Below are 69,608 nucleotides of genomic sequence, written 5' to 3'. Positions count from 1 at the left end.
GGGCTGTGATGTTTCATCAGGGAGGGCATTCCACAACACTGGCACCAAAACCTGCCTCTGTGTTACCACAAGGTAATAACCATCAGGCCATGGCAAACCTAATCAGGGATAAACTCATTCCAATTTGTCTTTACATTCAGGATCCGGTTTCGAAGCTGTAAATCATTTTTTCCTTTCATTTTGTGTTGCTCTTCCTCTAGAAGATGACACTCTGCTGAATAAAATGTTCTTTCTCTTGTGTTGTGTTTCCCCCCCCCCCCAGCTGATCATTGGTAACTTTGGCCTGAGCTACGAGCAGTCGAAAGTGCAGGTGGCCCTGTGGGCAATGCTGGCGGCCCCTTTCTTCATGTCCTGTAACTTACGGACGATCTCGACCGAGGCCAAGAACATCTTGCAGAACCCACTGCTCATCTACATCAACCAAGACAATCTGGGGATTCAAGGGAAGCGTATTGCAAAGGTACGGTTACTGAGTGACCTGAGCAATAACTCTCTTTATCCTCTGGGTGGTTGCAAGAGCCTGAAAACATGTCATCCATGGAATGGGTTGTCCATGCAGCTAAGCTGCATATGGACGTACAAGGCCACCTTGTGCCAGTGCCAGATTTAGTCCATCTACCTCAGCATCCCCTATTCTGATTGGCAGCAGCTCTCCAAGGTCTTAAGTCCCCCTGTTCATAAATTCCCTCTCCCCCAAGATCCTTCAACTCAGGTCCAGGGAATAATAATAATAATAATAATAATAATAATAATAATAATAAATTTTATTTATACCCCACCCTCCCCAGCCGAAGCTGGGCTCAGGGCGGCTAACAACAATCAAAATAATCCAACATTCTAAAAACCTTTCATTATAAAAATTAATTAAAATCAAATTAATGGCAACCATTAAGCAAAATTCTGTGCAGGGAAGCTCTTTGCAGTCTGGAAGCTGTGTGCCTGTGGTGGGTGGGGCCAAAGGCAAAATGGGTGTGGCCAATGGGACAGTGGGTGGAGCCAGGGGGAAGTGAGTGAAGCAAGTTATTTGACAAAAGTCAGCTGTGTAGGAGTCCGAGGTTACTGTACACACACCTCTCCAGCCAGGCAAGCATGAGGCGTTCTCCTAGTTCTGAAAGGCATTCCAACTAGGCAGAATCACTTGAGGGGAGATGGAAGGGAGTATTATTATTCTTCTCATCATTTAATTAAAATTGTATACCTGGCTTCTTCTTCCCATGCACCCCAGGGCTGCAAAAAGATATACAATTAAAAATCAAAGCAAAAGCATTCCAAAACAGATTAAAACATTCTAAACGCCAACCACAATAAAAAAACATACCGTATTGGCCTGAATATAAGTCTCACTTCCTCCCCCCCAAATTCCAACCGTGACAAGTTAAAGTGCGGCTTATATTCTCAACCTCACAGTAGGCAACCAGGAAAGTGGCAAAGCAGTGCCCACCCTGTGCGTGGTCCCCCATCCTCTCCCCCAAGGCCAGGAAGGGGGAGAGGGTGAGGAAGGGGAAAGGCCAACAGCAACGCAGCGCAGCTCCCCCCCCCATATCCAATATGCAGGCAGGAGTAGCGAAGAATGGAGTGGCTTATATTCAGGTATTTTTTCTTTTTTTCTTTCCCCCCTCCAATTTCAAATGTGCGGCTTATATTCGGACCAATACGGTACTTTCATCCACTGATCTCAGGGTTGCCAGGAACAGTATTCTTCAGCCAGCAAAAGCAGGAATGTTTTCCATTCCCTTCTGAAAGTTAGCAATCATGTAGCGAGGCAGCCTCACTAGGGAGGGCATTCCACAACTGGGGAACTGCCACTGAAAAGGCTGTGTCACGGGTCAGCGCCAACCAGGCAGCCCTCCCGGGTGTGTCCTGGGGAGAGACTTGAGCACCAGCTAGAGTGGCCTGGAGGGACTCATTTGGTCCTGGGCTTTAGGTCCCCCACCCTTGCTTTAACTGGAGGTGGCAGGGATAAAACCTGGGGCCGGCCTGCAAAGCAAGTGCTTTGGCGCTAAGATAGGGTTGCAGCAGGATTCCTAGAGTCCCAGGAATATTTTTTTCTGTTTTATGTGTAAGTGGCCCTGAGACAGAGGTTTAGAAGGTGATTAATATAATAATACAATGAAACCTTTGTTGATGTTTCTTTGCTTGCCTACACAGATCACTTCTTAGCCTTCTCTCTCATGTCGAACACTGTACTTCACCGCTGCGGAGTACCGTATTTTTTGCTCTATATGACTCACTTTTTCCCTCCTAAAAAGTAAGGGGAAATGTTTGTGCGTCTCATGGAGCGAATGCAGGCTGCGCAGCTATCCCAGAAGCCAGAACAGCAAGAGGGATTGCTGTTTCCGCTGCACAGCGATCCCTCTTGCTGTTCTGGCTTCTGAGATTCAGAATATTTTTTTTCTTGTTTTCCTCCTCCAAAAACTAGGTGCGTCTTGTGTTCTGGTGCATCTTATAGAGCGAAAAATACAGTAATCCATAGAAAGCAGCTTTGTGCCAATGTGCGTCTAAGTCAGTATTGTCTGCCCTGACTGGCAGCTCAAGACTGGTAGGTGTTTCAGGCAGGGGTTGTTCCTCAAACCTTAGGCCTTCTCTTGGCAAAGCAAATGTTCTACCGCTGAGGCACAGCTCTTGCCTGAACGCTGGACATCGCCATAAACAGCTGAGGGACATGGGAGGGGCTGGAGAGGTTCAGCAATGCCAGTTTGTAAGAAAAACAACATGTGGCATTTTCCAAGTTGGGCAGAAGCTCAGAAACCAGGAAACCAGAAACGGGATGTCCTGCGTAACCATTTTTCTATTCAAGGTAAACAGAGGGGAAGAAAGAACCACAAATGAGCAGGAGCAGTTAGGAGCAGTTCCTACATGGCCACTGAAGCACTGGATGACACAGCAGCAGCTGGCTTTGTGGCAGGATCCAGCTTGGGCTTTTGAGTCTCCTGGGGCCACCTTGGCCAGCATCAGGCTCCCGGCTCCTTCTTTCCGTAATTGTCCTCGCACGCACTCATCCCTTGTGGCATGTGAACTCGATCAGCATCGGGACTTAGCGCTTTGCCATCCCGCTCCTTCCTGCAACCAGCAGGCGATTTGTTTTCTTACCTTCTTGGTCATTAATATTACTCCGGCGACACCCTCCTCCCCCGGATATCTGTCCCTCCCACACACGGGCCTTCCACCTGATCCCAAATCAATGGGAGCCACACCTCATTTCGTAATGAGGCTCCAGCTGTGAGTGTGATACCTGCTGATAGTTGCGGCCTGCAGGTTTCCCCCACACACATCACCAATTCCTAGGATTGATAGGCACAGCAGGGTAATAATTAAGCAGAGTATCGAACCTAATAATAGCTCTGTGCGCTCTCTTTGCCACACCCCGGATTAGGTTGTGCCAATACTGGGAATTTGGTGGCCATAGCCAGAACTCTGCCAGCCACCTTGAGCAGGTTTGGGTTGCCTGCGGGCCTCCAGATGTTGTCAGACTCCCAGCACCCATCAGCCCCAGCCAGCGGGAGCAGTGTTCAGGGATGATGGGAGTTGTAGTCCAGCAGCTTCTGGAGAGCTACAGGTTTCCTGTCCCCAACTTGAAAGAAGCCCATGTTGTAACCATTCACTGCAGTCCTGTGCTGACAAGCATTGGCTGGGTGCAGAGGAATGGTTGGAGGAACCAGCTGGGAAGAAGACACAGAGCCTGGACAGTGGTGGTGGGATGTTGATGAGGGGTCAGAGGGAGAAGACTGGGAAGAGGAGGTGTCAGAAGCTGAAGGGATAACAGGGCTTAGTGAGCGGGGAGAGTCTGTAGCAGAGAGCAGTCCAGAATCAGTGGCAGAAGCTGAAGCAGGAGAGGAGGGAGGACAAGAAGCAGAGATGAAGAGTCATGAGTGTCTTCCCCGCCTGCTGTGACGAGCACCACTCCCCGCTTGTCCCCCAGAAGCAGGAGAGGCATAAAAGACAGGCCTGCAGGCACAGTTGCTTAGGGGGAAATCCCTGGAGAGGAGGGGGACTTAGATGGCTATGGGGAGGCAGGGATCTTTAGTCTGTGCAACTGCTTCATGGCGGCAAGACCTGAGTTGCTCATTAGGCCTGATACTCCTGTGCAGATGCTGTTTTGCTAATAAAGAGTTTAGTGTCGCTTCCTATGCTACAGCGCTGGCCACAGTCATTTTCCTATCGGAGGCAAGTCAGCAAATGCTGACCATCAGGAGTAACACCATCACTGCCTCCCCCAAACTCCTCTACTTCTGTACATGTCCCATCCCTGCAGAGTTGCATGGACAGTGACCTCAAGAAGGAGCGGAAGTCTGCATAGCTCTGCCTCGCATGCAAATAGTCTCAGGTTCCATTCCCGCCATCTCCAGGTAGTCTTCTTGCCTGAAACCCTGAAGAGCCTTTGCCAGTCAGTGAGTCTGACCCAGTATAAGGCAACTATGAATTTTGTTCGTAGGCGCAGCGCAGAGATTGTGTGCATTGTAGGTCACCAGACCCTTTGAGAAAGCAGTCCGGTGCCAGATGGCTTGGGCGGAATCGCTGCCATTTCCTGTACACCGTGTCAAGGCAGCAGCTTACGAATTAATGGTAATTGTGGCGATGGCAATGCCCAGTGATAAATATTTATCCAATGTCCAAATGACTGGGCGCTGTACAAAAGTCAATTGTAATGCAGATTGTGAGCTGCAACCATAAAAAAGAAAAGCGTAAACATGTCCAAAACCAGTTACATAAACAAACACAATTCAAACATTTAAAAACAATTCCTTGTTCAAAAATAGCTTAGATGCTGAGTGGCAGAAAGATCTCCACTTGAAAGGTTTGTTGAAAGAGAAAAGTATTCAGCAGGTGCCAAAAAGATGACAAAGATGGCGCCTGACTAGTATGCAACGAAGTGGGGAACCTTTGGCCCGCCAGATGTGCCGAACATCAACTCCCATCAGCCCCAACAAACATAGTCAGTGACCAGGGACGGTAGGAGTTGTTGTTCATCAACACCTGGAGGGCCAAAGCTCCCTCACATCTGATGTAAAGGGAGGGAATTCAAAAGAGTAGGCTGGATTCCTATATCATACGTCTCAGGACCCGTAGTCGAGCGTAGGTCAACAAAAAATTACACTGTCAGCGCAGTTAGCTCTTTATTCAAAGAAACCAAAACAGTGCAGGCCTAGTGATCACAGCAACTCTTCCCAGTAGGGCGTGCCCTCAATGAGGCAGTTGTGAGGACTGAAGGTCCCCGCCTTGCCACCACTCTCTAAGGCTTCTCCTCTTCAGGGGTCTTTCCAAAGCAGTTGCAACTGTGTCTATGCACAACCCATCTCTGCTCTTTTCCTTTCTCTGCGTGTTCTAGGAGACCAGGAGGGAGGGGAGCTGGTGGCAGCAGGAGGGGGAGACTCCCTGGCTTCTTCAGCAGCCTGTCTCAACTCTGCCTCTTCACACACATACACACACACTTCTGCTTTTGCCTCTGGACTGCTCTCTGGCACAGACTCTCCCTTCTCACTAAACCCTGTTGCCTCTTCTGCTTCCGACACCTGCTTCTCCCAGTCTGCTCTCTTTTCTCTCTCTGACCGCTCATCGTCATCCCACCACCAATCCCCGGACTCTGAGCCTTCTTCCCCTGGGGGTTCCCCAGCCTATGTCTCCCACCATTCCTCTGTATCCAGTCGGCCAGTCCAGGACAGACACATTTGACCTTCTGATAAGGTGGTGCCTGCAGGAGGTCTTTGATTGCGTTTGTAACGGGTGAGGCGTTCTTTTAGATCTTTAAGTGAGTTACCCAGTAGTTTCCCAGCATTAAGCTAAACGTCAGTAACCAAGCCTCTCCCCATCTCTGCCTGACAGAGCCAACACTTGGAAGTATGGAAGAGGCCCCTCGTCAATGGCCAGTTCGCGGTAGCAGTGATGAACAACGGCACTGATGGGGCACCAAAGCCAATTGTGACGACTCTGGGACTTCTGGGCATCTTGGACTGCAAGGCAGGCTACAAGGTCTATGAAGTGCTGGAAAAGTTGTTCATGGGGACCTTCAAGCTCAACGATCCCATTCGCACCAAGGTCCCTCCGACCGGCGTGGTCCTGTTCTTCCTCAGGCCTTTGTGCTGATCTTCCCTTTCAGCAAGGACTCAGCGTGCTTCAGATGTCACAAGGGAAGCCGGCAGCTAAAGAAATCAGCAGCCAAGGCACGAAAGCTTCTTCTTCCTCCTTGTGAAGGGCTTTGGCAACAAGCACAGGGGATAAACAGAACCATGGAAAAAGCTAGACCCTCCGCCCAATTTCTCTGGGTGTTTTGGGGATATTTAGAAAACTCTCCTGAGAAGTATGTACCTCCCTGTGTGGAAGAGAGTTGCAGGACCCCAAAGGAGCTGCCTCCACGGAAACTACCTTTTCTGGATTAACCTCACAAAACTGCACAAGAGGGGGGGTGCAGTTCCCACTGCTGCGCAGAGGATTTCCACCAAAGCTTATGCGCATGGCGCAGAATGGCCCATGTCCGTCCATTGGCACCTTCAGCCATGCAGGAAAACAACTGCTGCAAAAGTGTTGTGTGTGGCGCAGCCCTTGAATGTAGCAGGAACCGGGGCAGTTTGGAAGCTAAGCGCATATCCTTCCCTCCATCCTCATTAGTATTACCTGGGAAATCATGAAAGTGCCCTGTCCTTTGTAGCTCAGATCTCCAGTCCCTCTCCCAAATCAATGAAGTCGTACTGGTTTTAATGGTATGGTTGTGTCCTCTGATGGTCTGGCTCTCTTTCCATTTCTTTCCGTTCAGAGAGAAGGGGTTCCCCCGTCTCCTGGGCCACAGGAGCACAGCTTCTCTTTCTTACAAACCCTCTTTGTCTCCCTTACTGCAAGACAGCCCAAACCCACACTATACTGTGCATGGAATTCTGCAGCTAAACATGTCTGCTCTTCTCTGTGCAGGGGAAAAGGGGTTTCTTAACTACATCTTGACACTTGAAAGTAGCTTTCCTAGGTAAGTAAATGAATGCTTTCTGGTATCTGCTGGTTTGATATGGTCTGCATATGCACCATATATTTAAAACATATTCCCCTCCCCCTCCACAAACAGAATCCTGGGAACTGTAGTTTATCCCCTACAGAGCTGCAGTTCCCAGTACCCTTAACAAATGACAGTTCCCTCAGGATTCTTTGGGGAAAGCTGTATGCTTTAAATGTATTGTGCATTTGCAGCCTTAATCTGGAAGAAGAGCCTCTTTCACAGCAACGTCCCATCACCGAAAAGCCCCTTCAGTCAGTTTTAACTATCTTTCCACCTAACTTCAGGCAGTCGGTAGTAGAGGAATTAATTTATGCAATCCATAGAACCGAAAAAAGAGAGTGTTCTTCAGTGACAGAGGTTTGTGCCTTTATAATTTCAGAAGCAAACAGTTGCCCGTTTAAGAACTGCAACCAACATAGCATTTTATTTTATTTAAGCAGAGCATGTTATTCTGCATTGAAATGTATGGAGCGGGTGAAAACCTAAGAGTCTGGGAGCTGGATCTGCAATGCAGTCTTCTCCTTCATGAGTCCCAGAGGAAGTAGCAGGAGTTGTGCAGAATGCAGGTTCACATCTAAACAAATGTGGCCACAGGGCTGCGTGTGATCATCAGACACAGCCCAGATTTTGGGTGCCCTGAAGGGCTTGAGACAGACAGACCTGACCTCTCTGGGGGCACACTCCCAGTTCTTTCATTGGGGCTTGTGGAGGAGAACTTCACAGGGAGCTGTGACCCTGTGTTGAGGCAGCTGGAAAGAGGCAGCTGATTCGGCTGCTGTGGATATAACAGATAATGAACCCCTAGGGTCCAGTTCAAGTGAGGCAGACTCGCCTGTCCGTTGCATTCCTTCCTGTATGCTTTATGGCTGTCCCTAAAGCCGCAGCAATTAACCTGCAGTAAAACATAGGTTTATAATAGTTGCACAGGAGCAATTAACATTGCCAGGAAGTACCGCTGCTTCTTCACAGAGTGCTTGACTTCAACATACCGTACTCCCTGAAACTTAAGCAGGACTACACAGATAATATGCCACTTTTTTATAGTTGTTGATATCAATTCTAACCTCTATGGGCCACCTTCTCCCAGGTGTGACCTGTTGTACGCACCAGTGTCTGAGGCTCTACTCTGGGTTTCCCAACCCACTGAGGTTTGACTAGATGGAGCAGGGACTTTTTGGTTGCGGTATCAACTGGAATTTGCACTGTTTGGAGCTCTGTATGCCTTCTGGCTCCTGGTGGAAGACTTTGCTCTTTAAGTGTCCTTTGGGGGAAGCTGAAGAAAGACTTCTTTTTTTTTTTTTTTTTGCCTTTTTTGTTCCAACTGCTGATTGCCTTATTTCAGTGTTGCATTTTGATATTCTTTTGATAGTTTTGTATTTCAGTGGTATTTGCTGCTTTTGGTTCCCTAGTGAGAGAAACGACAGCATAGACATTTAAAAACCCCCCACAAATAAACTTGTAAGATCTCCCAGTCCCAAGTTTCACATGTGCTGCCATTTTACCGGATAAGTGTCTACTTCATGGTGTAAATGTGTCACCTGATAGTGGTTAAGTGTTGGAGAGAGATGTTTGGAAGAGAGATTTCTTACTCTCTCATAGCAGAGTTAGCACAGTGGTGATGGCTCCAAGCACATCAAAACTCGGTTCGATTTACACCTGCCCTCATCCACCTTTAAACAAATGTTCCCATGAAAATATTTAGGCTAGAATAAATCATAGGTGAATATTTTACTCACAGTGTCTCCATCTGCTGACAGTAAAGCAAAGATGAAAAGGGTTCCAAGCAACTTTTAAAAAAGAAAAAATTGGTTTCCTTACAAGGCTATCATGCAATCTTTGGGTTAGCAAAGATGTAGGCTTCAGAATCTCCATTTTGGAGAGATTCAAATCGCTTGGCTTTTCTTGAAGTTGGGAGCCATAGTTGCATGGCTCCTTCCTTGCTTGCTGCAAGAAGCACAAATAAAGGAAAGAGACTGAGAAGCTTATCAAGGGCTTATCAGTGTGAAGACCAGTAGTGGCAGACCAGCTTCTCTGAAAGTGTCCTGTGGGTGCCCTTAGCAAAACAGTGCATCTTAGCAAAACAGTGACAAACAAGGGCAAGGTTGCAGGTGCAACTCAGTCCAAACAAAGCCAAGTTCAAGTTATGCAAGATAAAACACAGAAAGGAGGAGAGGGAGGTGAAAATCAGGAAAGAGATAATAATAATAATAATAATAATAATAATAATAATAATAATAATAATTTATACCCCGCCCATCTGGCTGAGTTTCCCCAGCCACTCTGGGCGGCTCCCAATCGAGACTTAAAAACAATACAGCATTAAATATTAAAAACTTGCCTAAACATCTTGTTTTGTTTCTGGCAAGCGGAAGGCTGAGGAGAGAGATCCTATATCCTCTGGCCGCCTAAGCCACACCCCAGCTCCTGGGACCTCAGGGATTGCATAATATGTTTTCATTTTACAGTCCAGACCTTTTAGCATAAATATTTGGGGGGGCTGACTCCCACTCCTCTGACATTGCCCATCATTTTTCAGCAGGTGTGTCACACGCAACAGATTGTGTGTCTGGTTCATTCTCTCTGTACAGTATCTGCTACCAGGTCAGGGCTAGGAAGTGGGGGGTGGCAGTGGCGGTTAAAGTACAGACCCCAGGATTCTGTTTCTGGCAGGTGGGGAGTGCTTTAAATGTATGGAGCAGCCTATTGATTATGTTGACTGGAGCTGATGAGAGTCAAATAATTCACCAAGGCAAAGGTTGGCTGCAGTTTTCAACATTGTGGAGGAGCACTGAGTGTGTTCCAGGGCAAACGGTCACATGATGCAAAGCAGGTCTGACCAGTGCTACGTTCAGACCGAGCATGTCCCAGAATCCTTTGCAGCACACAAGGATTCCATGGGAGATGCCCAGAGGATTCTGCAGCCGGTGAACGGTGTCAGTGTGGAAAACCCTGCTTCAAAGAGAATCTCCTGCATGTCAGAAAGCTTGCAGTGAAGTAGGAATGGTCGAATTCAGCAACGAGGCTGTCTTCCTTATTGAGATCTCCTGGTTAATTGTGAAAGGCTTAAGACTATGCCAAATTATAGGTTTGTCCCCACTCAGCCAATCCAGACAGATATTCATTCAGTAATTATGCTCAGAGCGAGAAGTTACGTATAGTCAGAAATGATGACACATATCTTTGATAATATCCAGATAGATGGAATTGCAAAAACACCAAGGGGAATACCTTAGCGGCTCGGAGTGCATTATTAACCAAGGACAGGTATGTGGCTATGATAATGAAATTAGCTATATTTTGAAATGAGAGAATTGCAAGAAGTAGCAAGTCTCCTGAACTTATACATGCGACATGGACCCCTGACCATTAGGTCCAGTCATGGCCAACTCTGTGGTTGCGGCGCTCATCTCGCTTTATTGGCCAAGGGAGCCAGCGTACAGTTTCCGGGTCATGTGGCCAGCAGGACTAAGCTGCTTCTGGTGAACCAGAGCAGCACACATAAATGCCGTTTAGCTTCCTGCCGGAGCGGTACCTATTTATCTACTTGCACTTTGACGTGCTTTCGAACTGCTAGGTTGGCAGGAGCTGGGACCGAGCAACGGGAGCTCACCCCATTGTGGGGATTCGAACCGCCAACCTTCTGATTGGCAAGTCCTAGGCTCTGTGGTTTAACCCACAGCGCCACCCATGTCCCTCATACATGCGACATACATGAATGTAAATATAAACAAAAGGCCATCTAGAGCACAGGCGGGGGGGGGGGCGAGAAACACACCTGTCGTCTTCCTCCTGATTTTGCAAAACCACAAAGCTCATCAGCCTTGACTGTGGCTCTGCACACATCATACATTTAAAGCATTTGAACCCCTCCTGCCCCCCAAAAGAATCCTGGGAACTGTAGTTTGTTTAGGGTACCTTAAGGAGCCTCTGATCCCTTATGCTTCACCTTGATCCTTGAGATCCTCTGATGGGCAAATGTTTTAAAAAAGGGAAACATTAACAGCTATGATGATGGGGCACTTCTGGTGGTTCTCCACAACCCCAAGGTCTGGTCAGCCTTTATTGGAGAAGGAGCTTGTGGTTCGGTAGGCCCTGCCCTGTGGAACTCCCTGCCAGTTGAGGTTCAGCAGGAATCATCCTTGCCTTCTTTTAGACGCCTCCTAAAAACAATCCTATTCTGACAGGCTTTGGTGATGTGGTTTTGTTTGTTTTTAACCAACTAGTATTTACCGATGTTCTTCTTCCTCTTAACTATAATTTTGTATGACGTACAATGCCTCGCTGTGTGGTTATGCAAGTGCCTAAATAAGGAAGGGTGCTGGGAGTTGTAGCTCTGTGGTGGGTGAGCTACAGTTCCCAGAATTCTTTGTATGTGTGGCAGGGGGTGATTTAAATGTATGGTGTGTACAAAGCCTATTGACCGTGCTGGCTGGGACTGGTGAGAGTCAAGAGTCTCACATCTGGAACGTTACAGATGAGATAAAGGTAAAGCGACCCCTGACCGTTAAGGCCAGTCATGGACGACTCTGGGGTTGCGGCACTCATCTCACTTTACTGGCCGAGGGAGCCGGCGTTTGTCCGCATACAGCTTCTGGGTCATGTGGCCAGATTAGATACTCCTGAACTAAAACCTTTTAAGGCTGCGGTCCAAGGCACACTTTAGCTGGGAGTTACCAGTACTTCTCCATTGACTTGCACAGGGTTTCACTGTAGAATCATAGACTTGGAAGGTACCCTGAATATCATCTAGGCCAAACCCCTGCAATATGCAATATGCAGCTGCCCCTTATGGGGATCAAACCTGCAACCTTGGTGTTATTAGCACCACACTTCAACCAACTGAGCTATGACTCACTTCTCCTATTGCTTGTAATGTTCTGAAGTGAAAGGTGTAAGGCTGCAACCCTTCAATTGATTAAATCATTTAGGTTAATTGATTAAAAGCCTTTCCAATCAAGTGAAGAGGCATCACCAGTTTCCTGGGTAATCAATTTTTTTATGTAACCAAGAGGGGGCTTGCCCTCTGCAGGTTTTTTTTAAAGTACTTATAATTACAAACAAAAAAACCCCTAAGAGGCATTGTAGCATATGGTTGAGAAGTATATGAATCCACAATGATGCTGAAGCTAAGCAGGTCTGTGTTTGGTCAGTGCCTGGATAGCTGACCATCAGGGAATGGCATATGTGCTTCCTTGGGTTCCACGATGGAAGAAAGACTGTCTCTCAGCATAAGTAAATCAATAAGCCTCCATTTTATTACACTTAGGAAGGGAACACTGCTTCTAAGACAGTGCCTGCTGTGATGTTTACATGCCCTATTTAAACCAGGGAAAGCTGGATGTTCCATTTTCAAAACACTAGTTCTAGCCATATGAACATTTATGTACGTATCCACAAGTTTGTGTCTGTTCATAAAACTCCTGTGGTTTGGCTAAGAAGAATAGCATGACAGCTCAGAAATGGTGCGCTAGATCTTTTGACCGCCCTGTCTTTCTACTCGAAATTAATTCAAATGAGTTTCAGCCCCCATTAACACCTTCTTACAGATTTTCAAGATAAAGTTTTAATGACGCAGATTCCTCACTGTGTTTACTCTCCATTGTGTCCCACTGATTTCAGTAGTGCCCGCTGTCTGTTTAGGGAGTGCAGGATTGCAGCATCAAACTAGGGAATTGTGTCAGCAGAAGGGAGGGTTAGATCAGAGATAGGGAATCGCAATTCCAGGGCTCAAACCCAAGCCTTAAATGTGGCTATGCTTCCTCTAGGCCCCACCACTGCTTCTGGGGCTGCTTCTTCAGCAGCCTCCCTCTACACTCCTCTTGGGTGCTTTGGGATGTGTCCTCCCTCGAAATGGGACCATGACTCTTGCTAGCCTTGGTGAAGAATTGAGAGATCTTTATGTGTACCAGAGGTGAGCCTGCAGTAAATCACACTGCGCAAGTTGAAGTTGCCTCTTTATTAACAAAAACACGGAGTGTCAGGCCTAATGAGCACAGCAACTCATCCCTGTTCAGTCTTGCCCCATTCAGTCTTGAAGCACTTGCAGAGAGAGAAGGTCCCTGCCTCCCCACAGATGCCTAAGTCCCCATCTTTCCAGGGTTTCCCCCAAACAATCGGAAGCCGCGCCTGCGCATCGCAACTCAGGGTTCCTCCCACATCAGCTTTGGCAGCATTCCGGTGCAAGGTGCATTTCTACGCTGGCACTTGCATGACCTCTCCACATTGCGTTTATGCCCCAGATTTTGGCAACCAGGCACCACATTCCTAACCAGGACACCCGAGCAAGAAAGAAGCGTTAGCAAAACAACCTCAGGTTCCAGCTGACGATTGCTCTGGCCGGCAGCCAAGTCCCTCGGGGCCTCTGCCTAAACGCACACAGAGGCACTTGCATCATGCTGTGTCCCTACAGGAAGGAGAGAGGGCAGCACCCAGCGCACGGCGGCCGTGGCTGATGCTTTCGTGTGACGTCTCAACCACAGCTGTCAGAATGTGCTCAATGCAAGATTGAGAATGTGGCAGGTCTTGTGTGAGTGGCTGGTCTCCCCTGTCCTGGAGATTTGCCACAGTGCCCATGATCCCTTAGGGTAAGGTTACCAGATTTTTTTCAATGAATCCGGGAACGCTTTTCAACTTCAATGGATTTTGTATGGGGACTGATTTTTAAATCCGGGGAAACGGAGACACCTGGTAACCTTACCTTAGGACATTGCCTATTTTAGGGGTGGGATTCAGGCACGTGTATCATCAAATTCTGCTTGCACAATTAACGTGAATGTAGCCATCTTGTGCAAAAGCCGCTCCCAGAACAAAACGTACTGAAAAGTGTGGAATAGTCCTGGGTGCGACTTTGCATAACCTCCCCGCAAACAAGGCAGAATGAATGCTCAGTTGTATCACCTTCCTCGAAACTTTGTGCAGAACAGATTTGGAGGCGCTGTAGCTCAGGAGCAAAGCACCTGCTTTGCACACAGAATGTCCCAGGTTTGACCCCTGCTGTTTCCGGATGGGGCTGGAAGATACACTTGTCAGAAACGCTGGAGATGGGCTGGCAGTCACTAGTGGCTATCTTGAGTTAGGGGTGGCGGGTGGCACTGCTTTGCGGTTGTTCCAGTCGTACTTGGATGGACATTTCCAGAGGGTGATGCTTGGGGTGTCCTATTCAGCCCTGTGGAGCCTTCAGTGTAGGGTTCCTCAGGCCTTTGGCCAATAACATCTTATACAGTGGTACCTCTGGTTACATACGCTTCAGGTTACAGACTCCGCTAACCCAGAAATAGTACCTTGGGTTAAGAACTTTGCTTCAGGAGGAGAACAGAAATCATGCTGCGGCAGCAGCAGGAGGCCCCATTAGCTAAAGTGATGCTTCAGGTTAAGAACAGTTTCAGGTTAAGAACGGACCTCTGGAACTAATTAAGTTCTTAACCCGAGGTACCACTGTACCTCTTTTAACAGTGATTGTGGGAGGAGGGAGGTGTTTGTTGGTTGGTTGTTCTTGTTTTATCATGTATGTTGTGGTTTTATATTGTATTTTTATGTTGTGAACTGCCCTGAGATCTGTGGATGAAGGGTGGTATGATGACAACAACAACAACAACACTGAGCTGGATGCACAGTGGCCTAAAGTACGGCAACTTCCTGTGTTCCTGTGAATGCTCGACAAATAGGTCACCTGGAAATGAAAATAATCAAGCTACTCTACTCTTGATCTGAATAAATATTAATAAATGTTAAGGGTGGGGAGGAAATAGCAGCAGTGGGACCCGGGAATGAGGATACAGGTATAAATGCTTTGAAGCAGCTGATGGCCAAAACTCTCTTTACGTATACATTAGAGTGCCCATTAGCATCCCTCTTATGCAAGGGATGCAGAGTCCGGTATCTTTACAAAGCAAGGTACAAGTCCTGTTTGCCCAAAGCTGTAATTATGTGGCTGCTTAGGCTGCCGCCTGTGGAAACTCTGGATAAATACCTACGTGGTGAAAACCTGGAGAAAGTTTCGGTGTCTTTGCTGCTGCTCATATAGCCCAGTGGGCGGAGCACTGGGCCTGGGTTCAAATCCCCCGCTCATCCACGGGTTTTCCGCTCTTTTTGGTGCTCCATTTCCTCATCTGTGAAATGGGAGTGTCAATAGACTCTCACAGGTGTTTTGGCAATGCTGTGCAGTGAAGCGGGGTAAGGTGGAGGATCTGCAACTCTCCAAAAGTTGCCAGACTCCAGTTCCCATCAGCTCCAGCCACAGTCAAGGATGATGGGATTTGTAGTCCAGCAACATCCAGAAGACCAGCAGTTTGCTACCCCTGTTGCACAGGAGGGGGATCAAGACTCCAAACTTATCCCCTCTGCCCCTTGATGGGAGTATTAGGCACACACCCTGTCTCTACGACTGCGGGTTGTTGAGTGAAGGACACTGGCCTTAACTGGAAATAAATCCTTCAGGCTGCTATTGCTGTATGCTTTATAGGATTAGAAACTCCCCGCCCTGTCCCTGCCTTTACAACCTTGGAAGGCAAACTTGATGTCAGGGCTGGTTCAGCTACAGGTCAGCACGGAGACTCAGAAACGAGCAGTAAAGTTGATTCTTTATTCACGGAAACAGAATACAAACAAAGCAAGACTGGACCCGGTAAAGCAGCTGTCAGAACTGACGATCTGGGCCTCCCACTTCCCCCCAAGTCTCCTCCCTGTCCGGCTGTTTTCTCAGCATTCTTAAACTTGGTTGGGAAGGGGTCCCCTGTGCCCTCTGCGCTCTTTGCTCTGCTTCATGCAAAGCCCTGCAAAGCCCTCCATGCCCTTGGAGACAAGGGAGGACTGGAAGGCTCCTGTGAATCTGCTACAGCCTCAGCCCCCACCTCCTCCTCAGCTGCCTGTCTTACGTCTGTAGTGCTTTCTGCCTGTTCTTCCTCTCTCTCACTCAAGCCTGTTGCTTGTTTAGCATCCAACCAATCTGATCTGTCTTCTGTGTCCCACCACTGCTCCCCTGGCTCGGAGCCTCCATCTTCTGAGACTTCTCTAGGGCGTTCTCCTGGTGAGTCTGTGAGGGGAAATAAACATTTTTAAAGAGAACAGCCTTCCAAGTCTGGTTTACGTCCTGAGAGGCGCTCCTCTCGTTATCCTTCAAAAATATGATACATAGATAGCTTTCCCTGATTCAGGGTTCTCATAAAGAAGCTGCACATTTTTCTATCGGTATCAAGATTTTCAGGCATCCTCCCATTTATCAAACAGCATCACAGGCATTCACTTAAAGTGTGATTTGTTTTCTGAATCTGCCTGTAGTCCTGTAGGTGATTTTTGAGCATTATTTTTCCCCTATAATCATTTTTATTAGTTTTCAATTACAATAATCCAATAATAGCCTCATTATATCAATGCCAAATTACAATACAATTCCCAACATCAACCATTCAAGTATGAAATCACATACTACCCCCGTGTGCTAGAATTGATGGTTTGATTATTGACTTTATTTCTGCGTTCCAAAATCATCTTGATTTCAATTACATTCCAGTCATAATAGCAATCCCTTATACAACAGCTGCAACATTTATAACTTCTATTTATATTGACACATTTAATGATTTATTAGTCTACAAGTGAAGATCTCGTACATCCTTGTTCTGCCTGTTCTGTGACATTTATTCTGTCCATGTTGTTTCTTAGAATCATAGAATCATAGAATCATAGAGTTGGAAGAGACCACAAGGGCCATCGAGTCCAACCCCCTGCCAAGCAGGAAACACCATCAGAGCACTCCTGACATATGGTTGTCAAGCCCCTGCTTAAAGACCTCCAAAGGAGGAGACTCCACCACACTCCTTGGCAGCAAATTCCACTGTCAAACAGCTCTTACTGTCAGGAAGTTCTTCCTAATGTTTAGGTGGAATCTTCTTTCTTGTAGTTTGGATCCATTGCTCCGTGTCCGCTTCTCTGGAGCAGCAGAAAACAACCTTTCTCCCTCCTCTATGTGACATCCTTTTATATATTTGAACATGGCTATCATATCACCCCTTAACCTCCTCTTCTCCAGGCTTCTTCCTCTCCTTGTAAAATATTATGTCTATCTTTACCAGCTGTTGCTGCTGTCCGTCATGCCTTGCACGGAGCTGATATCCTAGTGTTATTCCAAAACTTTCTCCCTCAAGTATTTCTTATTCTAGTATGTCTGAAAGCACACTGCTGAAGATATTCATATTGCAGGCGACACCACGGATGCCACCCACTGGAGGTGTGAAACCCAGCAAGCATGACCAATGGCCAGGGATGATGGGAGTTGTAGTTCAACGACACCTGGAGAGCCAAAGCTCTCTCTCCCCCCCCCCTTACCATAGTACACTGGTACCTCGGTTTATGAACTTAATCCGTTCCAGAAGTCCATTCTTAAACCGAAACCGTTCTTAAACTGAGGCACGCTTTCCCTAACGAGTGCTCCCGCCGCCGGTGCCCTTCCACCGTTCGGATTCCATTCTTAGACCAAGGCAAAGTTCTCAAACCGGGACACTATTTCCAGTTTTGCGGAGTTCATAAACCGAATCGTTCGTAAACAGGGCTGTTCTTAAACCGAGGTACTGCTGTAGTGGCTTTCACAAAGTGGTTTTAATCTTCCTAATTTGCATGCCTGCCACAGCATATATTTAATGATGCAAACAGAAGCTGATTATGTCATCCTCAGGTGACTGGACAGCAGCCTGAGCTGCAATCTCCAAGTTTCGGAAGACCTCTGATCTCTATGGGGATTCCAAGACTTGGCAAATTGCCCTTCTTGGGGGAAAAAAATATCCCATAACCTAAAAGTGTCCAGTACTTCTTTGCCGTCCCTTTAGCCCAGCAGCTCAGGAGCATCACACCCCAAAGGTCTACATGAGAGTCTGGATTCAGTAGAGTTCAACATTAGTCTTCATCATCTTTTCGTGTTTTAATTCAGACCACAGAACCCTTTGCAACCCTAGAGCAGACATCCTTTTCCTCCCAGTGTGTTTTGTTACTAACTCTGTAAACCCCAGAGCTGTAGCCTATGCTTCCTTACTGTTAGGCAGGGAGCCTGTCCCAGCCCTAGCTGGAGATGGAATCTGGGACAATGCCCAGTGCTATTTTTCTAGAAAAAGAGGTGCCGGAACTCACCAACCTGCCTCTCCCTCCCTCACCCCCATGTCTGATTGATGATGGTAGAATCCTGCATTTGGTGGGGATGGGGAGAAGGAAAAAAAGGAGGAGAGAGAGAAGTGAAGACGAATAAATTGAAATATTGAAATTGAAATACTTTATTGTCCTTTTGTAGAACTAGTATACAGTGGCACCTCGGGTTACATACGCTTCAGGTTACAGACTCCGCTAACCCAGAAATAGTACCTCGGGTTAAGAACTTTTCTTCAGGATGAGAACAGAAATCGTGCTCCGGCGGCAGTAGGAGGCCCCATTAGCTAAAGTGGTGCTTCAGGTTAAGAACAGTTTCAGGTTAAGAACGGACCTCCGGAACAAATTAAGTACTTAACCCGAGGTACCACTGTACAGTGAGATTACAGGAGCACCCCCACTCAGCTCTCTTAGTCTTAATTCGCCTCATTTACTGACGCACACCCACCAAACCTGAAAGTCATTTACACATCATCGTAAATGAGGGATAAACAATAAAAAGGAGAAGCATAGTTGTCCTACACCAGGAGGGAGGGATTCTGTGGCACTCCAGGTGTTCCTGGACTGCAAGCATCAGTCTTACCTGGAGTCTGACAACATCTGGAGGGCAAGATGTAGAATGCAGAATTGGGCAGTGGGAAGCTGCGCCTTTAGATTTTTGTTGGGGGGGGAGTGAAATAAACTAACAAAACCCACTGAGTTCTGTGGACCCTCAAGGTCTTTGACCCTGGAGGTTGTCTACGCTCAGCCATCCAGACTAGGAGCCCTGCCTGTTGCGTGTACCTCCTACGGTTTCACTTGCCAAAATCATGGGACGCGTCCAAATGTCTTGCTAAAGTACAACCAGTAGAATGGCTTGATGAAATAAGAACAAGAGGACCGCTCTATTCTGGCTTGGTCGGACCACACCTGGAATACTGTGTCCACTTCTCTGGGAACCATAGTTTAAGAAAGATGTTGACAAGCTGGAACTGACGCAGAGGAAACCAAGCCGTATGAGGAATGGTTGAAGGAGCTGGGTATGTTTAGCCTGGGAAAGAGGAGACAGAGAGGAGAGATGATAGGACCCCTGACCATTAGGTCCAGTCGTGACCGACTCTGGGGTCGGTCATCTCGCTTTACTGGCCGAGGGAGCCGGCGTACAGCTTCCGGGTCATGTGGCCAGCATGACTAAGACGCTTCTGGCGAACCAGAGCAGCACACGGAAACGCCGTTTACCTTCCCGCCAGAGTGGTACCTATTTATCTACTTGCACTTTGACGTGCTTTCGAACTGCTAGGTTGGCAGGAGCAGGGACTGAGCAACGGGAGCTCACCCCGTCGTGGGGATTCGAACCGCCGACCTTCTGATCGGCAAGTCCTAGGCTCTGTTGTTTAACCCACAGCGCCACTTGTGTCCCTCCCATAATAGCCATCTTCAAATATCTCAAGGGCTGTCACGTGGAAGAGGGAGCAAGTTTGCTTTATCCTGCTCTGGAGGGTAGGACTGGAAACAATGGCTTCAAGTTATAAGAAAGGAGATTCCATATAAACATCAGGAAGAACTTTCTGACAATAAGCTGTTCAGCAGTAGAAGGGTCTCCCTCAGAAGATGGTGGGTTCTCCATGGAGGTTTTTAAGCAGAGGTTGGATGGTCCTGTGTCTTGGACGGGGTGCCAACTTGAATAAAATATTTGGGGGGGGGGAGCAGGTAAGCCCCGCTCGCGTAATCGATTACATGATGCTGTGCACACACCCCATTTGAATAACAATGCCCAGCCACTTGGGACATTCCCGCCGCCCTCCGGCTCCGCCTCGCGGGCCGCCCCGTCGGACACGTGCAGGGCTGGTTGTGGGCGGGCGGGGAGAGGATATGGGTCCAGGCCGAGCCGGCGGCGGGAGGAGGCGGCAGTGCCAGCCACGTCGCTCGCGGCCAGCAGGAGCTGCAGCAGCGCCTCGACGGGACGCACGGCGGAGCGCGCCAGCCACCTGCCTCGACGCCTTCTCCGAGATCGCTGCTTGATGGGCCCGGCGGGGCGACGCCCGGCGCTGCTGTTGCTGTGCCTGCTGCTCCTGCTGCGGACGGGTGAGTGGGCAGGAAAACCGACGGGCTCCGGTGCCCCCTGGGCATATGCCCGCCTCGGGTGCCGGCAGATGCGCTGAGCGCCTTGGCTGGAGGCGCGCAAGCAAAGCCTCCAGGCTTTGCAGAGGCGCTCTCGAGCGTCCCGTCGGCTCCCAGGGCGATGCAGCCCGGCTCTCGGTCGGAATAGGTCCTTGGTGCAATCTTGGGTATAGGGAGCCCCCCACCCGGTCTGGAGCCCCGGAGAGCAGCTGCCTTTCGGTGTGCGTAAGACGGGGCTTGACGCACCGACGCCCTTATCTGCTAGAAGGCAGCTCCCACTTTCTCCATTTAATTCAGAACTAAGACCTGGGATCTTGACACTCACCTGTCACCATCCTCTGTCTGGCTCCGCCCAGCAGATTTGGAATGAAATGTCTCCACCACAGTTGCTGTTTCAAATTACTTTCTTTTGACCCCCAAGGGCTCGGGGGAAAAAGTATCTGTCAAAATCTTCAGTCATTTGGAAACTAGGAAGTTAAATTATAATAATAAAAAACACGGGGAGTACCTTTCATGCGGTTATATTTTGCAAAATGACAAAGAGCACACGTTCTTTAAATCTCGTTTTCTTAAAAAAATCCAAACTGGAACAAGTTTTCTTGGGTTTGCTGAACACCTTTTCAGCACTTCCTTCTCAAACTGTCCTTGTCAAACTATCTCCACCACAGCTTTTGTTTCAAATTACTTTCTCTTGACCCCCAAGGGCTCAGGAAAAAAAATATATGTCAAAATCTTCAGTCATTTGGAAACTAGGAAGTTTAATAATAATAATAATTAATAAACATTGGGGAGTACCTTTCATCCGGTAATATTTTGCAAAATTACGAAGGACACAACTTCTTTAAATCTCGTTTTCTTAAAAAAAAATCCAAACTAAAACAAGTTTTCTGGGGTTGCGGAAAACCTTTCCAGCACTTCCTTCTCAAATGCCTCCTTTTCCCCAAGGCACTTTTTCTGTGCACACTCAGTAAGCATAGCCCATGGAGACGATCCCCTGTCATCCTGGACCTTAGGCAGGTGTTTACTCTCTGAAAGGGAACAAATGAGGGCTCTAGGTACAAGGGGTGCATTGCTGAGCAAGAGAGAGGGGCAGAGCCCTTTTCATGGTAGGGTAAAAGATTTCCGCCTATTTTACTAGGCCTGCTATGTCATTTTCAAATATTCTGATTATTTCTATTTTTAATTAGATGATGATGATGATGGTGATTATTATTATTATTATTTACTTGATTGAGGGGTGCAACTGCCCCCCGGCTATGCCCATAATGTTATTGGTAGAGCACTTGCTTTGAGATGTTCTTGGGTTCAATCCTTGGCATATCCATACAGGGCTGGGGGAGTCCTTTTTGGAGAGATGCTGCCAGTCAGGGGAGTCAGCGGGATCAGGCAGCTCAATATATGGGGCAGGGAAAAGTCCGTAGCTTAGGGTTAAAACCCCAGAAAGTCCCAGGATCTCCAGCTTAAAGCATCTCAGGTATACAGAACAACAAACCCCTGTGTTGCAAACTTAACACAACAAACAACACAAGCAACACAAAGACCAGTATACTAGACAGCACTGTAGTTCTTATTACATGATTTAGTACAACAAAAACAAAATGTGTACACTTGTAAATTCTCTGATATATCTGAAAACAAATGAACACACGTCTGTCAATCTTTGAAAGTCCGTAGAAGTACAGTGGTACCTCAGGTTGAGTACTTAATTTGCTCCAGAGGTCCATACTTAACCTTGAAACTGTTCTTAACCTGAAGCACTACTTTAGCTAATGGGGCCTCCCGCTGCTGCCGCGCCGCCGGAGCACGATTTCTGTTCTCATCCTGAAGCAAAGTTCTTAACCTGAGGTACTATTTCTGGGTTAGCGGAGTCTGTAACCTGAAGCGTATGTAACCTGAGGTACCACTGTATAATGAGTCTATGGTTGAAAGAAAGTAATAGATGCTACCCTGTGGGATAAGCGGTAAAACTTTTTAGTCGTTACATATCCTTATGACCACTGCTCCTTGTGCATTTTCCTAATCTCTGTGTTGTGCTGAAGAAGATTCCAGCGAAAAAGTCAGATTATCCGGGATAATTCACTTACTACTTCGGCACCAGAGTTTTACCGCTTAGCCCACAGGATGTCATCTATTACTTTGTTCCAACCATAGAATCATTATACTTCTGTGGACTTTCAAAGATTGACAGACGTGTGTTCATTTGTTTTCAGATATATTAGAGAATTTACAAGTGTACACATTTTGTTTTTGTTGTACTAAATCATGTATATTATGTAATAAGAACTACAGCCCTGTCTAGTATACTGGTCTTTGTGTTGCTTGTGTTGTTTGTTGTGTAAAGAAGAAGAAGAAGAGTTTGGATTTGATATCCCGCTTTATCACTATCCGAAGGAGTCTCAAAGCGGCTAACATTCTCCTTTCCCTTCCTCCCCTACAACAAACACTCTGTGAGGCGAGTGGGGCTGAGAGACTTCACAGAAGTGTGACTAGCCCAAGGTCACCCAGCAGCTGCATGTGGAGGAGCGGGGAAGCAAACCCGGTTCCCCAGATTACGAGTCCACCACTCTGAACCACTGCACCACACTCAGGTAGCAGGTAGTGGAGGAAAAACCTCTTACTGAGCCCAGGTGAGCTGCTGCCTGCCAGAGCTGGCACTGCTGGAGCTAAAGGGGCAAGTACTTTGACTTGGGAAAAGCAGCGGATACCAGTGGGACCCTTCGCTGGTGCTGAGCACTTGCCTTCATGCAGAAGGTTCTGGTCTCAATCCCCAGCATCTCTGGTTAAAAGGATGAGTAGCAAGTCATGGGGAAAACTGAGGCCCTGGAGAGCTGCTGTCAGTCAGAGTTGACAGTCAGAACAGTCAGACAGTCAGACAGTCAGAACTCCTGTCAGAGTTGACAGGACTAGGTGGGCCAACATTGATTCTAGGTAAGGCTGCTTCTGTGTGTAAGGATGTGTCCGCAGTTCAGTGGTAGTGAATCTGCCTTGCAAGGTCCAACTCCCAGTGGCATCTCCGGGTTCGGCTGAGAAAGGATCCCTGCCTGAAATACGAAAGAGCTGCTGCTGGCCAGTGTTGACAATGGTGGGTTAGATGGACCAACAGCCCAACTAACTCAGCATAAGGCAGATTCCCTGTTCCTGATTCTGCCAAAGGGCAATGTCAGGGACTGGCAGGACACAGATGATGATGGGGATGATTTTATTTATATCCCATGCCCATCTGATGAGTGTGCACCGGGGGGAAGGAGAGTAATTTGTGGGGGCCTGCACTAGCCAGGAGGCAAGAGGCAGAGGCAGGGGGAGCTTCAGAGCGGTGCCTCCCCTTCCTCTCCTGCACCACTGTCTCCCAGAACCAGGAGGGGTGTGAAACGAGATGAGCAGAGGCAACTTCCATGCAGGCGCAGTCTCCAGCTGTGTGCGTGCAGCCCGTTTTCCAGGTCATGTGGCCAGCATGACTCAACCGCTTCTGGCTCAATGGAACCCTGTGATGGAAACCAGAGTGCACAGGAACACTGTTTACCTTCCCGCCAGAGTGGTGCCTATTTATCTACTTGCACTGGCATGCTCTCGAACTGCTAGGTTGGCAGGAGCTGGGACAGAGCAACGGGAGCTCACCCTGTTGCAGGGATTCAAACCACCAACCTTCCGATCGGCAAGCCCAAGAGCATGGGTAGGCAAACTAAGGCCCGGGGCCCGGATCCGGCCCAATTGCCTTCTAAATCCGGCCCGTGGATGGTCCAGGAATCAGCATGTTTTTACATGAGTAGAATGTGCCCTTTTATTTAAAATGCATCTCTGGGTTATTTGTGGGGCCTGCTTGGTGCTTTTACACAAGTAGAATGTGTGCTTTTATTTAAAATGCATCTCTGGGTTATTTGTAGGGCATAGGAATTCATTTAGCAATGCAGCAGCGCTAAGGACAGCAGAATCACCTTTCTGGATGAGACCAGCTGGGATCCACCACACTGCAACCACCCCCTTAGTCGTACAGGAGCATTTTGGCCGGCCGGATGCTGGCAGCGGCTATGACTCCAAAGCTAATGATAATAAATTGGGAATAATAATAATAATAATAATAATTTATTATTTATTCCCCAGCCACTCTGGGCGGCTTCCAAAAAAATATTAAAATACTGTAATACATCAAACATTAAAAGCTTCCCTAAACAGGGCTGCCTTCAGATGTCTTCTAAAAGTCTGGTAGTAATTGTTCTCTTTGACATCTGATGGGAGGGCGTTCCACAGGGCGGGTGCCACTACCAAGAAGGCCCTCTGCCTGGTTCCCTGTAACTTGGCTTCTCGCAGTGATGGAACCGGCAGAAGGCCCTCGGAGCTGGACCTCAGTGTCTGGGTAGAACGATGGGGGTGGAGATGCTTCTTCAGGTATGCTGGGCCGAGGCTGTTTAGGTCTTTAAAGGTCAGCATCAACACTTTGAATTGTGCTCGGAAACGTACTGGGAAAGAAGCAGATCAGAGGAAGAAGCTGTTTTAAAAAAGGAATGGCTGTAAAAGGAAAAGGGAGGAGGAGGGATGAAATAAATGGACAGTTTGCAGGGACATGGGGTACAGGGATGCTGTCAGTGATGGGATCTGGGCCCTTCTGTATGCAAAGCAGGTGCTAAACTACAACACCTCTTGCCCGGTCTGCCCCTCTGTTCTGTCGCCCGGCAGCTGGGCTGGCAAGGTGGTCTAGCTACCCTGTGGGTTAGAGTGTCGTTCGTGGCAGACGGTCCGGCATCCGGCTGCTTCGCAAACCAGCTTTGATGGCGTCATGGAAAGACGGGAGCCAGGATCTTGACGGAGAGCATTGCTCTTTTTTCCCTGTTTGCCTTTCACCCTGTTGCCTTCGCCAGCAGTGTACAAAGGGTGGTGCTTCGCCTCTTTTGTTGACCCAACAGTCTATGCCTAGCAAACAAATGCAGATAGGAAAAGCGAGAAGGAAATGAAGCAATTCATCAGCCAGAAATGGAATCAGGCTCTCCCAAGACTCCTGACAGAGGGTGCGAATTCTCTAGGTGCCTGGCCCAACGGCAATCTGACTGACTGGGCTCCCCAAAAGCTTGCTTGCTTATTTATTTATTAATTATATTTGCATCTCACTTTTCTTCCTTGGAACTCAAGGCGTCACACACAGTTATTCCTCCCCCCCCTCCATTTTATTTGAGGCAGGTTATTTTGCCCTCACAACAGCCCTGTGAGGTAGGTCCAGCTGAGAGACAGTGAACTTCATGGCTGAGTGGGGACCTGAATCCCGGCCTCCCAGGACCTAGCCTGACAATCTAACCACTACCCCATGCTGCCTTCCCTGAGGAGCTTTCAAGAGGTCCTACACAGTGGCGTAGCGTGGGGGGTGCAGGGGGGGCCGGCCGCACCGGCCACAACATCTGGGGGTTTGGGTTAGGGTGTGCAAATCCACGGGTTAGGAGGCTCAAATCCACGGGTTAGGGGGCACAAATTACTTGCCTTGCCCCGGGTGCTGACAACCCACGCTACGCCACTGGTCCTACATGCACCCAGTAGTTTTTGGACTCTCTTTCTGTGAAGCGCAATGCCATCCTCCCTGTGCCACATGACAAATACCTAGCAGTGTGGTGACTTGTGACCATTGGGACTGGGGGTGGAATTCAGGGAGTCCAACAGTAGGTGGCACTGGAGATTATGATGATGATGATGATGATAATTTTAATTTATACCCCGCTTTCCCTGGCCAGAGCCAGGCTCAGGGCGGCTAACACCAGTAAAATTACAGTAAAAACATAATAGGAAAAAACAAACCAATTTAAAATACAGGTTAAAATGCAATTTAAAATGCAGCCTCGTTTTAAAAGTAGCCCATAGATCAAAACCATAAGGGGAGGGAAACATAAGGGTCAGGCTGAGTCCAAACAATCCCTTTGGCACCGGACGGCCCAAAGATGCTTTTCCTGGCAAACTTGAAATGAAACGTGTGCCCTAGGTGGATGTTTATAAAAGTTTTTGCATGTTATTTGCTGGTTTGCTTTCTTGCTTATGCCATCCTGGGCTCCTTGGGGAGGAAGGGTGGGGCGGAAATTAAGTAAGGCCACCCACACGTTATGCATTTCAAGCAGGGATGGGGAACCTTTGGCCCTCCAGGTGTTGCTGAGCTACGGCCTCGGCCCAGTAGACCTGAAGGAGTGTCTCCACCCCCATCGCTCAGCCCAGACACTGAGGTCCAGCGCTGAGGGCCTTCTGCCAGTTCCATCACTGCGAGAAGCCAAGTTACAGGGAACCAGGCAGAGGGCCTTCTTGGTGGTGGCGCCCGCCCTGTGGAACGCCCTCCCTTCAGATGTCAAGGAAATAAAGAACTATCTGGCTTTCAGAAGACATCTGAAGGCAGCCCTGTTTAGGGAAGTTTTTAATGTTTGAAGTTTTATCGCTATGATGATGATGTTGGGAGCCGCTTAGAGTGGCTGGGGAAATCCAGCCAGATGGGGAGGGTATAAATAATAAGTTGTTGTTGTTGTTGTTGTTGTTGTCTCCTATCATCCCTGGCCCTTGGCCATGCTTTCTGGGGGCTGATGGGAGTGTGCATGGAGGACCTGGGCTGCCCAGATGGCAAGACCCCCCTCTCCGCCTCGCTGAGGTGATCCGAAGGAAAGCAGAGCAAGATGTTTGGCTGCAGGAGTTGCTGGAATTAGGCATACAAGGCGCCACTCTGGATTTGTATAGGGTTTACTCCTTGGCCTTTTCTTGAAGTTGTCCCGCAAGGCAGTAAGTGGGAATGAGCGAGAGTTCAGAATCGGGGGCCCTTCCACTCGTTATTTTAGCTCTGGAGAGCTGTGCTGACTCACACAACTTTTGAGGTTTTACCAGCTGCTTGCAGCCAGCACACATACCTCCTTTTGAGTAAGTGAGGTTTCAGAAAGTAGATATTCCCCACAGTAAGCAAATAAAAGGTACATTCCTCAGGTTAGGTTCTCACGCCCTGCCGAAAGCAGAGTGACTGGACGGAGCCTCCACTTTCTCCTACGAGGCCACAAGTTCCAGCTTCCATCTAGACGGGGTGAAGTCTCAAATTCCAGGCTGAGCAGTCCCCCACACAGGTCACAGAGCGCTTGCTCTGTAAAGGTAAAGGGACCCCTGACCATTAGGGCCAGTCGCAGACGACTCTGGGGTTGCGGCGCTCATCTCGCTTTATTGGCTGAGGGAGCCGGCGTACAGCTTCCAGGTCATGTGGCCAGCATGACTAAGCCACATCTGGCGAACCAGAGCGGTGCACGGAAACACCGCTTACCTTCCCGCCAGAGGGGTACCTATTTATCTACTTGCACTTTGATGTGCTTTCGAACTGCTAGGTTGGCAGGAGCTGGGACAGAGCAACGGGAGCTCACCCCGTCACGGGGATTCACACTGCCGACCTTCTGATCGGCAAGTCCTAGGCTCTGTGGTTTAACCCACAGCGCCACCCGCATCCCTTTAGGGAGGTACTCTTCTCTTTAAATCATAGTAATTATTTCTAAATGTGCCTCTGAACATAACACTTAAAATATGTGCATTTTGTGCAGACCCACAACATCCTTTTTGGCATCACAGAAGGGGCCACCTCTACGTTTGCCCCAGCCAAGGGGAATAGTCATTCTCTCTCTCTTTCCCAGTGACAAAGCACTTATAGCCTGTGGACAGTCTATGGCTCCTTGGGGGAGGATATGTTTTGCATGCAGAAGATCCCAGGTTCAAGATCTGGGATCTCCAAATAGGGCTGGCATTTTCCCCTGCCTGACCCCTGGAGAGCCTCTGCCAGTCAGCTCAACGGATGGGTGTTCTCCCTCTGCAAAAGGCAGCCCCCTCTGTCTGTGCCCTTCGGCGTCTTTTATGCTTTGTCGACAAACCGTGTGTGCCAACACGTGTGACATCTGGCAGTGGGTGCAGCTTGGGAGAGGCAATCGTGATGTCAGGACTGCAATCAGGCTTAGGTCAGCACTGAAACAATAAATCGCCCAAGGCCAGCAAAGTTAACTCTTTATCAAAGGAAACAAACCATAGCTCAGGCCTAGTGGTCATGGCAATTCTTTCCAGGAGGTCTTGCCCCAGTGAGGCCGCTGTGAAGACTGAAGGTTCCCACCTTCCCCCAGCTCCCCTAGTCTTCTTCCTTCCCCAGTGATCTGAGGCTCCATCGCCTTGTCTCTCATTGCTCTGCCCTCTTCATTTCTCTGCATGTTCTGGGAGACCAGGGCAGCTTCTTGCAGCAGGACAGGGAGATTGCCTGGCTTCATCAGCAGCCTGGCTCATCTCTGTCTCCTGGCCTCCCCTCCTCTCCAGCCTCTGCTTCTGCTTCTGCGTCTGAGTCTGGACTGTTCTCTGGCACAGACTCTCCCTGCTCACTAAACCCTGTGGCCTCTCCAGCTTCCCACACCTCCTCTTCCCAGTCTGCTCCTTCTTCTCCCTCTGAATACTCCTCCTTGTACCACCCCCACTACCTGCTCCATCACCTGGAGTGGTGAACATCCAGGGGCGTGGCTGGCGTGTGTTCCAGGGGGCGTGGCACACCGCCCACAGGTGGTGTTACACGCATTGGGGGGCTGCGCGGCAAGTGGCATGCGTCCCGGGGTGTGCGCGGCGAGATCCTGGGGTGTGCGGCAAGTGCTGAGCATCCCGGGGGGTGGCAGTCGCGATGTCAACCCCCCCCCCATGACACCCGATGTGGGCTACTCACTCTGCCCCCACCTTCTTCCGCCAGTGGTTCCCTGGTATGGCGATCACACAGGGTCCCCGGACATTTAACGGTCTATTGATCACTGTGCTCGCTTCCCCGCTGCCACCAAGCCGTTACTCTTGGATAAAACACTGAGTCCAGACAGTTGTTAAAATTGAACCAAATAAACAAGTTTATTTTATAAGCATTAACAAGTTTATGGTTTCTCAGATAAAATTTCCTGCCAGTTTCTTAACTTTAGTTTCTTTATCGGCCTATACGGACACGGGTGGCGCTGTGGGTTAAACCACAGAGCCTAGGACTTGCCGATCAGAAGGTCGGCAGTTCGAATCCCCATGATGGGGTGAGCTCCCATTCTTCGGTCCCTGCTCCTGCCAACCTAGCAGTCTGAAAGCACGTCCAAGTAGATAAATAGGTACTGCTCTGGTGGGAAGGTGAACGGCGTTTCCGTGTTTCTCTGGTTCGCCAGAAGCGGCTTAGTCATGATGGCCACATGACCCGGAAGATGTACACCGGCTCCCTCGGCCAATAAAGCGAGATGAGCGCCGCAACCCCAGAGTCGGTCACGACTGGACCTAATGGTCAGGGGTCCCTTTACCTTTACCTTTACCTTCCTAATACCTTCTGACTGATTATATCAACTGTTTGACTGACACCTCTTAACAGATTCTCTCACTCTCCCACATCAGACTAGCCCAACCCAGAGACTTATCCTCTCTCTGTCTCTAACTCCAGACTAACCTCTCCACCCCCCTAACTCTAACTCAAATTCCTCCCCTTGGGTTAGTCATTTTACAATTAGTTAACCCTTTCCTTATGAACCCAGTATGATGTCACACACCTAGGAGGGCAAACGCCACACCTGGCCACAAGAGGCAGCCCGCTGACAAGTTCTGCTTGCGTATTCCCATCTGCTTTCCTTTCCCTAGCTACAGGAAGCCCATTGGGACATGCTGCGCCGCGGACCCGCCGGGGACTCATCCAGCTCGCCGGGGCGATCTTGTGCACCACACAGCGCTCGCCGTTTGCCTACATGCGCTACGGGTGCTACTGCGGATTGGGAGGGACCGGATATCCCAGGGACAAGGCAGACTGGTGAGTATGAGACCCGTCAGGTCAAAATATCTGAAATGTTCTGTTCCAGAAATGCATTATTTCTTCCCCTATCTCTGTCTAACACTACAGTTGTACCTTGGTTGGCGAATGCCTTGCGAGTCGAACGTTTTGGCTCCCGGACGCCGCAAACCCGGAAGTGAGGGTTCCGGTTTGCGAATGTCCTTTGGAACCCGAACCTCCGACGCGGCTTCCGATTGGCTGCAGGACCTTCCTGCAGCCAATCGGAAGCCGCGCCTTGGTTTCCGAACGTTTTGGGAGTTGAACAGACTTCAGGAACGGATCCGTTCAGCTTCTGAGGTACCACTGTACTTGGGTGCAGAGAAACAACATGAAATGTGACGTGCATCTGTTGAAGAAATTGCACTGGAAAATGATCAAAGGGGTGAAATCTCCATAGGCGAAGGTTCTGGGTTTGTGATACACTTACTTTTGAGGGAGGTGTCCTTTTTTCTCTCCTACAAGTCATTTTTCGGGACACCCTGGAACTCCACACCCCGTAGTTAAGTGGGGAGGAACACACAGTCTTGAGTCTAGAAAGCCTTTCCTGTTCAAGTTTTTTGTTCATTATTTAATTTTTATTTTTGAATTTATAAAAGTACAAAATACAGAACTGAAGAATAAGTGAAAGAAAAGGAAGGGAAAAAGAGAAAAGAAATAGACACATTACATCAGTCCTTTTTTTCTTTAAAAATGTTTAGGGGTACTCTCATTTTGACTCAAGAAAACCACCATTTTATAGTTCAAATCAGGGGAAATAAATACAGTAAATGGACAAAAGTACAAAGATACACAAAAATATTTAGGGGTATGTGTAGCCCTGCGTCCCCCCCATAAAAAAGCACTGCATTACATCAATCCATAATTCTATTCCATCGACTTCCTGTCTATCCTTCCATGGCTTCCTAAATTTTCCCATTCCTGCTGCATACTCTATTTTTTCAAACTATTTAAACATTCAAATTATTCTCCTTATAAACTATAACTGCTGAACTTACTCCGAACCGGTTAAAGTTCTAACACTTTTACAATGGTTTTCTAAGTAGTGTACAAATGGCTTCCATTCCTCTTTAAAACCTTGGTCTCTAATTTTGCCGGTTAAGCTTGCTAATTTTGCATATTCCGTTAATTTCATCTGCCACTCCTTGGTAGGGACTATCTCCTCTCTCCATCTCTGTTCATATAGGATTCTCGCTGCTGTAGTGGGCATACATAAACAAATTTGTTTGTTTACTTGGTACCTCAGATCTCATTATTCCTAACAGGAAGGCCTCTAGCCTCTCCCCTGTTTACGTTTCTGGGGACAGAGCCCATCCCACAAGCTTACAACTTAAAAGACATGACACATGAGGAAAAAAGGATGTGAGGGTAGAAGAAAAAAGCAAACTCAGATGCTGAGCTTTAAAGTTAAATAGAATGTCTTGGGCCAGAGCAAAGCTAAGTAGCTTCAAACTTCTGGATGGGAAGGCTCATTTAGAAATCTAAATAAGCAAACAGGAACCGGTTGAAAAGAAAGAGAGCACTCCCAGCCAAAGGTTTGGAGCTGCCTAGCTTTGCTGTGGCCCCACCCACAAGACATTATATTTAGCTGTAAGTATTGGTGCCCGAGTTTGCTTTTTTCCTCTACCCTCCCCGTAATTTTCCTTGTGTGACATGTCTTTTAAATTATAAACCTGTGGGGTAGGGAATAATTTTAAACAAGAGACCAGGATGACGGGGGAGAAGTGAGATTAGACCTTCAAGAGTAAGGATGGGGGGGGGGAATGCTGTACCTAATTCACACTTTGCAAAACTATATGGAAATTGTAACACGGCTATCCTGTGAAATGGGCCCTTCTCCAAATTTTGTAAGGCAGTTCTCAAACCTAATGTATGTAGAATGTAGATATTACGGCAAAGTGTGCATCGAAGTACAGTTCTACCTCATGTTATGGACGCTTCAGGTTATGTGTTTTCGGGTTGCGGACCGTGGGAAACCCGGAAGTACCAGAACAGGTTACTTCCGGGTTTTGCCGCTCACGCATGTGCACAGAAGTGCTAAATGGCGCTTTGTGCATGTGCAGAAGCCAAATCACGCAGGCGCAGACACGGTGCTTCAGGATGCGAACGCTGCGGGTTGCGGATGTGCCTCCATCACGGATTACGTCCGCAACCTGAGGTTCCACTGTACATACATTATATTAGTGAAAATAACAGACAAAAATGCAGAGAGTTTAGGAAAACTGCCTGCAAAAATGTATACTGCCTGGAAAACTGCATACAAAAAAAACTGTATACTGGGGGGGGGGAATTGTGAGGACTTTGTAAAAGAAAGGTGGTGAAACGAACTTAAAGTTGGAAGAATGAGACATGGAAATTGATAGATTCGGCCACCCCTATTCGAGAGAGAAAGCCACTGCCACATCAGAATGTGCAAACTTGGAAACTGCACCAAATTCTCTGGCTAAGGCCAAACCACTTTTCCTGTGTTTGGGAAAATAACCCACATCCTTAGGCAGTTCCAAACTAAAAACCATCGCCCAAAATATAGCCATCTATACGGGATATATTTTATGACCATTTGGTTGCTGCAATGAAGTTTTTGAAAAACAAGACTTCCATTGCTTCCCACAATCTTGCAAAATGAGAAGATGTGGCTTTAATTGCTATGCTCGTGGCACAGCTGGAAGAGTGGGGCACATGTCTCCAGCTGTTTCCACTTCTCCCAGAACTTCTCCCAGCCCCAAATCCAGACTAAAATGTAGGCTAGCAGGTCAGCTTCCCGTTGCTGTTGTTTCGAAGGCATGGAGATGACAAGCTGGTACTTTGATCCGCCCCAAAAGAAGGCCCTCCTACGCAACTCATACGGCCAGGAGTCAAGAGGAAGGTGACCTTTTCATAGACTTGGAAGCTCTCCCTTTGCCTTAGAGCTTCGTAGCAGCGGCTGGCTGGCTCCCAGAGAGCTTATGCGTAACTAGGGGCGGAGAATACATTGGGTTCAATTTGCTTTTAAAGACGAACCTGACCAGTTTGCATTTTATGGGAACTGAAATGTGGCCGTACTGCAGAAGTCACACTCCTCTGAATGTTGCAATTCAGGAATAATAATAATAATAATAATAATAATAATAATAATAATAATCCCCAGCCACTCTGGGTGGCTTCCAACAAAATACAGTGTTACCTTAGGTTAAGTACTTAATTCATTCCGGAGGTCTGTTCTTAACCTGAAACTGTTCTTAACCTGAAGCCCCACTTTAGCTGATGGGGCCTCCTGCTGCCGCCGCACCGCTGGAGCACAATTTCTGTTCTCATCCTGAAGCAAAGTTCTTAACCCGAGGTACTATTTCTGGGTTAGTGGAGTCTGTAACCTGAAGCATATGTAACCCGAGGTACCACTGTATTAAAATACAGTAATGCATCAAACATTAAAAGCTTCCCTAAAGAGGTAATTGTTCTTCTCTTTGACATCTGGTGGGAGGGTGTTCCACAAGGCAGTTGCCACCACCGAGAAGGCCCTCTGCCTGGTTCCCTATAACTTGGCTTCTCGCAGCGAGGGAACCGCCAGAAGGCCCTCAGAGATGGACCTCAGTGTCCAAGTAGAACGATGGGGGCGGAGACGCTCCTTCAGATATGACTGTGTTGTGTCTCTTCAGTTGTCGATACACGCAGGCAGGGAATGCCTTGCCTTGCTTTAACTGTGTGTGCATCTACACATGCAAGTCGCCCTGAGAGCCGCTCTGGCCGTAGGGCATTGTGCAAGTGCTCTAAAAACAAAGCCATCATCCTCTCTTCTGGGACCGGCAGGTGCTGCTTCCAGCATGACTGCTGCTACGGAGAAGCCGAGAAGGAGGGCTGCTCCCCCAAGTTGCAGAAGTACACCTGGGAGTGCGAGAACAACTCGGCCAAGTGTGGTGAGTGGATATTCCCCTGGCGGGGAGGAGCTTTGCTGCCATAACGGCAGCTGTATCTGACAACCTCCCCTCCTGCCCTCTCTTAAAGGTAAAGGGACCCCTGACCCTTAGGTCCAGTTGTGGCCGACTCTGGGGTTGCGGCGCTCATCTCACTTTATTGGCCGAGGGAGCCGGCATACAGCTTCCGGGTCATGTGGCCAGCAGGACTAAGCCGCTTCTGGCGAACCAGAGCGGCGCATGGAAACACCGCTTACCTTCCCGCCAGAGGGGTACCTATTTATCTACTTGCACTTTGAGGTGCTTTCAAACTGCTAGGTTGGCAGGAGCAGGGACCGAGCAACGGGAGCTCATCCTGTCGTGGGGATTCGAACCGCCGACCTTCTGATCGGCAAGTCCTAGGCTCTGTGGTTTAACCCACAGCACCAGCCACGTCCCTGCCCTCTCTTAGGGATGCACTTTTAAGAGACTCGTTTTGCAGTTTCCACTTCTTCTCAGAACCAAGGGCAAAGCTTGCCCACTTGAAACTGCCAAGCAGGCATGGCTTCAGAGCTGGGTAGAGTTTCAGGGCACCCAGGCTGCAGCTGGGTCGCTGGAGCCCACCCCGGCCTCCTTCAGCTTCTCCAACAGCTGGCCCCACTGGCATGGAGACTGGCAGCATTGCAGCCCCAATTGCCCCCTTCATTCACCCTGGTGGCCATATCTGCTAGTAGCATCAGCAGCCCTCTTTGCCTAGGACCTGAATGCAATGCTCGGCATCCTGACACCAGGCCCTGCACCGCAGGGAAAACAACACGGCCCTGATCCGGCTTGGATTCTTTAGCTGCTATTCCTGCATTGCATGGGCTTGGACTAGATGCCCCTTGTGGCCCCTTCTGATGCTACAGTTCTGTGATTCTAAGGCCCAAGAGATATTCTAGCTGTAAGCAAGGAACATAGCTGTCGACCGTCCCTTATTTGGCGGGAAACTCCCTTATCCCAGCGCTGTGTCCCGCTGCTGTCTCTTATTGATGATGTCCCTTAAATTTCCCGGGTTTCAAAGGAAGCAGCTCCTCTCCCTCCCTCCCTGCGAGCCAGGGAGGAGGGAGGCTCCAACTGTGTTGCTTGGCTGCCCGGCCTGCCCCCCTCTGGCCTCCTCTCACCAGCCTCGGCCCCCGGGAGCCCCTCCCCGCCAGGACTGGCGGGAGCCTCGGGCCCTTCCACCGCCATCCTCCTCGCGGCCACCAAACTGAGCGTCTCTGCCTGGGGCCTCCCCTCTGCCCGTCACCGCCGCTCCCACTCCTGTTAAGCCGTACTGCGGCTGTGCCGCCGAAGGACGCAGATGAGATGGGCAGCCTGGCGCGGCGTATGAATTGCTGAAGAGCCTTGAGAGGAGAGCGAGGGCAACCATAGAGAAAGCAGTTCAGAGAGAGGAGGCGGAGGCGGAGGCGCGGGCAGGTGTTCCAAGGGCTAACCACAGAGGGGGAAAGCGGAGGAAGGACCGCAAGCGTTTCTCCCATAGATTTGTAGTGGTGGACTAGCATAGATGGTCTGATCTGCGGGTTTACTTCGGGCGCTATTCCCGCTCCCTTCCTCCCGCCCTGCCTGATGGAACTGAGAGCTGCAGATGGAGCACGAGAGAAAAGATACAGAACTGCAGCAGCATCTTCGTAGCTTGGACTTCGTTTTGCGCAAAAAGCGGTTGCTGCTTGTAGTTATTTAATTGCAGTGTTTCATCAGCCGGTGTCTTGAGTAGCAACCTCTGGAAACAAAGGGCTAAAAACTGGCGCTGCTCTCCCAAATTATCTGGTCCCCTTTAACTTCGTATTTCAGCTGGTTGACTAAAATCCCTTATTTTGGCTGCTGATCCCTTATTTCCGAGGTTGCCGGTCCCTTATTTTCAAATCTGTAAGTTGACAGCTAAGGCAAGGAATTTCAGAGAGGTGTCCACGTCAGATTAAGGTGTGGGGAAGCTTTGCCCCTCCAGATGCTGCTGAACTACAAATGGGGATGTCGTGGGATAGTTCTGTAAATATGCAGTTGTGTGTGACCACTGTGAAAAAAGGGCAAATTCCACGCTAGGGTTCATTAGGAAAGGAATTTATCACCGTGCTGTTATACAAATCTAGGGGGCAACAGCATTTGGAGTACAGCTCTGGTTGCCTCGCCTCAAAAAGGATATGGGAAAGGTTCAGAAAAGGGCAACTGAAATGTTCCAATGGGATGGAGGAAAGATGGCAGCTTAGAGGAAAGGCAAGTAAGAGGCGACATGATCGAAATTTTTAGGATTACGCATCGCATGAAGAAAGTGGAGAGAAACTTTTCTCCCTCTTTCGTAACACTGGAACTTGCGGACATCTATCAAAGATGAATGTTGGAAGATTTGGGATAGATAAAAAGAAAGGATTTCTTCACTCACTGCATAGTAAAATTGTGGAACCCGCTCCCACAGGAGGCAGTGATACCCACCAATTTAATGACTTAAAAAGATTAGTCAAATTCATGGAGCAGAGGGCTGTTGATGGCTGCTAGATGGGAACTGGGAATCTAGGGCAGTAGGTTAAGGGAGGCTGCCCTATCCACTTACAGTGGGACTTACTTCTGAGTAACCACACATAGGATGTGCTTCATCCCATTAGTGTTTCTGTCATTCCTAAAGGCACTGGCCCTTCCAAGACCCTGGGCATCCAGTTTTAGTCAAAATATTTAGTATCTAAGTAAGTATTTCATTCCCTCTCGTTCTACTGAAGGCCAGAAAAATCTGCGCACTCTGGTGTCCATTTTGCAATGCCTCGAATGATAGGCTTGATTCCTGGTCTCCCTTTTTCTTTCCACAGAGGATATAGAAGACAAGTGCCAAAAAATGGCTTGCGAATGCGACCGCGAAGCAGCCAAGTGTCTGGCGAGCGCCCCCTACAATTCCCAGTATTTGTTCTGGCCGGATACTTTATGTGGGTCGTTCAACCCTCAATGTGAAGATGATTAAGGAAGGGCGTCACTTGGGCCAGGCTTCACAGACATGGGACGTTCCCCTCCTCGAGTCACTTCTCAAAAACAAATCAAAGCGGCTCTAGATTTCACCCAGCTTTGGATGGGTGTTGTCTAGACACACACACACCAACTTCCAAATAATTTCAGCCATTCTTCAAACAAGAAATGTTTCCCCAAACAGAAGGGGATAACATGCTCCAACCCAGCTCCTTGGGCCAGGTGACACAAGGCTGCCTACCTAACCTCGGTACATCTCATTTCAATTCAGTATGTGATATTCTCCTCTGGGTTATAAGTCTGAAGTGTCGTCCAGAAAGGACTCAGCCCCCAGAGTAACCATTTCCTTATCTTGTATACCCCAGGCAGAAGTTTGCCTGACCATGAAACCTCAGACCAGCCTACCTCACGGGGCTGTTGTGAAGGGAAGAAGGGAGAGGGAGAAGAAGAAGGGTTTTTGGTAAAAATGTAATACTAATAATAAATATTAGAAAAAAAATCTTCCGTTTTAATTCTTAAAAATGTTCATATGCAAATCTGAAGATCATATCATTACAAACGCAGAGTCAAGTTTAATTTATAGGGGCACATCATTTAAAATAAAGCTAATCTTGGTTTTGGCATACATTTAACGAGTGGCAACAGGAGGCGTTCATCTACGTACAGGGAAAAAGCCCACCGTCTCACAATCAATTGGTATTTACGTGCAGAACATCTTTTCCCTTTTTTTCTAAAAGAAAAAGCGGTAGCAGTTGGCAAGTAGATCTAGTAAATCAATACAGCAACAGAAATTACTTCAAATTCACAAACACGACCAGAGCTGTGTGTATAAGGAAAAGGGGTCCGGGTCAGGATCCGAGCCATTTTTAGAAGGGTCAGGTGTCTCTTAAGGGTATACAGCTGCTTAACGTGTAAATGCAGAACTCGTTTTGCACGAAAAAGGAGCCTGACTGCTTCGATTTCTCATCAGGCTTCTTGTGCCGCATGGCCAGATACAGAGAGTGGCACACAAAGGTTTGGCGCTTTGATTAGTCCAAAAGCAAACGTTCTGATTATAGGGAAATTAATTGTTCCTTCTCGAGGAAAAGCAGAAAAGCACCTCCCTTCACTTGTTGCCGCCGTCACAGCTTTGAAAAGGAAGACTTGCTGCAAAAGTAGGTGTGCCATTAAAAAAAAAAATCACAAGTTTTGTCACTGTGGAAAGAAAATTAAATTGGCAGCTCCATGCCACCAGATGGTTCAGGACTGAACAGCACAGTGCCGATCCCAGAACACGCCATCATAGCACTTGAGTTTCCAAGCGACGGATTTCTTTCACCACAAGATCAATGTTTATAATTGGGTTAAAGTACAAAGCCCAGTAGAACAGGCAGTTGCAAACAAACTGAGGAATAACCGGCCAGAAAATAGCCATGAGGAGTCCCTGGGTAGACACTTTCCAGAAATGGCCCCACATCCGGTGAGGAATTGTCCTAGATGGGGAGGGAAAAGAGCAGATTAGAGCCCTAGATCTCATTTCCAATGAACCTTTGGAACTCTTGCAGAAGCTGCACTAAAAACATCCTTGCGCGCACACAACCGTTCAGGGAAAGCAAACGTGTTTAATCATTTACAGGAAAACACCACCGTAATAGTTTTAAGGAGTTTTAAACAAGCTCAAAAGGGAAACTAAGAGAAAGGAGGGAGGGGAGTACCAAAAACGGGGGGTGGGCCTCCAACACGTACAGGAAATGTGTGGTTCACAACGCTCCTTTTCGTTTCAAATGAAGGTTGCTTATCTGGAGCACTCTAAGTCACATGCTTTTCACTGGAAAGCAATTTGCTCATAAACGAGACATGTCAAGTTAACCTTGGGGACTTTTTGATATCCAAAAATAAAAGATCCCTGGCACACCATTGCACAACAAGCTTTTCCTCCCCTGAGCAGGAAGAAGCTGAGTCACAGTTGAGAGATGGAAAAAGAGGAATCTCTCTATTCAGTGCAAGTTCTCTCTTTGAGAGAGAGAGAGAGAAACAAAGGGATTTTACAAGTACAAAAACAGGATTGCTAATTCTGGAAGATAGGAGGGTCCGAGAGGGACTTACTTAAGCTCCCTTCTTGACCACAGCCTCCAGAAGGAGAAAAGCTCCAGCACAGAGAGCAGCATGGCGTTGACGATGATGAAGCGGGACGTCCAGTAATGCACCTCTAACCAGTCCCAAGCAAACTCAGCTATTAGCTGGTAGGGCAGGAAAGAGTATTTCACAAAGAATTCTCGCCACTGCTTCCAAGCAGGCTCCTTTAGGTCCTGAAAGAGACAGAAAGTGTTCAGGGAAAGCAGGCTGGGGACCACCCCAAAATATCTCTGGTTCAAATGTCGCCATCAGAATTTGGTTCCTGCTACTGGCATGCCCAAAATTTATTGACCGGTTTTCCTTGAAAGCAAATAAAAATGTTTCTGCCCATAAGTGGCTTAGGATCTCTCTGTGTGTGTGTGTGTTCAATTTAGCCCAAAGCAAAGCCATTTCAGATGGACAGCAGGCTAGAAAAACACGCCCGTCAACACTGGGGATACCAGAATGGCTCTTGGTTAATCCATGGGTAGGCAAACTAAGGCCTGGGGGCTGGATCTGGCCCAATCACCTTCTAAATCCGGCCGGCGGACGGTCCGGGAATCAGCATGTTTTTACATGAGTAGAATGTGTCCTTTTATTTAAAATGCACCTCTGGGTGATTTGTGGGGCATAGGAATTCATTCATTCCCCCCCCCCCCGCAAAAAAAATAGTCCGGACCCCACAAGGTCTGAGGGACAGTGGACCGGCCCCCTGCTGAAAAAGTTTGCTGAGCCCTGCTCTTAAAGATGACGATTCTGGTAATCTTGGCAGGAAGCATTTTCTTATCTCAGCATTTAATGTTACAGTGGGGCTTAGGATTTCCCAGGAAGATTTCTGGCAGTGCGATCCCTGGAGCGAGCACATTTTGTCCATATTAGGTATATGCCACCTTTGGAAAACAGGTGGTTTTTTTGCTAAGGACAAGCGAGTATCTCTAAGGAAGCATAACATCAAGGAAAGGCACCCTGTATCGCTGCAAATATCTTTTTTAAAAAGGTAAAGGACCCCTGACAGTTAAGTCCAGTTGCAGACGACTATGGGGTTGCAGCGCTCATCTTGCTTTAGAGGCCGAGGGAGCTGGCATTTGTCCGCAGACAGTTTTTCCGGGCCATGTGGCCAGCATGACTAAGCCGCTACTGGCACAACAGAACACCAAAACCAGAGCAGCGCACGGAAATACCGTTTACCTTCCTGCCGGAACGGTACCTATTTATCTACTTGCACTTTTTGGCGTTGGGAATCTGTGTACGTGCAGCTACTCACACAGAGTCAATTAAGGTTTGGCAGACAGCCAGAAGGCAATCTGAAGGAGTAAGTCTGCCTGGTGATAACGGAGACATGGTTACAGCTCCCTGATTGGTCAAGCTCTCTCAAGGGAGTGATAATTAATGGCCTACTAACTGGAATGTGTTAGTTCAGAAGTTCAGTGTTCAGAGGTTCAGGTGTAGGAGTTGTGAGTCGTGTCAGAGAGAGCTAGCAAAAGATCAGTGTTCCGTTCCTGTAAATAGTCCACTGTATATAACAAACACCTAACTACAAGTTCCTGGTTCCTGCTTCATCTATCCTGTCTGCAGCCAAGTCGCCAATTGCTTCCGTGGATTCTGCGTTTACTCTGCTAGGTCTGGCTAAGCTCCTGCAACTAGTCAGAAAGTTGCGAAACACCGAATAGGTTTTACCAATATTTTGAACTGCTAGGTGGGCAGGAGCTGGGACCAAGCAACAGGAGCTCACCCCATCGTGGGGATTCGAACCACCGACCTTCTGATCAGCAAGCCCAAGAGGCTCAGTGGTTTAGACCACAGCGCCACCCGCATCCCTCATATCTTTATGCGGTGGCAATTAATGTATTTGGGGTCTGCCAAGCCTGCAGAGGAACACAGAAATCTGCTTCACACTAAGGCCCCACCTGCACCAAACATTCAAAGCAGTATCATGCCACTTTACACAGTCTTGGCTTCCCCCAAAGGATCCTGGGAAGTCTAGTCTGTTAAGGGGCCTGAGAGTTGTAAGAGACACCTGCTCCCTTCATAGAGCTATGGTTCTAAAGAATGATTTAGCAATCAATCCCAATGTGTAGAGATATCCCACATTTTCTACCAGTGATAACAGTATTTTTAGTTACTTTTTTCTCTTCTATATACAGTTGCACCTTGGAAATTGAACGGAATCTGTCTGTTCAACTTCCAAAACATTCAGGAACCAAAGCACAGCTTCTGATTGGCTGCAGGAAGCTCCTGCAGCCAATCGGTAGCCAGGGAAGCCGCACCAGACGTCCAGCTTCTGAAAATCATTCGAACACTCATTTCTGGGTTTCGATCGTTCGGGAGCCGATTTGTTGGGAACCAAGGTGTTTGAGATTCAAGGTACAACTGTAATAGTGTTTTGTAAGAATCATGAGTACTCTATTTTATATTTTTCTTTATTATTATTATTTTTGAAATATTTCTATTTATTATCTTTTTATAAATGTGTTGGATTCTAGAGCCCAATGTGTTAAAAACCTTCAGAAAATTGTTAAATAAAATGAAATACAAAAGCCCTTGGCTTGCTGCCCCCATGATGTTTGCCCCCATTTTCGCTCCTGGGGCCATTGCTCACAGGGCTTTTGGCGAGGGTCGCTGATCTGCAACCTCAAAGCATTCTGTACTGCCGCCCCACAAAACCCCTTCCCACTTTTTGGGTGTTCGGGAGGGGGGGGCATGTTCCCAAGGCGGACGTCTCCCGCTCTTACTTACTAGCAGCTTTGCAAGAATGTCCTCCAGTTCCTCCTCCTGCATGGGACAGATGGTGTGGAGGAAGGGCAAAAAGACGTCCGTGTAATCGAAGAGGTACAAGTAGAGCATGGTGAGCCGAGGGGAGCTCTTCAAGGCGTACAACAGGAAGAGCGACTTCCCAGGATGCACCGCCTGGAATGCGAGGAAAGGGAGAGAAAGGGGGGAGAGTCAGCCGTTAGCCGGAACACATGAAGAAGACACGAGGAACAGCAAACGGAAGCAAGGGAGAGGGCAAGGGGGCTTCTGTGAAATGCAGCTTTGTCTCACCAACCTCTTCACCCTCCAGGCGTGTAACATAAGATCCGAGTCATATTAAGGGTCACATGAACCCTGCCTAACTGGGGGAGAGGCTCTATCTTCTTCTGTTCTGGTGCTTCAGAGATCAGAGGCATCATTATAGATAGCAGAATGAAAGATCACTGCCCCACCTGAGACCCCAGGGCAATCCTGCTCCCTCACTGCTCAGCCCTAATTCTAGATCACCAATAAACCAGGAAGGAAGGAACAGGTCCCAATACCAACCCTCCATTTTCCACATCCCACCACGGAGAAAACTGTCCATTTATTAATACAGTCGTGCCTTGGAAGTCGAACGGAATCCGTTCCGGAAGTCTGTTCGACTTCCAGAACCTTCGGAAACCAAAGCGTGGCTTCCGATTGGCTGCAGGAAGCTCTTGCAGCCAATCGGAAGCCCAGTCGGACGTTCAGGTTCCAAAGAACGTTTGCAAACCGGAACAATCACTTCCGGGTTTGCGGTGTTCGGGAGCCAAAACGTCCGAGTACCAAGGCATTCGAGTTCCAAGGTACGAGAGTACTCTGTTTCTATTCCTAAGTAAGTCCTGATCCATAAGAGGATTTCTGTGGTTATGTCACGACTACTCAGCTTACTCAGGGATAAATTTTCGGGGATAAATTTTCAAAAACCTTTTGAAAACCTAAGAGCCCATTGTCAACTGGTTCATCTCTGCTAGCACACTTGGGGAGGGGAAAAAACCCTCTAGATGTTAAGACAGGACCTACCCTGGCAAAAGCCATGCTGATTCTACTTCAGCAAGGCTTGTTCCTCTTGCTTGGCAATTCTACCTGTTTAGTGGGTTTCCCCACTACTGACGTTAAGCTAACCGGCCTTTCATTCCCCAGATCCCTGTTATAAATTAGTTCCCCATTATTAATCAGCAGGAGGGGATTTGCTCTGTGGATTTCTCCCTTCAGGCCAGCCCTGCATCAAGCAGCCCAGAATGTAATTGTGTAAGAAATTAGTGTAGGCAGTGGGGAGGGAACTTGCCAGCATTAAATTGCACAATGGGGTGAACACTGTGGCATTTTCTCTCAGATGCAGGAAATTCCACGGAAATTGGGGAGACTCCCTGCTCCTTCGTAAAATGGCTTCAAGCTAGGCTAAGAGACTTTTATTTTATTCATGTATTTATTAACTTTTTATGGCACTTTTATCTTCCCAGGAGCTCAAGTTGGCATTCATGGTTCTCCTCCTCCCCATTTCATCCTCCCAACAACTCTGTGAGGCAGGTTAGGCTAAGAGATGGCGACTGGCCCAAGGTCACCCAATGAGCTTCGTGGCTGAGCGGGGCTTTGAACCCTGGTCTCCCAGGTCCTAGTCCAACACTCAAACCATTACACCGCACTTGGGCGACACAGGCTGAAGACAGGATGGGGAGCAGGCTCAAGAGCAGGGCTGGGTCGCAGCAGGGATGCCAAGGATCAAAATACCACAGGGACAGAAGAGTACCGTATTTTTCGCCCCATAAGATGAACTCCCCCCCCCCCCGAAAAAAGTAAGGGGAAATGTGTGTGCGTCTTATGGAGCAAATGCTGGCAGGAGGCAGGCGGGAAAAGCCCCCAAGAGCCGCACACATGGCTTTTGTGGGAGGTGGGGAAAGGGAGAGAGGGTAGCCCCTCAGTCCCTTCCCCCACCTCCCGGAAAAGCCCCCAAGAGCCGCACTCCCTTTCATGAGCCGCGTGGAGCATGTGTGCCGCTCCTGGGGGCTTTTGCCCTGAGGAGGGAGAAGGGCAGCCCATCAGTGATGGTCTGCCCATCTTCCTCCTGGGGAAAAGCCTGCCAGTGCCGCACACACGCTCCATGCGGCTTGCGAAAGGGAGCGCTGAGCAGAGCCTGGGATGCATACAGACTCTGTTCAGCGCTCCCTTTAAAGAATATTTTTTTTCTTGCATTCCCCCTCTAAAAACTAGGTGCGCCTTATGGTCAGGTGCATCTTATGGAGCGAAAAATACGGTGATTTGGTGCAGGGGCTAAAGGTCTACAGCCACTGGAGGCAGGACTTCCCATAACATCCTCTCACCTTGTACTCCCAAAGGTTCTGCGGTGGTTTGACGCCCAGCATCTTCACACGTTCCAGTTCCGTCATAATGGCCTTCCTGTGGCTACTGTTCTCTACATTGTAAGGAGCCTTTGAGAAGTCCTCGTCCGTGAGCGTCAGCAGGAGCCTGCAAGACCAGGAGTTACTGGAACATGAAGGAAACGCCCTCTGCCCTGCTCCAAATCACGCTGAACTACCAAGTCGAATATCACCATCAAGACAAGACGGGTCTGTGGATATTTGCACTGAGAGCAAAGCGCATCTGCCTACTCTAGAATTTAGACATGGTCCTAGCAAGATGACTAACAGGGAACTATTGCTAACAGCCACGCTACAGATAGAAAACTTACTTTGAACACAACAAGACTTTTGTTTTGTTTTGCCCCTGTGTTCACATCACCTGAGGAGCACAAAATCTTTTATAAGCAAGGCACCAGGTACAATGAAGTTTCTCTCTCAATAATCTCAGAGCATCACCAAAGGGATCTTCCTCACCTCCCATTAACGCGCTCAAGTAAAAACCTCTCCTTGTAGAGGGAAGTCCAGGGTCCCAGGTGCCCCAGCCAGTGTACCACTTCCCCAGCAGTCCATTTCGCAACGGGTTTGTGGACGAGGAGGTCATCTTCCGACTCCCGGCTGCTCCAGTGATAGCCGAGCAAAACTACCTAGAAAGCAGAGAAGAGGGTCCATGACGGGTTATGCACAGCGGTGACTGGGGTGACTATAAAACATATTAAACATGTTCCAGATGTTTAATACAAGAGCAAAGCACCCAGTGGGGTCCAAAGGATAGTGCTGGACTTGAATGATTGATTGATTGATTAATTGATTGAGTTTAATTATATGCTGCTTTTCCACGACGAGATGTGCCCAAAACAGCTTGCAGCAAACATTCAAAAGCATTAATATAGAGGGCACTGGAAATACAAATATTCTAAACACGGCACATGCCAGTGAATTCCAAATTACAAAAATCAACAATTTAGCAAACACAGAATAATTTCAATATTACAAAAAAGAAACAAAAACAACACCGCCCAATGTAGGCTTAAGTATAGTCATACCTTGGTTCTCGAACGCCTTGGTATTCGTGCGTTTTGGCTCCCGAACGCCACAAACCCGGAAGTAAGTGTTCCGGTTTGCAAACATTTTTTGGAAGCTGAATATCCAACGCGGTTTCTGCTTAACTGCAGGAAGCTCCTTCAGCCAATCGGAAGCCGCGCCTTGGTTTTTGAACGGTTTTGGGAGTCGAATGGACTCCCAGAACAGATTAAGTTTGAGAACCAAGGTACAACTGTACATAAATACAAAGCAAAAATGAACATTCACCAACAGTAAAGTTTCTGGTGCTGGCACTCCAAGGAGCCTGGCTTAAATACAGCTTGGAGGGGGAGATGACATACAGCTGGAAAGCCTGGTAGCCAAGGACTCATTGGGTGACTCTGGGACAAGAACAGCCTCCCATAACAGCACGGTGGAAGCGCAAGGGAATATATTATGGGAGCCCTGCAGCTGAAGCGAGCACTAAACTTCATGCACCATGTCAAACATTACTCTTCCCTCTGGGTACCTTTCCACTTTCTAGTCTCCAGCATTTTCTTTGGGGACATCAGCCTGTAGGAGGGGGAAAGAGGTGGAAACCTACCTGGTAGCTGCAGCCAAATGCCAGGCATCCCAGCTACTGAAGAAGGAAGGACCAAAGCTCAGTGCTAGGGCATCTGCATTGTATCTAGAAGGTCCCAGGTCCAATTCCTGGGGTCTCCAAATAGAGCTGGGAATGTCCCCAGTCTGAAACCCCGGAGATTCATGGCCAATCAGTGTAGACAAACTGAGCTGCATGGATCAATGGTCTGACTCAATATAAGGCAACTTCCAAAGGCAGACAAAAACCAAATCTAGTAGCTGCGAACCTCTACAGCAGCGGTTCTCAACCTGTGGGTCCCCAGATGTTGGACTACAACTCCCATCATCCCTAAGCTCTGGCCTTGCTAGCTAGGGGTGATGGGAGTTGTAGTTCAACAACATCTGGGGACCCACAGGTTGAGAAAGGCTGGTCTATAGGCTTCCCTTCACCTTTCCTGCTCAAGAGAACTAAGATGGAGGGCAACAGGATGTCCTTTGAAATTTCTCTGAAGGGGCCCATTAAGTCAGAAGACTTGTTAGGTTTTCTGCAACTATACAATCAGCTCTTCAAAAACCCATCCTCAGCAAAGCCCTTTATGTCCCACCAGCACAGGGCTTTTTAAAGGGGGAGACTTACAGCCACACAAGTTAGCGCTGTCAGCACGCCGGAGAAAAACCCCCCTCCTCGAGGATTAATTCGCCCCGCCGTTGGAGCTGTGGAGGTCTGATCGCTCCCGTATTTCTGAAAGGCGGCAAGGCTGAGGGACACGTCGCTGTTCTGCTGGATGTCGTCCTTCCGCTGCTCGATAGCATCTGGAAACAGTTTTTCGATTGCATCCCTAGAAAAAGAGAGCGTTACTTTGCAAGACTTCTTCCTGCAGTTTGAGGCCAGGCTGTATCTGGAGAAGGGGCCTTCTCCTCTGGGGCACGTGGCTAGAATGCTGGACTGGGGAGACCAGAGTCTAGCTCATCGGTCGTGAAGTTTGCTAGCTGTCCTCAGGCCAACTGCACTCTCTTCTCAGCCTGGCCTACTTTACAGCACTGATAAATGAGCTACCATGAGCTCTGTGGAGGATGAGTTGGGTACAAGCAGGTGATAATGGTAAGTCGTTCTGCTGGCTAAACCCTTTAAAGGGGGGGCAGGGCGATCTTTTACAACCACATTATCTCATGGACAGGCTTCCCAGGGTGCCAGTGGTGGGCAGAGCTAGAAGCAGAAAGGGGAGGTGCAACTGATGTGAGTCTCACCAGCAGACAGGAGGCTGGATTGCAGCTATGCAAAAGACACACCCACACCCACACACCCCTCCGTTCAGGGAAGCAAGAGGTACCATCACCTTTCAAGGACACATTCTAGCCACACAAAAATGTCTCAAAGAGGGCAGAGGGTGTGATGTGGGGAGAGGCCTGGAGGAGAACATCTGGCTATTAGCCTGGAACTCCTCCTCCAGTGGTTTGAACTGAAACAGCCGTGGAGAGCACCAAGCAAGCTCTACAGTGGTCTTTCTACCCCAGGGAAGACTCATGCAATACTGAAACACTGAGACTGACAGTGGAGGGCATTTAGAGGATCTTAAGAAGTAAGCCTTTCCCAAACCATGGCATTAAGAACAGCAAAAGTAGAGAAGAGGGGGAAATGAGTTCAGGATTTCTTTTTTTAATATATATTTTTACAAGTTGTGTGTCTTGTTTCTCAATTTGATCCTTTTACATGGTTTTGTATATATTGTGGTATTTATGCACTGTGACTTGCTGTTTTTACTAATTATAATTTAGCAAATATTTATTGTAATTGTTAGGAGTGAATTTCTACCCAATGATTGTTTGATGACATTTAATTTCATCGTGTACTATGATATTCTAATAGATTATTGAGTATTACTTTAAGTTGTTTATTTTAAAGTCATTTTTTATTATGGCTTTTTTTGCATTGGATCAGATTGTTATAAGGTATATGATCTTTGTTAGTTCTTCAGCTTGCAGACCACCTTGCGTATAGCAATATATACATTAAAAGTGAAATGAAAAATGAAATTAAAAGTATGAAGATTGTAGGACCAACGGTTCTTACAAAGCAAAGAGGGCAGACTAACACATCTCAACCATTGTATGAAGACCACATATCACAGTCCTTGACTGCTAGAATCACCTGAGAAGAATGTTGACTTTGGGGAATCCTTCCCATTTCCCCCTGCATTCTGGACACTCGTTCTTCTTGGAAGACGTCCACCATAATGCCAAGCAATGCCTACAGAAGCTGTGCCCACAGTTCAAGGTGGTGGGATTGACGAGAATATCATAACAGCAATGGCAAGAGAATTCGCTGACTGATATCCGCCGGCTGACCCCGGGAGAAGCAGCTGTCTGAACTTCCAGCCTCTCCGACGGCCACGTCAAACCCTCCTCCATGTCCTCTTTGTACCTGCAGCAGCCAGCACAAAGCCCGCGCGGCCCTAGATCTTGAAGCACGCCACAAGCTATGGGAAGAGAGTAAGCCCGTTATGTCTTTCTGTGAACACAATCCAATGTGTAAAGAAAAATGCATTGCTAATGCAATGAGATAGGTTGTTGTTGTTGGTTCCCAGCATAAAAATACAAAACGAGAACAGAACACATAATAAAACAAAGAGACCAATAATCCCACTCACACAAGCTCATTTAAAAAGCCATAGACTATTAATCAGCCAAACACTGGGCTGAAGATGAATGTTTTCATCTGGCACCTAAAGAGACATAATAAAGGTGGTGGGTGAGCCTCCCTGGGGAGAGTGTTCCCCAAAATGGGGAGCCACTACAGAAAAGGCCGGTCATCATGTTGCCACCCTCTGGACCTCTCGTGGGAGAGGCACACAAAAAAGGGCCTCAGATGATAATTGCAGGGTCCAGGTCAGTTCATTAGGGGAGAGGCAGTTCTTGAGGTACTGTGGTATTGAGCTGTTTAAAGCATTATAGGTCAAAAACAGCACTTTGCATTGGGTCCAGAAACTAATTGGCAGACAGTGCAGTCGGGCCAGAATTGGTGTAATATGCTCAAATCTTCTTGCGCAACTTGGCCGCTGAATTCTGCACCAGCTGAAGCTTCCAAACCGGCTTCAGAGGCAGTGCCACGTATAACACGTTGTGGTAATCTAACCTAGAGGTTACCAGAGTGCAGACAACAGAAGTTAGGCTATCCCTGTCCAGATAGAGGAGCAGCTGGGTCACCAGCCAAAGCTGTTGGACTCTGGACCACTGAGGCCACCTGAGCATCAAGCAACAGCAAAGAATCCAGAAGTACTCCCAAGCTACGTACTCGCTCCTTCAGAGGGAGGGCAACCTCATCAACAGCAGACAACCTCCCATCCATCTGGTCTAAGGAACCACCCACTAACAGTGCCCCCGTCTTCTCTGGATGGAGCTTCAATTTGCTAGCTCTCATCCAGTCCATTATGGAGGCAAGACACTGGTCCAGCACTTCCGCTGCCTCACCTGCAGATGTAAAGGAGATGCAGAGCAGTGTGTCATCAGCATATTGCTGACCACGTATTCCAAAGCTCTGGATGACCCCACTTAGTGGTTTCATGTAGATGTTAAACAGCATAGGGGATAAAATTGAACACTGAGGAACCCCACACTGAAGGCTCCACAGGGCCAAAGAGCACAGCTGTAATGGGAGAGGCGATGTTTTCCAGTACTAGGTAACTCTGGAAAGGAATGTTGTTGTCACAACAACAAAGGAATTAAGAGTGCACACAGGCTCTTAATAATCCAATGGAAGGAGTTAATAATGACTAGATCCTTTATTAAATTATAATCTCTATACCGAGGTGGGGAGAAAGAGGCAAGAAAGGAAGATATGTTGACTTAGAGGGCTTTATGGGAACAAAAATTAGAAGAAACTCCTACCAATAGCCAATAGTACAGCAGTTTCTAACCATTTAATTATATGCATTTAAAAACATTTCTATCCAAAGCATTAACAGATTATCAAGATTACCCAACAATAAGATGTCTGAACAGGACTGCTTAGGTTTCTCAACTGCCAACAAGGCAGGTCAATATAAATTCCCAGTTGTGCCAATGTTACCATCAAGTCTACATGCTTTCCTCCTAATGAAATACAGAATCACTTTACGTACCTGTGGTTGAATCCACATCTCACACACCTCTATTCCTACTAAGGAAAATTTCGTTGGTTCTAAAGGAAGAGATAAAACAGGTTGTTCACTTCAGCAAACAAAAAAACCTCTCTTCAGCTGCTGTAAAGAATATTGATCAACAAACCGGCAAAAAGTGTCTCTCACACACTTTGGAACATGCAAGGGAAATCAAATTTAAAAGTTAATGCAACTGCATGCCGAGAAAAGTTGCCTATGTCTATATTCTCCTGCAGGAACAGACTCTAATATCCCCTTTAGAAAATGAAGTCAGAAGCCCCAGAACGTTTGTTGTGTTTACTACAAATCTGGTTTCTTCCTCCCATGGGCTTTATGTAGAATTGGGAAAGTATATTTTAATGCCATGCTTGTAACACATGGGGGCGTGGCAGAGAGCAAATATGCTGCTTACATGTAGAAGGGTTACACAATCCACACAAACTGTTTACCAATGGCTACTGCAAAACAAATGCAATCTACCTCTGGATATCACTTGCTGGGGGGGGGACAGCAGAGGGGGGCTGTTGCCTTCAGGCTGTGGGTACTCAAAAGGCAGCTTTTAGAAATGAAATGCGCAACTACTGTCCACAGGCCTACCTTATTATGAGCTAGCAAGGCAGTCTTTTTGCTCTTCTAGGCCACAGGTGGGGAACCTGTAGCAATCCAGCTGCTGTTGGACTACAACTCCCATCATCCCTGACCACTGGCCACTCCGCATGGGGTTGATGGGATTTCAAGAGTCCGACAACATCCGGAACCTTCCCTTCCTCTGGATTAAGATAGCCTAATCCTGAATTAAGTTAAGATAGCAAATGAAGCCTCCATGCACAAGGAATCAAAAGTACCAAATGCTGGGAACAAAAAACAGTGGAAGGTTGCCGCCTTCCACGCCTTCTCATGAACATCCCAGAAGAATCTGCCAACAATTCTTGGAGGCGGTTTGCTGGGTAGGTTAGGCACACTTTGGACTGGCCCAGCAAATTTCACAGTTTCCATACACATCCTGCCTCATGAAACCTGGGACCTGTAGTTTAAGGGAACTATAGTTTTGTGAGGGGAAGTTTCTTGTTCGGGGGTTGCCTTAAACCTATTGTGCGTATGCAGCCCTCCCTTTACAAACTTGTCTGGCACCAACACTGCTGTCGTTCTGGCACCCTTCAAACCTATTTGTTTGCTTAGTTTAACCGCTTTAAAAATTTGGTTTGCACCCTGCTTTGCTGATTTTTAAAACTGCCTCTTTTTAAAGAGCTCGGTTACTGTTTTAATTGTTTTAAAAGTTGCCACTTATTTTGTGCGTGCGTGTTGTGCCTCAACGTGCCCTTAGCCTGAGAGGAATCTCTCCACCTGCGCAGGAACCTTTAAATCTCTGTGTCGTCATCCTCTTCCTCCTCCTCCCTGCCTCTGAACTCTCACCCTGCCTGAAGGGGTCGCCCAGAGAGGGGGGGGAGAACTGAGGGAAAGAGGAAAGGGCACTTCCTCCCCACACTCTACCTGAGGATGGGCTGCTTGCTGGCAAACCTCTCACCACCACCACACATATTATTATTATTATTATTATTATTATTATTATTATTATTTTATCATCATCATCATTATCATTATTATTAGGCTATCTCCAACATCGAATTATGGAGTTGGAAGGGAATATCCATGCAGAATCGTAGAGTTCAGGCTGATTTGATTTCAACGGGTCTACTCCGAGTATAACTTACTCCTACACAACCCAGAAACGTGTTATATTATTATAATATCATCATCATTTGTGGGTTCTGCCCATGTAGGCCTTACACACCGCAGGCCCGTCGAAAGGAACGAACCTTAGTTCCCCCTGCCCTGCCCATTACTTTCAACGGGTCTACTCCGAGTAAAACAACCTCTACTGACAACAACAGCAGCAGCAGCCGCGACGCCGCTTCGGCCTTTCCCTCCCCCGCCCCCTGACCCCTTTGGGGGGAAGGGGGTCCGGGCCCCTCCGACTCCCACCTCCTCCTCCTCTTCCTCACCCAGCTTGACAGCGGCGGCATCTCCGTCTCCTCAGCTGAGCTCCGCTGGGATGCGCTTCTGGGCGCGCATGCGTGGTGACGCCCGATGCCCCCTCTTTGGCTGACGTATCACTTACGCACGGGCGCCTCTTTGTCGCCGAGAGTGCAGCGCCGACCTGTACACAAACTGGAGGGGCGTGGTCGAAATCCCGGAACCAACGGGGTAGACTTCCGGTTCACCTCGGCGGCCATCTTTGACTGACGCGGCTTACTAAAGGTCCTCACCTGCGTCTTGAGCATAGATAGGAGGAAGTCCTAGAGCGGGAGATCAGATTTCCGGTTTTTTTTCCCCTGCGCCATCTTTGAAGTGGGCGAATGCTCCCCAAAGGGAGGGCGCCCTAACTTCTGCGTTGCTTGCGATTGGACAGCAGCTGGGTGGGCGTGTCTCTTACGCAACGCAGCGCCATAGGCGTCTGCTGTTGCTCATTTTCTCGGGGGTCGGGGGAGCATAATGGTTTACGACGGCCCTGCAGTGTAGCCTGGTATTACTTATTTATCCCATTTGTATCTTCAGCTTCTTTGAAGTGTAACAATAAAATTTAAGGTCTTATATATATAATAAATGTTCATAAATGTACCAACCAAGCACGCACATAGATCAGTACAGGAAGACCGACCTGAAACCATTTTGACTCCCAAGCTGACCAAATGTTTTCTCTGCAAGGAGGGAGGGCAGGAATTGGGTAATCACCATTTCATCAGACTACCAGGAAAGGCAATCAGATAAGGCATTATCAGATAACCTGGCAGACGGGAAAAACAACATTCAAATTTCTGTTGTAGACCACTTTTTCTGTGATGTAGGTATGATGTTTCTGGGGGTAGTCTTGGGTTACACCCCTTCTGTGATGTAGGTATGATGTATGGAGGGGTGGTCTGGAGCTCCAGGGCAGGGAATTTAAAATGTCTATACAGTGGTGCCTCGCAAGACGAAATTAATTCGTTCCGCAAGTTTTTTCTTCTTGCGAGTTTTTCGTCTTGCGAAGCACGGTTTCCCATAGGAATGCATTGAAAATCAATTAATGCGTTCCTATGGAAACCGCTTGCCAGGCTGGCGGTGCGGAGAAGGGCTTTTCTCCCCACCGCAAGCCTTCAGGACAGGTACGGGAACAGAGGGGAAGGGGCGCAGCGCTTCTCCTCTGTTCCCGGGGCTTGCGGTGGGAGGAGGGTTTTTCCTCCCCACCGCCAACATTCAGAACAGCATTCTGAATGTTGGCGGTGGGAAGGAAAACCCTCCTCCCACCGCAAGTCTTCAGGACAGCCTTCTGAAGGCTGGCGGTGGGGCAGAGAGCCCTCCTCTCGCCGCCAGCCTTCGGAGCATCCTTCCGAAGGCTGGCGGCGGGAGGAGGTCTTTCTGCCCCACCGCCAGCCTTCAGAGCAGCCTTCCAAAGGCTGGCGGTGGGGCAGAGAGCCCTCTTCCCGCCGCCAGCCTTCGGAGCAGCCTTCCAAAGGCTGGCGGTGGGGCAGAGAGCCCTCCTCCCGCCGCCAGCCTTCGGAGCATCCTTCCGAAGGCTGGCGGCGGGAGGAGGTCTTTCCGCCCCACTGCCAGGCTTTGGAGCAGGCTTCCGAAGGCTGGCGGCGGGAGGAGGTCTCTCCGCCCCACCGCCAGCCTTCGGAGGAGGTCCGAGGACAGTGGGGAAGACGCGCTGCGCTTCCCCGCTGTCCTGGAGATTTCCCTATGGGCTTTCGTCTTGCGAAGGAAGCCCATAGGGAAATTCGTTTTGCGAAGCGCCTCCAAAACCGAAAACTCTTTCGTCTAGCGGGTTTTCCGTCTTGCGAGGCGTTCGTCTTGCGGGGTACCACTGTATAAGGACAGGCACACCTTGGTTCTGGGTCCTCTTCTCCTGCGTGTGAGGGGAGCACCCTGTTGCAACAGATCCATAAAGATCAGGCTTACTAGCTGCTTTGCTTCTCAATATTCACTGGTTGGCCTCTGTTATTTTCTCCTACCAATAGGACTATACGGGCTCTTGGATACCCCATAAGGGGAAAAGGGCAGATTTTGTTTACAACACATGAAACCCAGGGGAAGTTACCTCTCACCTTTCCGTCTCATCCCCACAACAATCCTTTGAGGTGGTTTAGCTTGAAAGATTGACCCTGCAGGGGACATTGAGGCTGAGGGGAGATTCGAACCCAGGTCTCCCTGGTCCTAGTTTGATGCTTTAACTACTACCACCATACTGGCAAGTCAAATTACCACCATATTGATGGGGCCTCAAGCTCAGAGCAGCTTCTGACAACCTTGCAGTGTAGTCCAGTGTTGCTTTCCTCACGTTGCAAGGAAATGACGGGATGAGGCTAAGACTGTGGACTACAATAACCCTGCAGTGCAGCCCACTATTACCCACATTATCATCCCTGGTATGCAGGTGGTGAGCAGAGGGTGAGAGAGATAGGATTATGACAGCCCCGCAGTGCAGTCTTATTGATCTCCAGGTCACCAATTGGGACAAGGGTTAGAACAACCCCAGTGATCCAAAGGCATCGTGCATGGGCTGAGGCTCACAAACCAGTGTCTTGCCTCTGGCTCTGTAGCCTTATGAGGCTTTGCCCTCGGGTGGGAAAAATATTGCGCCTGGGAAAAGGAAGTGGGAGTCGACAGACACTCAAGGAATAGTTTCGGAGAAAAGGCTTTTATTTCTACCATCGATGAACTGGTAGAAGGAGCAAGTGTGATAAGTCACAAAAAGCATGCACGAAATTCACAGTCCTGTGCACAAGCATATATACCCCTTTCCAGTTCCCTCCTCCTTTCTCCTCCCTCAGGAGTCCTGCCCCATGTTGAGGTTCCTGAGCATGTACAGAAAGCTGTCTTGGGACTATTGTGGACTCTTGGCAGGAAAGGGGGTGAGGGGGTTTCAGTGTGTTCCAGTTGTTTCATTCTTGTGCTTTGGCATGGTTCCCGGAGAGAAAGCAAGTTGCAATGTGGTTCTGAGAAAGGCCTGAGAAGACAATGGGCTTTGTTCTCTACGTTGTTGCAATCTTTTTAGTTACAGCAAGCGGAATGTTTCTGATGCTTAGCTGCTGAGAAAATGATTTTGAAAAGCTTTTGAGAAGCTTTGAGCCTGCTTGGGGGGGGGGGTGTGACTTCGGGCCTAGGTGCGGTCACCTGTCCTCACCTTCCTTCAGCTCCAGCAAAAATAAATCCAATTAAATGGTCGTCTCCTCAAACTCCACACCGAAGTTGATGCAGCTGAATGCTTTTGCTGTCCTCTTTTTTCATGCAGACACCTTGTGCTTTTACCTCTACTGTATAGCAGTGTGAAGAGGACAGCGCAAATTAAACTAGGAGGAAACAAGAGGAAACTAGGAGGCACTGTGTTATTCCTGGAGTCCCTAACCTTATCAGAACTGGGGGTACATTTGGAAATCTAAAAATCTGCTGCAGGTACCACAAAATGCCCATTTTACAGAAGAAAAACCGGTGATGTGCAAACACAGGAAAAACACACCAAAACAAAGTTTCCAGCATTGCAGGGGGTTGGACTAGATGACCCTCGTGGTCCCTTCCAACTCTGCAATTCTATGATTCTATGAAAACAAATATGACGCAGCAAAAAACCAAGGGATTCCCACCTGGCGGGGTTTGATGTTGCCAGCTTTCAGGTAACATTTGCAGACATCTTTGTAATGCAGAGTTGGTCTGCCAACAGGCCACAGAAAGTGAACGAATGCTTGTGTCTTTTTCATTTTTGGGTTGCCACTGCTCATTATTTGCTGGTGGAGGTTGTGTCGCGCTGACCTTGCAGTGCCTAAATAAATATCCTGTTTCACAGACCATTGCTGTGTGGATTCTATTGGCCATCCAGGCTTAACCCGCAGGGTATTATTGGGTATATATTTCTGCAGCACCAGCAGTCGTGAAGCGAAGAGGTCCAGGCGAGTTGACATGTCTATGGCCTCAGAGCACATTTTGTTCTCTTTGTAGCCCCTGGATAAACGCAAGGTATTGAACCAAGTTTCAGATAGCAAAGGATTGCAACATTCTGAACCGTGCAAAAATGCCAACTCTGCCCAATTTTGCTACCTGTGGAGCAGGTGAGCAGGTTGCTGAAAGCTGGCCCTCATTCCTTGTGCTCAAAGCCAAGCATTCCCATTTTCCATCTAAGGGCCGTGTTCCAGAGTGGGCAGACTTCTGGGGGCCACATTCCACTGGTGCAGGGAGGCAACGGAGGTGACTCTTATCTTTGTACAGGAGGCTATATGATCAGCCCTTCAGCCGTAGAGTCCAAACAACAAAAATCGGAAGTTTCTTCACCTCCACTTTTCCATCCAGTTCAAGGACACATTCCAGCAAGGCCAAAAGAGGCAAGCTGGAGGAAGCTGTGGGGTGGGGCCTGTGTAGGGGGCAGGGCCTGTGGAGAGTCCCAAAGCCTGTATGGGGAGGCCTGATGAGCCACATTTAGCCCCCAGACCTGAGGTCCCCCTCCCCTGGATTTGCCTCTTTGGAAGGCAAGCGTCTCTTCCAGATGACCTGTTTAATGAGTATTCAGCCTGATTTGTTTGTGGGGAGATTAGATGATGATGCATCAAGCAGCTGTTATCCCACACTTTCTCACGAATTGTCCTGTCAACTTTCCTGAGTGGGGGAAAGCCACTTCGGGGGTGGGAGGAGTTAGTTTTGCAAGAGCTCCAAATCAGACTTATTGGCACACTCTGAATTTACTGAATACAGTGGTACCTTGGTTGTCAAACTTACGACTCCCGGAACCATTCAAAAACCAAGGCGCGACTTCTGATTGGCTGCAAGAGCTTCCTGCACTCAAGCGGAAGGCATGTCAGATGTTCAGCTTCCAAAAAAGTTCTCAAACCGAAGACTTACTTCCGGGTTTGCAGCGTTCGGGAGCCAATTTGTTCAGGAGCCAAGCGTGTCGGGAACCAAGGTGCCACTGTAAATGCATACCTTCCAGGTGCCCCGGGAATAAACAGGACATCCAATTTCCCCCCGCACAAGATCTCGGTGGCCATTTTGGGTGCTGTGCTCTCACACTGCGCAATCGCCCTGAAAAAACTCCCGGGGGGGGGTTGTAATATCACACAGCCCCCCCTAAAGTGTATGTTTCTGGGTGCTGTGTAAGATCTATCCCTGAGAAAAGGGGAGAGCAAGGTGCAGGTCACATGACTCACCCAGGAGCCCATCCCGGAAGACACATGTCCTTGTTTTACTTCAGAAAAAGTTGGTAATATATATACAGTGGATGCTCGGGTTGCGAAGATGATCTGTGCGGGATGCACGTTCGCAACCCACAGCGTCCACAACCTGCAGTGGTGTGTCTGCGCACGTGTGGGTTGTGATTTGGCACTTCTGCACATGCGCAAAGCGCGATTTAGTGCTTCTGCACATGCGCAACCGCCGAAACCCAGAAGTAACCCTTTCCAGTACTTCCGGGTTTCGGCGGTCTGTAACCCAAAAAAACGCAACCTGAAGCGTCTGTAGCCCGAGGTATCACTGTGTGTGTGTGAGAGAGAGAGAGAGAGAGAGAGAAAGAGAGAGAGAGAGAGGGAGGGAGAGAATATAAAGACTGAGGGCACAAGGAGAAGGGGGTGACAAAGGACGAGATGGTTGGACAATGTTCTCGAAGCTACTAACATGAGTCTGACCAAACTGCGGGAGGCAGTGGAAGACAGGAGTTCCTGGCATGCTCTGGTCCATGGGGTCACGAAGAGTCAGACACGACTAAATGACTAAAGAACATATGAATGAAATAAGCCGCCAACTTAGTAACCAGGCTTCTCCTGATTTCCAGGTCCTGGAAGGAACTCCAAAAAACCAAGCAAGGTTCTCCCTCCCCCAGGCAATGTCTCCACGCGGCTGCCAAGCTCTGAGACTAAACTTGGCTTCTTGGGAATGCCAGAGAAGTCTGTGGAACTCATCTATTCTGAGAACAAACTAGGGTCTCTTTTTAGCTTGGTGGGAGGACCTTGGGCTTCTAGAAGCAAAGGAAGGGATCGCGGCAGCCGCTTTCTGAATAGTGTAGTGTTAAGAGGGGGACTCTTCTACAGACGCTGAACCCTGTCTTCTGTGTTCCCACCTAGAGCATCACCCCAAAGATGTGTGTGGCTCTTGGGATGCTGGGAACACGGAAAATGTTGTCCGTCTTCATGATCCTTGCCGCTGTCTGTCTTCAGGGTACCTTGGTCCAGCAGCCTGGGACAGCGGAGCGAAGGAAGCTATTCTTCGAAAGGTTTAGACGATTGGAAGAGCAGGTGAGCCTAGCATGGATTGTCATTATCGTAAGTTCACCAAATAATGTTCTTGATAGTGGATCCTGCCGTCTGACTAATGTAGATCTGTATCTATTATTCTGGGCTCTGGAATTTGCTGACAGTCTAACCTGGGGTGGACGCAACCTGTTAAACTCATTCGCAAACTAAAATCCAAATCTGATCATTCAAAATTCCACAAATATTTAATTTGTTCCAGACTTCAAATTAAACCACGAGAGTTTGCCCCTTTTTTATGTACAAGGTTTTGTTACCCGTATTCCCATCTCGCCATAAGATTTATTTTAGCTCAGTAAAACTAAAACGGTTGAATTCCACAATGTTTCGAAAAACCAGCTTCTTAATTATTGGTATTCATGCCTTTTGGACATGTAGGTTGTGTATCGAGTATTTTTCCATACAAAGTTTGTTTGCTTTTCAAAATTAAGATGCTAGGTTTCTTACCAGCCCTTCACAGTAAGTTCCCAGAGCAGGAGACAACAATATAATATACAGTTATGAAAACAGATAAAACAATTACAGTTATAAAAAACAACAACTAGTGAAATCATTCCAGCCAGAACAGAACAGTAAGTTCTGTGCGGGTTGCACAGAATAAAAACAAGCTGCCAGGGTCTTTGTTCTTCATCAAAGGCTGGAAATTATTTTTTTCCCCCCATTTTATACCTTTGATTTGAACTTAGCATTATTCCTGGCGCTGGTAGATATTGCTCTAATAAAATATCCAGGTTATCTTTGAGGTGCTCTTTTGTTCTGCCTTGATATTCCCAGAATGACTTCTTGTTGGGCTCAGCCTTTTTACCTGTTAATTTCTCAAGAGAGCCGATCGTACACAGGACTTTGTAGTTAGATTTCTAGCTAATATTTGTTTGGGTTTCTCCAGTGCCCTTCAGCAGGCAACACCAGGCAGTGTGTATTTAAAAGAAGATCTAAAACGATAACCACCTAAGAAAATAACAGTTCAGGATTTACGCAAAGCATAAGGTGTCGCTTCTGAGATATGAATGCACTATATGAGCTTATTATATGAACTCTGCCATTGACACCCCCCTTTGTCCAGCTGCCATTTTGTTTCATTTGCAATATGATGTATTACATAAATAAATAACAAAACCTGTTATGTCCAACTGACCTACTGGAGTTAACAGAACAACTGCACTATTATGTACCTGCCCATGCTGATAAGAGAAAGTAGTAGCCCTTGAGGGAGAATTCAATTCAGCTTGCATTAATTAAATGTGACCTTACCTAATTCCCTGAAATCACACAGCCATACTTTGAAATTCTTCAAATTTTGCATTTTACTTCTCCAGCCAATTAATGTGTCCAAAAATGCATATGCTACTGTATAATGTATACTAAAGACACTTGTTAGTGAAAATTAAATGCATTAAAGATACATTATTGCTTTGCAAAGATGTGCATATTGGACAAAGCTGCAGGCAAAAATGTGTCTATTAGGAATAAAATCCGGATGAATTTTTATTAGGACTGGCAATCTTTGTTATATGTGAAGAGCTTTACTTCAAACTGGGAAGATGAGAAACCAGAACTTGGCAGATTCACTCATCCCTGCTCAGAATGCTCCTTGCAAGCTACTAAAGAACCATACCAAATACATTTAATGCACATAACCTCCCTTTCAACAATCCCGGGAGCTATAGTATCCCTGTCACAGAGCTATAAGTCCCAGCACTCTTAACAAACTACAGTTCCCAAGATCCTGGGGGTGGGGAGCTATGTGCTTTAAAAGTGTGTTGGATATGCTTTAAAAGTATGGCGTGGATCTGCCTCAAACGAGAAAAGGATATGTTTAGCCTGGAAAAGAGGAGACTGAGAGGAGATATGACAACCGTCTTCAAATATCTCAGGGGCCGTCACGTGGAAGATGGAGCAAGCTTGTTTTCTCCTGCCCTGGCAGGTAGGACTTGAACCAGTGGCTTCAAGTTACAAGAAAGGAGACTCCGACTCAATATCAGGAACGAACTCCCTCCGAAACCCAGAAGTAAGCCGTTCCGGTACTTCCAGGTTTCGGCGCATCAGTAACCTAAAAAAACACAACCTGAAGTGTCTGTAACCCGAGGTATGACTGTACAGTGATACCTTGGTTTCCGAATGCCTTAGTTGTCAAACAAATCAGCTCCCAGACGCCACAAACCCAGAAGTAAGTGTTCCAGTTTGCGAATGTTTTTCGAAAGCCGAACGTCCGACGTTGCTTCCAATTGAGTGCAGGAAGCTCCTGCAGCCAATCGGAAGCTGCACCTTGCCTTTTGAACGGTTTCAGGAGCCGAATGGATTCCCGGAATGGATTAAGTTCTAGAACTAAGGTACCACAAAACCAAGGGATCCATTTGAACCAAGATGAAATGAAAACCGTTACGGTTCATGGGTGAAAGAGAGCTTGCTGAATAGCACCAGTACAGTCATACCTCGGGTTACAGACACTTCAGGTTGGGTTACTTCCGGGTTTCCGCGGTTGCGCATGTGCAAAAACGCTAAATCACGCTTTGTGCATGTGCAGAGACGCCAAATCGCAAGCCACAGGCACGCAGACGCGGGTTGCGAACGCTGTGGGTTGCGAACGTTCATCCCACATGGATCACGTTCACAACTTGAGCGTCCACTGTACCAGTAAGAGACAAGGCCAGGAGTCCAAATGGGGAGAAGCAGTGGGTGTTGTGGCGTGAGTTGTCTGCCCAGCAACCAGCTATAACAGGCGCTGGTAAATAAAGCAATTGATTCTTGAGAGGCACCCTTTCCAGGACTAGCAGGGAAGAGTCCCAATTTAGAGAAATGAAAGGGAACGTTGTGGGTTGTTGGGCGGGAGGTGCTGTTCTATCTTCAGATGAGGCAAACACCCATTCTTGCTGGCCCTCTGGCGCTACTGAGATAATAGCGATAACTCGCTGCTGTGGTCGAAGCAGGAGACATCTGTTTGCAGTCCTCTGTGATGCTCAAGAGAATGCACCCACCAAAAATAGTGGAATTGGCAGCTGGCGGCAAAGAAGTCTGGGTGCCGCTCCAGTCGCCGTGATTCATTAGGCTTGGGGTCATGTTTCCCTTTAAAAGTTAGTGGGAGTAGCTGCTGTTGTGATATCTATTCAGCCCTTGGCAGCCCTGCTAGGATTAGCCCATAACCTCTTACCAGCAACCACAAGCGTGTGTTAGATTGTGCTTTATTGTTATTCATAATAAACTGAGGCAGCGTACACGCCATTCATTGACGCACACAGTTTCCCATAAAGAATCTGGGGGAACCTTAGTTTGTCAGCAGTGCTGGGAGTTGTAGCTTTGTGAGGGAGTAAACTGCAGTTCCCGACATTTTCTGGGGGAAGCTAAGTGCTTAAGTTGCTGGGGCAACTCAGTCAGATGGGTGGGTTACAAATTATTGTTATTGTTATCATCATCATCATCATTATTATCAGTGCTTTTTTTCTTAAGAAATGTTTAAGGGTACTCTCATTTGACTCAAGAAAACCACCATTTTATAGTTCAAATTGGGGGAAATAAATAAAGTAAATGGACAAAAGTACAAAGATTCACAAAATGTTTAGGAGTATACATACCCCTGCATACCCCCAGAAAAAAGTACATGATGATGATGATGGTGATTATGGCAGCCTGCCTGCATTTCACAGGGAAGCCTTTTAATGTGCAATGTTTTATTATGTTTTTATATGTGTTGGAAGGTGCCTAGAGTGGCTGGGGAAACCCAGTCAAATAGGTGGGGAACAAATAATAGAATTATATTTCTATTGTTATTGTTTTTACTAGAATGGGAGCAAATGAACAAGAGCTGCCTTTTCACCCCCTTCGTTTTCCCCACAGCAATATTTCATGGATAAGGTGAAATTCTTGGGGGCAGGCAGGGGAGAATTGCAGTGGCCAGCCACATCCCCGCCAACAGTCAAACCTAAAGCTGGCCCTGCGTAGATGCACAAAGCATTTAAAAAATAATAATCAAGATTCCTTATGCTCCATTCCTCTCCGTGTTTCCTCCTGCCCAGGGTCCTGCCCTCTGCCTGCCCCCCAGAGCTGGTGCATCAACCTTTCCTCCTTGCCTGCTCTCGAGTTGCCATTATGAGCTGCCCAAGGGAGGAGGCCAGTAGCAGAGGCCATGGAGAGGCAATGGGATAAGACCTCACAGCCGATGCCCACTGCAGCCGCAGCTGCCGCTGCCACTGCCACCTGGGACAAACGCCGTCTCATCCTCCTTCCTGAGCTCAGTGGCGGCAGCAGTGGCGGGGGAAATCGGGACATTCTGGGATCAAATCAGAAGCCAAGAAGGCTTTCGAAATTCCCAGACTTTCTCTGGAAAATCCAGGACACTTGGAAGGTGTGCGGCCACCATCTTGCTTTCCCCAGAAAGCCCTGTTCTGAGGTGCTGTTTTGAATTTGAGCCCCACGTCAGGCAAAATATTCCTGCAATGCAAGGTTGTTGGACTAGATGACTCTCGTGGTCTCTCCCGATTCTATGATTTTAAGTTTATCTCACTGGAGACCATTAGCCCGAGTTATTGACCTAACCCAAGGGTGTCACAAGCTTGTGACGATTACAGTCTCCATAACCATTTACCTATTGATTTCCAGAGGGTTGGGGGACCTTTGGCCCTCCAGATGTTGCTGGACTACAACTCCCATCGTCCCTGACCATTGGTCATGCTGGCCAGAGGCTGATGGCGAGTCAGAGCTCAGCCGCACCTCCAGGGCATCAGGATTCCAATTCCTGGCCTATCAGGAACTCACAACTTTTGAGGAACTTTTGAAGCTTCCCCAAGGGAGCTTGTCAGCTAGGAAATAATGACGTGAAGCGTTTTGGATCAGAAATAGCAAAATAAACCCGTTCATGAGTATAAGTCACTCGTGAATGGTTTCCAGTTAACACTATAAATAACGGCAGCCCTTACTGTAGAGATATAAATAGAGCTGAGTGAATTCATGGGCTCCAAGGAGTCCAGTGGAAAAATGTAACCTTGCCTCCAGATCCTAAGATCTCGCTCAACCCATTTCACAAGCACGCATCAGACTGCCATGCTCCTGGGAGTGACCTCAATAAGTCTGCTCCGTCCAGCTCCATCTCTTTTCATGACATTTTGGAGCTACTTCTATGTTCGGCACCATGCACATGTGTGCAATTGTGCATCGTTCAGACGTGCCTAAACCGGGAGCGGCCTGTACAGTGGTACTTTGGGTTAAGTACTTAATTTGTTCTGGAGGTCCGTTCTTAACCTGAAACTGTTCTTAACCTGAAGCACCACTTTAGCTAATGGGGCCTCCCGCTGCCGGCGTGCCGTCGGAGCACAATTTCTGTTCTCATCCTGAAGCAAAGTTCTTAACCTGAAGCACTATTTCCGGGTTAGCGGAGTCTCTAACCTGAAGCGTTTGTAACCCGAGGTACCACTGTACTTGGCTGGACAGCCGCACTGCAAAATGGGGAGAATTTTGAAGGAGGGCTGCATTTTGGCTTGCAGCTTGCTTCCAAAATTGCAAATTAAGTCGGCTTGCCTTTCAATGCAAGCTGCATCAAATTTCTCCCCTGTTCCTATCTGGAGATACTGCTGGGGGCCAGATAGAAAGTACTTAAGGGCCACCTTTCGTTCTCTGCCCCTTCCCTCAACCCTTTGCTGATGCAAGTCTGGATCTGCAGTGTGCCTCACATTCCTCAGCCTCTCTAGGAGCCCTCCAGAAACCTAACCTAACCTAACTGGGTGAAATATACTCAGAGTCGAGAATGGATTTCATGCTCTTTATTCAGCTCATAGTGGTGAGGAGGAATGGAAGTTCCCCCAGAATGTCTGCTTTATATACATTATTTACACAATGGGCCCCACGTGATTGGCTAATTCCGGGATTCTCCTGTAGGCCAGTCAGGTTGCGGATTCACTTCTACCTGGAGCTAGATTGGGTGACTCCTGTGGACCAATCAGACTGCTGCATTCTGTTGTTGTTTTTTTTAATAAGATATTTATTAAGATTTTCAAGAAATTACAAAAAGAAAAAGAAAAAATACAAAATACAAAATACAAAATAAAAACTGTTAAAAAACAATTCAGTCTTTCCATCACATATTTTTCATTTGCTTATTTCCCGGACCTCCTCACGCCTTCCTTTTCTGTATTCCAGTTCAAATTGTTAATTCAGCAAATCCCTCCCCTCTTCATTCATCTTAATCTTCAATTTTTAAATATTATAACATTAAATTTTTACCTGTTAATAACCATTTTCTCATATTCCCTTATAGCATTACAGCAAAAGACCACTTAGTTTCTATCCAACATCATTCTAACATTCATTAATTTTACAGTATTTCTGTAGATAATCTTTGAACTTTTTCCAATCTTCTTCCACCGACTCTTCTCCCTGGTCTCGGATTCTGCCAGTCATTTCTGCCAGTTCTATATAGTCCATCACAGACTGCTGCATTCTAAATCCTATTGTTCTAGGACCAATCAGACTGCTGCATTCTGAATCCTATTGTTCTAGGACCAATCAGACTGCTGCATTCTGGACCCTATTGTTCTAGGACCAATCAGACTGCTGCATTCTGGACCCTATTGTTCTAGGACCAATCAGACTGCTGCATTCTGAATCCTATTGTTCTAGGACCAATCAGACTGCTGCATTCTGAATCCTATTGTTCTAGGACCAATCAGACTGCTGCATTCTGAATCCTATTGTTCTAGGACCAATCAGACTGCTGCATTCTGGACCCTATTGTTCTAGGACCAATCAGACTGCTGCATTCTGAATCCTATTGTTCTAGGACCAATCAGACTGCTGCATTCTGAATCCTATTGTTCTAGGACCAATCAGACTGCTGCATTCTGGACCCTATTGTTCTAGGACCAATCAGACTGCTGCATTCTGAATCCTATTGTTCTAGGACCAATCAGACTGCTGCATTTTGGATCCTATTCAACTCAGTACATGACACTGGGTTTTTCTCCATTCCCCCCTCACCCTAACTGTTTTCCAGTTCCGGCGGTTCCAGGAGGTCACCCTGACGCGCCTTCAGGAGATTGCTGGGAATTACAACGTCTCCTACAACATTGACGCCAAGTTTGAGCAGCTGCTGAGCAAGCACCAGGGCCTGGAGTCCGCTGCCAACGAGAGCCACGCAGCCACGCAGGAGGAGCTGAGTCACTTGAAAGCTCTGGTGAAGAAGCTGCAGAACATGGGCAAGAAGCAAGACTCGAAGTTGGGAGCCCTGGAAGAAGCCTTGCGCGAGAGGGACCGCGAGAAGGCGGCAGAGAGGCAGCAGGAGCGAGCGCTCCTGGCCAACTTAACCCAAGAAGTCGAGAGCCATCGAGAGGACACCCAGGCCGTGCACGCTGGCCACAGGATCCTCCAGAAAGCCCTGGAGAGTCTTCAGGATGCCCTCAAAAGCCAGGGGAGCAAGCTGGATGAGTTGGAGCAGCAGCTGAAGAACCCCGCGCACAATGAGGTCCTTCTGCCGAACCCCCTAACTGCGGCTCAGCTGCTGAACCGGGTCCCCCAAGAGCAGGAACCAGAGGCAGCCGGCGGGCAGAACCCTACTGTGAAAAAGCTCCATGGGAAGCATCGCCAGAGGAAGAAACTGCTTCAGGAGAGCACGCGGCTTGCAGCCCAGTCTCAGGGCAGAGGGCTGCAGAGCGGATCGCCTCCGGGTAAGGAAGCTGCGCAGCAGCAGGAGGCAGAAGCGGAACAGTCTCATCCGCCGGAGCCACAAGCACTCAGGCAACAGCAAGCGGTCATAGACAAGGCCCCTGAAGAGCAGTCGCAGTCAGAGGCGCCTCGGAAACCAGGGACAAGTACGTGTAGATGAGCTGAACCAGATTTATCCTGCCGGAATGGCCCTGCTAAGCTACCCAGAGGTGGTAATAGCAGCAGTGCCGTACAGTCGATAGCCATTGGTAGCTTGAAGGAGACTTTGTGACCAGGGAGATGGCTCAGTCAGTAGAGCATGAGATTCTTAACCTCAGTGCCGTGGGTTTGAGCCCAACGTTGGGCGAAAGATTCCTGCGTTGCAGGGCGTTGGATTAAATGACCCTCATGGTCTCTTCCAACACAACAGTTCGATTATTCCCTTACCACCTTTGGTCTTTGGAACCTCTCTCCTGGAATATCTTCCCAGAGAGAGAACAATTCGGGTCCCATCCACACCATACATTTAAAGCATTCATTCGGACATATCCAGGCATCTGCCCACTTCATGCCGTTATTAAAGCTATAGCTAACGGCTTAAAAAAAAAGGTAAAGGACCCCTGACAGTTAAGTCCAGTCGCGAACGACTCTGGGGTTGCGGCACTCATCTCGCTTTACTGGCTGAGGGAGCCGATGTTTGTCCGCAGACAGTTTTTCTGGGTCCTGTGGCCAGCATGACTAAGCCGCTTTTGGCAAAACCAGAGCAGCTCACAGAAACGTTGTTTACCTTCCCACCAGAGTGGTACCTATTTATCTGCTTGCACTTTGAGGTGCTTTCAAACTGCTAGGTTGGCAGGAGCTGGGACCGAGCAACGGGAGCTCACCCTATCACGGGGATTCGAACTGCCAACCTTCTGATCGGCAAGCCCTAAGCTCAGTGGTTTAGACCAATGCTCCACAGATAATAATAATAATAATAATAATAATAATAATAATAATAATAATAATTTATTATTTATACCCCGCCCATCTGGCTGGGCCTCCCCAACCACTCTGGGCGGCTTCCATAAAAACCAAAAATGCAGTAAAATATCACACGTTAAAAACTTCCCTGAACAGGGCTGCCTTAAGATGATAATATTAATAATACTGGCAACAAAGGGCATTCATGACATGTAGCTCTAGAGAGAGTAAATTTTTCTTATGAGCATCCATTGGCCGAATTATTAGCTTAGAGAGTATGCAGAATCTATACTTATCCTTTGTCTATCTATCGGACTACATCTGCATAGTTCCAATATTGCTTTAAAAATGGCCATTTAATGTGGTCAAATGCTTTTTCAGTGTCCATAAAAAAGAAATGCTCCCATTCTTTTGATTTTTAAACCATGTAAATAATTTTTAGGGATGTGGATGGTGCTGTGGGTTAAACCACAGAGCCTAGGACTTGCTGATCAGAAGGTCGGCGGTTTGAATCCCTGTGACGGGATGAGCTCCCGTTGCTCAGTCCCTGCTCCTGCCAACCCAGCAGTTCGAAAGCACGTCAAAGTGCAAGTAGATAAATAGGTACCACTCTGGTGGGAAGGTAAACAGCATTTCCGTGCGCCGCTCTGGTTCGCCAGAAGTGTCTTAGTCATGCTGGTCACATGACCTGGAAGCTGTACACTGGCTCCCTCGGCCAATAAAGCGAGATGAGCGCCGCAGCCCCAGAGTCGGTCACGACAGGACCTAATGGTCAGGGGTCCCTTTACCTTTACCTTTACCTTTAAATAACTTTTATGAATTTACTTACGCTCTCAGCCATTCTTCTGCCTTTTGCAAAGCCTAATTTTTCAACATATTGATAAAATTTCACAAATAATTGAAATGTTGATCCTTAACTTTATATCTCAGATGAGCAGTGCTATTGGTCTCGGGCAGGGGCAGTTCCCAGATTTGACACTTGTTAAACTTGTAGGCTTGATCGCCTCTTTCTCTCTCTTTCCCCACAGTCTGCAACGTGGATTCCATGCTGTTTTTCCCTAACGCTTCCACAGAGAACTTTGCCACGTTCACGCCAGGTTTCCAGGCTGGCCTGCTTGAACTGAGCCTCTGCAGTTGGGTGAGCACCAGCGCCAACTACCTGGGCACCATCCTGTCTTATGCCACTGAGGATAATGACAACAAGCTGGTACTCCACGGCCGCGATGCTGCACCCCGGAACTCCATCCACTTTGTCATTGGCGACCCTGCCTTTCGGGAGCTGCCGGTGGGACGGATCCTGGATGGCAAGTGGCACCACATCTGTGTCATCTGGTCCTCCATCCAGGGGCGATACTGGTTCTATGTGGACAGGAGGTTGGCTTCCATGGGCTCCAAGTTCCAGAAGGGCTACGAGATTCCCCCCCAAGGGTCTCTTGTACTGGGTCAGGAGCAAGACACAGTGGGTGGTGGGTTCGAACCCTCGGAGTCCTTTGTGGGCTACCTGGCCGGCCTTGCCATATGGGATCGTGCCCTCTCACCCGGAGAGGTCTCAGGCATCGCCATCGGAAGAGGCCTGCCCCGTGGCACAATCTTCACCCTGGCAAACATCTCTGCCCTCCACGGAGCGCTGCAGAAGGTGAACTGCACTTGCCTCGAACACTGCCTGTAATTCTCCCCATTTCATACCCACACAGGGCAACCTGCAACCCAGGCAGATAGGATGAGCTTGGGAGCAGGGTGGGGTTGGGGCGCCGCGTCTCCTGAAGTATAATGTGGCAAAGATATTGTTGAAGGATGCTGTGGCTGCCTCGGAGGCAGATAGCTCCCGCCGCCGCCAGCAGCAGGTTCAGAAGCCAGCAAGAAACAGATAAATGAACTCTCAGCAAACAGCACAATGGATGGGAGCTCAGCTCAGCACTGTCTATTCAGAACGCAGTTTACACCACAAAGTGTTGGCGATCATTCCCTTCCCTGCCGTTTAGCTCTCCGGTACCTGCCCTCCTTCTGCCCTTGCAATTTCCTCCCTCCAGCCCCTTTGATAGTCTCTGGTTACTTCCAGCTGACCTGGTTTGAAAGCAAACACCTGGTGCGTTTAGTGTGACAAAGCATTGGATAGCAAACTCAATCTGGCAGCAGGTTAGACAATGTCAGCTAGTTTTTCAGCATCCTTTCTAACTGTTTTATCACGTTGCATCAAGTACTCGATATTCCACAGTTTCCCAGTGCATTTGACTGTCCTTGCTACTAAAAAAGTCTGATTTATTTTTTAAAGTGGGTTTGTAAGAGCACCAGATCCACGTTAATTGCTGGTATGTGATTGAATCCCACCCGAAAATAGCAGCAGTCCAGATTCTGGAAGCGCCTCCAGCCCTCTGGGCCTCACCTCTGAAGACAGACTTGCCATTTCTTCCCCTCAGCCTCCTGCCGCTTCAGTCTCATTCTGGATTGATTGTAAAAAATGGGCAGGCGAGTTTTGAGAACCAAACTGACATGTTGAGAGTGAAAGCTGGGTAGATCCTGTCTAGTTTTTGGCTATGTACTGCCAATGCATTTTTTGTCCAGTTGCTGAAGCTGCAGTGGCAGCAACAACACACCTCTTAACAGCACCACTGCAGAATAGTGGGAAGCAGGAGAAGTCAAGACGTAGCAAACACGACAACAATTTAGTCAATGGGGCTTGTGCAGGAGGACTTCCTGGTAGCTTGTGCATCATCTTATCTTTCTTTTTTTTAAAAAAAATAAATTTATTTTCAATTACAAAAATCCAATATATGCCACATTATATCAATACCAAATTGCCATTCCAATTCAAATATCAATCACTTAAAATGCCAATTACACGTTTTAGATAGCCCCCCGTGTGCTAGATTTCAAGGTAAGATAATTTCATTTAATTCTGCTTCCAAAGACTTATTTAATCCAATTACATTTCAAT

At 48.0% G+C, this 69,608-nt stretch overlaps 4 protein-coding genes across 13 annotated transcripts in view; 3 read left to right on the top strand and 1 right to left on the bottom strand.

Annotated features, from left to right (window-relative positions):
• Nucleotides 1-6,698, top strand: part of LOC309519058 (alpha-N-acetylgalactosaminidase-like) — a 17,226-nt gene extending 10,528 nt beyond the window's left edge. For all 6 annotated transcript variants that reach the window (XM_082199843.1, XM_082199839.1, XM_082199842.1 and 3 more), the window contains 2 exons: nt 263-460; nt 5,821-6,698. In XM_082199843.1, coding sequence (XP_082055969.1) covers nt 263-460; nt 5,821-6,081 — 459 coding nt within the window. In that variant the 3' untranslated portion in view covers nt 6,082-6,698. The remainder of the gene's footprint in view (nt 1-262; nt 461-5,820) is intronic.
• Nucleotides 6,699-20,000: 13,302 nt separating this feature from the next.
• On the top strand, nt 20,001-37,582 carry PLA2G10 (phospholipase A2 group X). Its single transcript, XM_082199956.1, has 4 exons — nt 20,001-20,173; nt 29,813-29,978; nt 33,783-33,889; nt 36,703-37,582. The coding sequence occupies exons 1-4, from the start codon at nt 20,110-20,112 to the stop codon at nt 36,849-36,851; spliced, it is 486 nt and encodes a 161-aa protein (XP_082056082.1). The 5' UTR covers nt 20,001-20,109; the 3' UTR covers nt 36,852-37,582.
• BFAR (bifunctional apoptosis regulator) lies at nt 37,341-51,982 on the bottom strand. Of its 3 annotated transcripts, XM_082199814.1 has the most exons (10): nt 51,821-51,982; nt 50,415-50,607; nt 49,800-49,858; nt 47,831-48,158; nt 46,319-46,520; nt 44,554-44,723; nt 44,041-44,185; nt 41,684-41,854; nt 38,939-39,141; nt 37,341-38,325 (listed from the first exon to the last, which is right to left on the bottom strand). In XM_082199814.1, exons 4-10 carry the CDS (start codon nt 48,088-48,090, stop codon nt 38,133-38,135), a joined length of 1,344 nt encoding a protein of 447 aa, XP_082055940.1. In that variant the 5' UTR covers nt 48,091-48,158; nt 49,800-49,858; nt 50,415-50,607; nt 51,821-51,982; the 3' UTR covers nt 37,341-38,132. The 3 variants fall into 3 exon arrangements, with proteins under 3 accessions (XP_082055940.1, XP_082055939.1, XP_082055938.1); XM_082199813.1 differs by lacking the exon at nt 50,415-50,607 and having other exon boundaries at nt 51,801-51,982; XM_082199812.1 differs by lacking the exon at nt 50,415-50,607.
• A 5,583-nt stretch (nt 51,983-57,565) lies between these two features.
• On the top strand, nt 57,566-69,334 carry PTX4 (pentraxin 4). 3 transcript variants are annotated; one of them, XR_014213664.1, is made up of 4 exons: nt 57,566-58,096; nt 65,064-65,877; nt 67,702-68,870; nt 68,946-69,334. XR_014213664.1 is itself a non-coding variant. In XM_082199767.1 (3 exons), the coding sequence occupies exons 1-3, from the start codon at nt 57,914-57,916 to the stop codon at nt 68,340-68,342; spliced, it is 1,638 nt and encodes a 545-aa protein (XP_082055893.1). In that variant the 5' UTR covers nt 57,566-57,913; the 3' UTR covers nt 68,343-69,334. The 3 variants fall into 3 exon arrangements, 2 of the variants coding, with proteins under 2 accessions (XP_082055893.1, XP_082055894.1); XM_082199767.1 differs by having other exon boundaries at nt 67,702-69,334; XM_082199768.1 differs by having other exon boundaries at nt 57,569-58,069; nt 67,702-69,334.
• Nucleotides 69,335-69,608: the final 274 nt, after the last annotated feature.

Source organism: Podarcis vaucheri (assembly GCF_965113315.1).
Source record: "Podarcis vaucheri genome assembly, chromosome: 14".
NCBI classification, from domain to species: domain Eukaryota; kingdom Metazoa; phylum Chordata; class Lepidosauria; order Squamata; family Lacertidae; genus Podarcis; species Podarcis vaucheri.
Note: the sequence above shows the minus strand (reverse complement) of the source record. Positions and strands in the feature narration are given on the sequence as shown.

Coding starts and splice junctions, on each gene's coding strand:
- PLA2G10 (XM_082199956.1), top strand. CDS start 20,110: ATGGGCCCGGCGGGGCGACGCCCGGCGCTGCTGTTGCTGTGCCTGCTG. Junction 20,174..29,812: donor GCTGCTCCTGCTGCGGACGG/GTGAGTGGGCAG, acceptor TCCTTTCCCTAG/CTACAGGAAGCCCATTGGGA. Junction 29,979..33,782: donor CCCAGGGACAAGGCAGACTG/GTGAGTATGAGA, acceptor TGGGACCGGCAG/GTGCTGCTTCCAGCATGACT.
- BFAR (XM_082199813.1), bottom strand. CDS start 48,090: ATGGAGGAGGGTTTGACGTGGCCGTCGGAGAGGCTGGAAGTTCAGACA. Junction 46,521..47,830: donor AAAGTCAACATTCTTCTCAG/GTGATTCTAGCA, acceptor CTCTTTTTCTAG/GGATGCAATCGAAAAACTGT. Junction 39,142..41,683: donor ACATTCTTGCAAAGCTGCTA/GTAAGTAAGAGC, acceptor TGTCTCTTTCAG/GACCTAAAGGAGCCTGCTTG.
- PTX4 (XM_082199767.1), top strand. CDS start 57,914: ATGTGTGTGGCTCTTGGGATGCTGGGAACACGGAAAATGTTGTCCGTC. Junction 58,097..65,063: donor TAGCATGGATTGTCATTATC/GTAAGTTCACCA, acceptor ACTGTTTTCCAG/TTCCGGCGGTTCCAGGAGGT. Junction 65,878..67,701: donor GCCTCGGAAACCAGGGACAA/GTACGTGTAGAT, acceptor CTTTCCCCACAG/TCTGCAACGTGGATTCCATG.